This window comes from Eucyclogobius newberryi, unplaced genomic scaffold (assembly GCF_026437365.1).
Source record: "Eucyclogobius newberryi isolate DKJ021-1_F unplaced genomic scaffold, fEucNew1.0.hap1 SCAF_5, whole genome shotgun sequence".
NCBI classification, from domain to species: domain Eukaryota; kingdom Metazoa; phylum Chordata; class Actinopteri; order Gobiiformes; family Gobiidae; genus Eucyclogobius; species Eucyclogobius newberryi.
Window position 1 is genome coordinate 22,020,193 of NW_027316167.1, and position 72,089 is coordinate 22,092,281.

The window sequence follows — 72,089 nt, forward strand, 5'->3', positions numbered from 1 at the left end:
GGACCGGCTTCCTGCTGGTGCCAGAGTCAGGACTAAACATGGACCGGCCTCCTGTTGGTGCCCAGAGTCAGGACTAAACATGGACCGGTCTCCTGTTGGTGCCCAGAGTCAGGACTAAACATGGACCGCCTCCTGCTGGTGCCCAGAGTCAGGACTAAACATGGACCGGTCTCCTGCTGGTGCCCAGAGTCAGGACTAAACATGGACCGGACTCCTGTTGGTGCCCAGAGTCAGGACTAAACATGGACCGGACTCCTGTTGGTGCCCAGAGTCAGGACCAAACATGGACCGGACTCCTGTTGGTGCCCAGAGTCAGGACTAAACATGGACCAGCCTCCTGCTGGTGCCCAGAGTCAGGACTAAACATGGACCGGTCTCCTGTTGGTGCCCAGAGTCAGGACTAAACATGGACCGCCTCCTGCTGGTGCCCAGAGTCAGGACTAAACATGGACTGGACTCCTGTTGGTGCCCAGAGTTAGGACTAAACATGGACCAGCCTCCTGCTGGTGCCCAGAGTTAGGACTAAACATGGACCGGTCTCCTGTTGGTGCCCAGAGTCAGGACTAAACATGGACGCCTCCTGCTGGTGCCCAGAGTCAGGACTAAACATGGACCGGCCTCCTGCTGGTGCCCAGAGTCAGGACTAAACATGGACCGGACTCCTGTTGGTGCCCAGAGTCAGGACTAAACATGGACCGGACTCCTGTTGGTGCCCAGAGTCAGGACTAAACATGGACCAGCCTCCTGCTGGTGCCAGAGTCGGGACTAAACATGGACCGGCCTCCTGCTGGTGCCAGAGTCAGGACTAAACATGGACCGGCCTCCTGCAGGTGCCCAGAGTCAGGACTAAACATGGACCGGTCTCCTGTTGGTGCCCAGAGTCAGGACTAAACATGGACCGGCCTCCTGTTGGTGCCCAGAGTCAGGACTAAACATGGACCGGCCTCCTGCTGGTGCCCAGAGTCAGAACTAAACATGGACCGGCCTCCTGCTGGTGCCCAGAGTCAGGACTAAACATGGACCGGACTCCTGTTGGTGCCCAGAGTCAGGACTAAACATGGACCGGCCTCCTGCTGGTGCCAGAGTCAGGACTAAACATGGACCGGCCTCCTGCTGGTGCCAGAGTCAGGACTAAACATGGACCGGCCTCCTGCTGGTGCCAGAGTCAGGACTAAACATGGACCGGCCTCCTGCTGGTGCCTAGAGTCAGGACTAAACATGGACCGGACTCCTGTTGGTGCCCAGAGTCAGGACTAAACATGGACCGGCCTCCTGCTGGTGCCAGAGTCAGGACTAAACATGGGGAATCTGTGTTTCAGTTTTGTGAAGCTAAAATCTGGAACATTCTTCCTGAAGTCGTGAGACAGGCCTCTACTCTGGTAATGTTCAAATCGAAGCTAAAAACAGTTTTGTTTAGCTGTGCATAAGACTGAAATGATTTTCTTTGCATTCTCATCTTTTATGTCTTAAACTGTTTTGTTGTGATTTGTGTCATGTCATTGTGGTTTTAATTAGATTTTTTCGTGTCGTGTGAAGCACTTTGAATTGCCTTGTGAACAAATTGTGCTCTAATAAACTTGCCTTGCCTTCATTTTAATCAATACCCATCCCAAACTCCAAGCAGGTAAAGCCTGTGCCTGCCATGTTTCGCTCATGTGTTTTTAATCAATGTACGACAAGGACAAATACCAAGAAACGATACGTCATTAACTGCTGAGGCTTCAGTGACACAAAGAACATTCCAGATCGTATCTATATATTCTTCTAAAACTCACTTTCTTTTAGTGATTATTTAATGCACTAAATTGAAATGTTAAAATCTCTCTTTTAAAATATATCTCCAGCTGTGATTGCATTATGGAGATTTCAGCAATTCTCCATTTTATTTAAATTAGTGGGACCTTGATTAGCCGACAGATACAGACGCGTTCCAGTTTAGATGTCTAATACTTATGTCTGTTTCAGCCTAAAGTACCAATATGAAGGGTTTATGCATTCAAGGCTGTGTCAATATTCAGCGTTTAATGACCTAACTTAACTTTTCTTTCTGGTCAAACTCAGTTCTCTCTTGTTGTTTTCCAAACTGTCAGGTACAGCCAGTCCCAGGACAGTTTAATTGTGCGCTCAGGAGCAGAGTTTAAACTTTGGAGGAATTTTGTCAATGTTCACTGTGTAACTTGTCTGGTCCGTCACTTGCAGGTCCCCATGGAGATGTTAAGGCCAATTCATACTTCTTAAGAGGCAAGAAGTGTGTCCGTGCGCCTCAGGCTGTTTGAACAAAGTGCCATGATTTTGTTCTCACAGCCTTTGTTGGTCAGTTCATCCGCGCTCCAACCTGTATGATCACTGTGAATATGGGAGTGATTGTGATAAAACACGCAGCATTTTGTAGCTTAACATACGTTCTCCTCTGTCCCCTCTGTCCTCTCTGTCCCCTCTGTCCCCTCTGTCTCTCTGTGTGTGAACTGATTTACCCGCACATCTGACCAATTAGAAAAAGTGGCTCACCAGAAAAATAAAAGCTTGAGAACCACTGGGCTAAACGATATCAACTGAGCTGTCTGTGATAATAATGTCCATAGCAACAGCGTGGAAACAGTTGTCGGGGCTCACGAGGGGCGGGGTCCAGAGGAGTTTGGCTGCAGTGCCAGAGTCAGTACTAAACATGACAACAACAAACTTCTACCTGGACAGTTCTCCAGGTAGAAGTTTGAAAGCCAGAGCCGAAACCAACTTGTCGTTCTCGCAGCCCGAGGTACACAAACACACCTCTTGCTTCTTATGAAGTATGAATTGGCCTTTACTGTTGTGCCTGGAATTTTTCACATGATGGAACATTCTAGACAATACAATAACATCTTGATGGAGGCAAACAGGTGACATGCATGGTACATTCTGCACCTATAGAAATATGAAATTGAATCCAAAATCAAGATCAATCAAGTCAAAAATATCATGATATACTGTTTTTTTTGTAAATAAATTGTGTTTTTCAAGAATGTTTTCCTGAATTCTTGGATTACTTGATAGTTTTGCACTACTTTTCAAAGCAGTTTGCAGATGCAAAGTAGCTTTAGGGTGACATTTAGTGACGAGGTAACTCAAAAACTCACAAAGCCTGAAGCAAAATCAAAAAGCCTGAGAGTATCATAAATCAGTTATGACCGAAGCACGGGATATTAATCAATTAATTTCATAATGCATAGAGCTACAATGACAAGGATAATTGTAGTGAATTGCTATGCTGTGCGTTGTTGAAATACTTTAACCTTTTCTTCTAACATGTGACAAAAGCGGTATTATGATAGCTTCAGATCATTATCGTTTGTGGCATGTGAGCTATGCTCTAGTCACATGTTGCTGTTCTGTAAGTGTCCATGGTTTGGATTGATGTCTCTGGAGATATATTTAGTTAAATCTTAATGGGAGCAGGCACATCAGGAAGGTCCAGTTTTCAACAACACTGGCAGACTTCACTTAGACTTCAAATAGTGGAACAATGCTCAGTTTTCAATTTGAAAAATTAATCCCCAAGGCCTGAAAGGAAGAAAAAAAGTTTTAACTGTGATGTCCTCCTTAGAGTCATAATCTTCTTATCCTTCATCACTTTTCTACAATGGGCACTTATCCAGCCATTATCTATTTTTTGGCAGGAGACTGGATTGCAGGATCAAGATGAAATTGATTTTACATGGGTTTATAACACCAAATCCATAATCCCTCTATTAGACCATGTCAAGTATCAGTCGAATACTCGTTCCTTTTTTTCTTTGATCACTTGATTCAACACGGAAGACTTTGCTCACTTTGATGCCACTGAGATAACTGTGACAGTCAGGCAGTCGCCAGTTGCTCTGTTGAGATGCAATTGTCAGATAGGGCCGCAATTGGAGACAGCTCACATGGTCGATCGTGCCATTCAACGTATGTGCAAATGGAGGTGGGTCAGCTGACTGGAAACAGCTTTAGTTTGATAACATAGTACAACATGTAAGACAATGTGCTAAAGAAGCACATTTCAAATGTCACTAAAATCAGATCCAAATATAGATTGATGGAAAAAACATGAACATACCTTAGGTTTAAAAAAAAAAATGGCTTAGTAATATAAATGGGTCTATTGACTTTCTGTTCAAAACTGCAGAACTAAGAAGAATCATCTGATAATTTTCATCTACGTGTTTTAATGGTTGAAAAGTGTCTACGTGACATTATTTGTATCACTCAGTGTCTACCTATTGCTTTGACCCTCAGTTCCAGTACCGAGTCAGGACTTTCGACCTTTACAAAGCTCGGAGCTAATTCCTGAGAAAAGAAACACAGTGAGAGTTTAGTGGGTCTAGGGTCTGGTCTGACCGGTCCAAAAAACCTCCAATGGACAGGATCTCACTAAACACACTCTTTCAACACTTCGCTTAGTAACAAAAATACTTTTGAAACGAGGGGGACTAATGCAGTTATTTCAGTTTTGTGACCAATATAGAATTATAGTGTAGTTTATTTGATTTTACTGCCCTCATTATCTCATCTCAATAATCCGTATTTGAAGAGATGATTGCACCACATATAAACAGCGTTAGATACAAATAGAAAAAAACATTATCTTCTGAACGCGTCTTAAGCTGTCTGTTTGGTTACCTTGGAGTCACTTAAAACAAACAGCAGCATGAAAGACGCTAATGATAACTTTAGGTCACTGAACATGTCCAACAGGTTGTCTGTCACAACTGTGCGGTGAGATATTACTCATACCTTCAGCCTTCAGATGAGTGCAGCACACCCCCAACTGCAGCCACTGAATCCACAGAAACAGAGATGCAACTTTGTGCAAGTCAAAACCCTTCTCTTGATATATATTTTCAGTCATCGCAGCAATTGGGCATCCAGGCTTAAGTGTTGATGGAACTTAAATGTATATTGTCTCATTGTTGATGGTTGAACAAGCATCATTAATAAGCGTTACCACAGTATTTGTCACTTTTCTGGTGGACTGCTTGTCTCCAGAGAAATATTATTGATTTGCCTGGAATGTTCGACAGTATTGCGTTAAACGTTCGTATCTATTTCTTTAGAGACCAATAAAAATGTGTGTAATTGAAAAGTGCAAGATTGATATGTTTAATGCCACACTGTGGGACATCTCAGGCAAAGCTATAACCTCTCCACCAGGCGCACCCTCCACCAGAAAAGTTACATAGTGTACCTTTATGCAGATTCCAAATGACTTAACATCCCAGCGGTTACAGTTTCCTGCTTTTGACAGGAACTTTTATTTATGACATTAATTGATAAAGCCTTCAATCACCACCTCTACTGATCTTCCCTCCTTTTGGCATGTGGCAACATTTCTTCTGCAACTTGACTTTTGCTTGTGGGAGTAGTAAGGATCCGGTATTTAGCCTCAATTTGTTGAAAGTTGTTTGTAAAGCTGCTAATCCGTGGTTAAACAGTGTTTCTACAAATAACCTTGTTTTCATTCTGAGACGGACTAATGAATGTATGACAACGCAGCATGTGATGTTCAGATGACTCGTCTAATGAGCTCGTATTGAGAGTCTCCGTTTCTGCAGAATGTGGAGGTGGTGCAGTGTTACAGTTCAAAGGTTTTTGAGGGTAGCTTGCAGTTTAACCCCACGGTGACACCACACGCCCAGCTGCTGTCATGAGGATGCACGTTGCTGTCACTCAGCAATGTCCCCTGCCACGCCCAGTGCATCCGTGTCTAAAACGTGATCACATCTGCTCTACAGGAAAACAGCCATGACTTTCGTCTCTGCTTTTATGCTTTATGCACATTGTCTTGATAAATAAATACATTAAATTACATTTCAACTTTTTGTGTGGAATAACTCTTCTTTCAGTTCATACTTTTAGAACATGAGCAATTTATTAGCACTAAATTACCTGGGAAAAACACACAGATGTCTCTCAAATAAACTAGCGAGTTAAGGCCAGATAAGCTCAGGCTTGTGCCATGTACAGCCAGATGTAAATGAGGTCAAATGTCCTAGTTAAAGGTGCACTATGGAACTTTTCTGGCGGAGGGTCTACCCCCTTCTTGTCTCCGTGGATGAATGCCTTGACTATAATCCACAGTACGACATTAAACTTTTCCATAAAGACAAGCAAGTGACGCCACTGCCAAGTTATATTCGTCTCATGTTCTGTTTTGTTTTTTCTTTGCAATAAAACACATGTAATTGAATAACTGCAATAATGGACAGACAAGTTTAATTGTAAAACATTCCAGTCAAAGAAATATCATTTTCATAGGGAGAAGGAGGTTAGATAGTACACGATACTATTAGTCATAGGGAAAGATGCAACTAGATGTACTGTATGAAAACAGACTTGAATTGTTCCCAACACACTGAATGTCTGAATTTGCAGTGACCACCCACAGCAGTCTACATGTCCCACTTGGTTTCATTGTTTGAACACAGTCAGATGTGGCTTTAAACACATCGCAGTGTGGGGTGGTTGTGTAACTGTCACTTTGTTTTAATATGAAGGGATCAGTGTGGCTCAAACAGGAGGCTTTTAAAACGAGCTTCCCACACTTGGGAGGAGCTGTAAACAAACACATGAGACATGAGTAACAAGAGGGAAGTCTGCCGCCAAACGGTTCCTGCAGATGTATTACAAAACTGTCATGTGATACATATCACATGATAATATCATTCTCTTAATAACACATTACAGGCTGGACCGCTGTACATTTTTGTTTCAAGCATTGATCCTTTTATTTAAATAACTTTGTTGTATATGGATGCCAGTTCAGCTCGCAGTATCTTAAAAGAAGGCCTCTTTTGTGGTTCATATTCCCAGCAGGTACTCATAATTCTTGAGATTTCAGCAGGACAAGCAGATGGAGCAGGCATGCGATACCCTAAAAAAAAAAAAAAACTTGTTATGAAAAAGCATTGCAATAATGGAGCCAAACTATTTAACCATAGATTATGCAGCCTAATACATAACAAATTATACAAGGCAATGGGTTATACTTTTCTCCTTAGTAATAATTTTCAATTATTTTGGGGCTGTGCAATTAATAAAATTTTAATCGAGATGGAGATTCAGTCATTTCTAATCGTAAATGATATGCTTGAGTGTTTTTAATCAAGAGGTCCACAGCCAATCTTCTCTCAGGGAAAGAGGTTTGGAGCAGGATTCAGACTTTGAAAGAAGAAATCTGATTGAACAATTGTGATGTTGTTGTGCCTTCTATCTAAACTTTTGCCCTAAAGTTTAGATCCCAAATATCATTTTTATTGAAGTTAGCTTCAGCTTTTAAATAATAGCAGCTTTACTCCTCTTTATATTTACCAAAGAAAATATCGGCAGGATTTGAAATCAGATGTGTCTCTGTGCAGAGCTTGTTATCACTTATAAAGAGTAAATCAGACAACAGAAGTAGAATCTACGTCATCTCAGCGTCACTAAGAGTCATTTGTTTGTTCTCCAAACGGTTCAGAAACAGCTTCAGTTTGAAATGGGAGACGTTTTATTCAAGCGTTTAGAGGAAATCAACCCGTGTGATAAGGAGTTTTAAGAATACAGAATAAAACTTCTCCACAGATTAAATTTAAATGACTATCACAATGTGGTTTAGTGATGCCTCCACTTTGGTTAGGATTATTGTCAGTTGAATGGAAAGCCTTTTGTTTAAATGATAGTTAGTACTTTTGCTCATACCTTTCTCCACCTGGTCTCTTGTCTGCTGGTTTGTAAAGCTTGTATAGGGAGTCATGCCCAATGAGAAGGCTTCCCATAATAAGATCCCAAAGCTCCACACGTCACTCTCTGTTGTATAGCGGCCTGCAGCAGCCAGCAGAGGACAGCAAAACCAAAGGACAGAAACATTAGTTCACAGGAATTTGATGAGGTAACGAGTAGTTTGTGAGTTTGCAGGAGGATACATCTGTGACATATCTTTGTTTGTGAATAGAACGCTTGATATGAACCTACAACTTGATACAATGCATGTCCTCTTTGGTGTTTTGGAGGAAAATATAACTGTAAAAATGTAAATGCTGTCAAAATACCATATTCATTGCTCAAAATTCTCAACCCAGAAACCGAAAGTTATAGTATTTGAATCACTTTTGTCCTCTTATGTAAATTATCTTAATTATTGCACTAGCCTCAAAGCTGTGAAGACCAAAACTCTTTGTATTGAATTTGAACTGTAAACTGAAGAATATTTATTTTTGTATTTATTTTATACATATATTTTGTAACTGCAATTGTATTAAGCCTCTTGTAATGTTATTGTTTATATCATTGTACATTTGAATAAAATAAATAAATAAAAATAAAATAAATAAAATAAATAAAATAAATAAAATAAATAAAATAAATAAAATAAATAAAATAAATAAAATAAATAAAATAAATAAATAAAATAAATAAAATAAAATTGAACCGACACCTTAACATGGTGGAGGGGTTTGAGTGCCCGAATGATCCCGGGAGCTATGTTGTCGGGGGCTTCATGCCCCTGGTAGGGAGCATGAATCCCAAGGCAAACAGGTCCTAGGTGACGGGTCAGACAAAGATCGGTTCAGAAGCCCTCTATGATGACAACACGAACAAGGCAGTTTACGTCGCCCGGATCGGCGTCACCGGGGCCCCATCCTGGAGCCAGGCCTGGGATGGGTGCTCCATGGCGAGCGCCTGGTGGCCGGGTCTTACCCCACGGGGCCCGGCCGGGCACAGCCCGAAAGAGCGACGTGGGGCCGCCCTCCCGTGGGCCCACCACCCACAGTAGGATCCTTAAGGGGCCGGTGCAGAGAGATCTGGGCAGCAGTCGACGGCAGGGGCCTCGGCGACCAGATCGCCAGACACAGAGACTAACTCTGGGGACATGGAATGTCACCTCGCTGGGGGGGAAAGAGCCTGAGCTTGTGCGGGAGGTTGAGCGATACCGACTAGATATAGTCGGCCTCACCTCCACGCACAGTTTGGGCTCTGGAACCCATCTCCTCGAGAGGGGCTGGACGCTCCACTTCTCTGGTGTTGCCCGCGGGGAGAGGCGGCGGGCTGGTGTGGGCTTGCTGATAGCCCCTCAGCTCAGCCGCCACATGTTGGAGTTTACCCCGGTGAACGAGAGGGTCGCGTCCCTCCGCCTTCGGGTGGGGGACAGGTCTCTCACTGTTGTAGCGGCCTACGGGCCGAACAGCAGTGCAGAGTACCCGGCCTTCTTGGAGTCCTTGGGAGGGGTACTGGACAGTGCACCGACCGGGGACTCCGTTGTTCTACTGGGGGACTTCAACGCCCACGTGGGCAATGACAGCGACACCTGGAGAGGGGTGATCGGGAAGAACGGCTTCCCCGATCTGAACCCGAGCGGTGTTCAGTTATTAGACTTCTGTGCTAGCCACGGATTGTCCATAACGAACACGATGTTCAAGCACAAGGGTGTCCATCAGTGCACATGGCACCAGGACACCCTAGGCCGGAGGTCAATGATCGACTTTGTTGTCGTGTCATCAGACCTCCAGCCACGTGTCTTGGACACTCGGGTGAAGAGAGGGGCAGAGTTGTCAACCGATCACCACCTGGTGGTGAGTTGGATCCGCTGGCGGAGGAGGAAGCCGGACAGACTTGGCAGACCCAAGCGCATTGTTAGGGTCTGTTGGGAACGTCTAGTGGAGCCCTCTGTCAGTAGGGTATTCAACTCGCACCTCCGGGAGAGCTTCTCCCATGTCCCGGGGGAGGTTGGGGACATTGAGTCCGAGTGGACCATGTTCTCCGCCTCCATTGTTGATGCGGCTGCTCGGAGCTGTGGTCGCAAGGTCTCCGTTGCCTGTCGTGGCGGCAACCCCCAAACCCGGTGGTGGACACCGGAAGTAAGGGATGCCGTCAGACTGAAGAAGGAGGCCTATCAGGCCACTCTGGCTTGTAGGTCTCCGGAGGTCATCGACGGGTATCGGCAGGCCAAGCGAGCCGCGGCTCGTACTGTCGCAGAGGCAAAAACCCGGGCCTGGGAGGAGTTCGGGGAGGCCATGGAGGAGGACTATCGGTCGGCACCAAAGAAATTCTGGCAAACCGTCCGGCGCCTCAGGAGGGGGAAGCAGTGTCTCACCAACACCGTTTACGGTGCGGGTGGAGGCCTGCTGACCTCGACTGGGGATGTCGTCGAACGGTGGAAGGAATACTTTGAGGATCTCCTTAATCCCTCAGTCACGTCTTCCGAAGAGGAAGTACAGACCGGGGACTCGGAGGCTGGCTCATCCATCACCCAAGCTGAAGTCACTGAGGTTGTTCGCAAACTCCTCGGTGGCAGGGCTCCGGGGGTGGATGAGATCCGCCCTGAGTACCTAAAGTATCTGGATGTTGTAGGACTGTCTTGGTTGACACGTCTCTGCAACATTGCGTGGCGTTCGGGGAGCGTGCCTCTGGACTGGCAGACCGGGGTGGTGGTCCCTCTGTTCAAGAAGGGGGACCGGAGGGTGTGTTCCAACTACAGAGGGATCACACTCCTCAGCCTCCCGGGTAAGGTCTATTCCAAGGTACTGGAGAGGAGAATCCGACCGATAGTCGAACCTCGGATTCAGGAGGAGCAGAGTGGTTTTCGTCCCGGTCGTGGAACACTGGACCAGCTCTATACCCTCCATCGGGTGCTCGAGGGTTCATGGGAGTTTTCCCAACCAGTCCACATGTGCTTTGTGGATCTGGAGAAGGCTTTTGACCGTGTCCCTCGGGGTGTCCTTTGGGGGGTGCTCCGGGAGTACGGGGTCCGGGGCCCTTTGCTCAGGGCTGTCCGGTCCCTGTATGACCGGAGCAGGAGCTGTGTTCGCATTGCCGGCAGTAAGTCAGACCTGTTCCCAGTGCATGTTGGACTCCGCCAGGGCTGCCCTTTGTCACCGGTTCTGTTCATAATGTTTATGGACAGAATTTCTAGGCGCAGTCAGGGGTCGGAGGGTGTCCGGTTTGGGGACCACAGGATCTCATCTCTGCTGTTTGCAGACGATGTTGTCCTGATGGCTCCATCAAACCCGGACCTGCAACATGCACTGGGACGGTTTGCAGCCGAGTGTGAAGCGGCTGGGATGAGAATCAGCACCTCCAAATCCGAGGCCATGGTTCTCGACCGGAAAAAGGTGGCTTGCCCTCTCCAGGTGGGTGGGGAGTCCTTGCCCCAAGTGGAGGAGTTCAAGTATCTCGGGGTCTTGTTCACGAGTGAGGGAAGGATGGAGCGTGAGAGTGACAGGCGGATCGGTGCAGCGGCTGCAGTGATGCAGTCGCTGCATCGGACCGTTGTGGTGAAGAGGGAGCTGAGCCGAAAGGCAAAGCTCTCGATTTACCGGTCGGTCTACGTTCCTGCCCTCACCTATGGTCATGAGCTTTGGGTAGTGACCGAAAGAACAAGATCGCGGATACAAGCGGTCGAAATGAGTTTCCTCCGCCGTGTGGCTGGGCGCTCCCTTAGAGATAAGGTGAGGACCTTAGAGATAAGGTGAGGAGCTCGGCCACACGGGGGGAGCTCGGAGTAGAGCCGCTGCTCCTCCACATTGAGAGGAGCCAGCTGAGGTGGGTGATCTGTTCCGGATGCCTCCTGGGCGCCTCCCTCGGGAGGTGTTTCAGGCATGTCCCACCGGGAAGAGGCCCCGGGGAAGACCCAGGACACGCTGGAGAGACTATGTCTCTCGGCTGGCCTGGGAACGCCTCGGGATCCCCCCGGAGGAGTTAGAGGAAGTGTCTGGGGAGAGGGAAGTCTAGGAGTCCCTGCTCAGACTGCTGCCCCCGCGACCCGGCCCCGGATAAAGCGGCAGAAGATGGATGGATGGATGGATGGATAAATTAAAATTTAAAAAAGGATACATCTGTGCCGTGCTGCTGACTGACCAAAGTTAAGGGCCTCGGGAGCGGTCCATTTGATGGGTATCTGCCTCAGCCCTCCCTCTGCAGAGTAAACACCGTCATCCTTCTGGCGGGACATCCCAAAGTCACTGATCTTTACCACATTCTTCTCTCCAACCAAGCAGTTCCGAGCTGCCAAATCCCTTTGAAAAGTCAGACAAAACGGAATAAAAAGAATATCAAATTGAGCGTGGCAATGGAGTGTGGAGAAAGGGTTACGTAGTTGACATGTTGCCTGTGAGGGAGTCTGACATGCAGAGTACGAGCCTCAGAGGCCGTCTCAGATCTGTTCCCGCTGGGCAGAGTGTAACGTGTTCCTGTAATAAGCCCATGTCACAAGCCTATGTCTCCCTCTCGTACCGACAAGGTCCACTGACGCTTCATTACAGTGGCTGCAGCCGGAGACTCAGACCCACTTGGGCATATTGTGCTCTTGAAGTGGAGACATGAAAACTGCTGCGCATTTTGGTGGCCAATCAGTTCGGCAAAGCATTTATGAATTCATCTCCTTCCACTTATTCTGGCTTATAAAGGCTGGATAAATCGAGTCAACGGGCTCTGTAAGGAATATCTATACATTAAGGCACTTTAAGGTTTATCGTACGTTAGGGCTGCAGCAATTAATCGTGACTCTATTTGTAGTCATATCACCATATTGCGAATTTTATTGGGTTAAAAATGTATCACTGACTAGTCAACTGAGTAATCATTAGTTAAAGCCCTAGTTTATATGTTCGCTCTTTAAAAAGTTATATCTATAAGTTGTAACACAGTGTAACCTGCAGATAGGCAATAAACTAAACGTTAAATCCAATGCATATCTTAAAAGTACACTATGTAACTTTTCTGGTGGAGGGTCTGCTTGTCTCCATGGAGATGTTGTTGTTTTGCCTGGAATGTTCCACAGTGTAACATTAAACTATAGCATTTATTTGTGTAAAAGTGTTTTTGTTGCTCAAAAATAACGAATATTCTTACAACGAGTGAGGTCCCTTCTCCACAGATCTGACCTGTAACTTGGCCCGGTGGTGCTACCTGCTCATGTTAAAGACAAGTTTAATGGTATATGTGGAACATTACGGGCAAGGCAATAACAGCTCCATGGAGACAAGCTGTGGGCGTGCTCTCCGTTAAAAAAGGTCTACAGTGCACACTTTTTCTACTGGATTACCATTAATAAAAGTCCAAACATAGCACGGGTAACGCACATCTTTTGCTGGTCCCAAGCCTCGTGCCAGGAGAGTGTGAAATTGATAAATCATTATAAAAGTTACTTCTCACTTGCTGTGGTGATCCTGGTTCAGTTGTTCTAGTGCAAATATTGATTAGTAACACTGTTCTGTTTGCAGAAATGCATTACATCCATGCTGTTCTGAAATGTATTCAGACATTTTTAGCGATGCAGCTCTGGCTTGTTGCTCTGTGTGTTGAGTAAATGTTGATGTTGGCGATGCTGTGGCAGACTACAGTGTGCTCAGTATTTCTCCCGTAGCTTTCTCCTCGCCTTCAAAACAACCTGTTAATCCGCTCTTGCTGTATGATCAGTGATTAATGCTCGAACCTGTGTATGCACTTCTGTCTCTCAAGATACTCCATTCCAGAAGCTACGTTTTCTGTCATTTTGACCAGCATCATGGCCTTGAGGTTCAGACCCTCGATACGCAAGAAGGAGAGGAAATCACCCCCTAGAGAAAAGACAGAGAGAGAGGGAGATAAATGGAGCTTGCATTGGCACACGATGGTTCAGATTTGAGGCATAATTATCCGTGGAAACGAGGAGAGACTGACCTGAAACCAGCTCCATGATGATGTAAATGGGCTGCCTCTGTGTGCACACTCCGATCAGCTTCACAATGTTCGGATGGTCGTATTGCTTTAAGATCCTATAGAACACCAACTATTATTCATTTTTATATGTGTACATTGTGTGGTGAAAAAAATAGATTCAATAGAAAGTGAATCATGTTAGTCTAATGCACATACAGAACAAATCTATACTGATTATTATGTTTTACAATGAATGATTAGTCCAAAATGTGTGTAGCGTTAAGTTGCTATTACACTCAAAGTGAAATGTTGTGTATTGTGTACTAGAATATATTATGGAACCATCGCTTTAATATTCGATGTGAAATCAACATTTTACAGAGATAATCTTAAAATCTAAATGAATTGCTGTCGATCAAAATAAAGTAATTAAAATAGAGAAAATTAGGATTATATATTTCTATAGGGTCAATTTCATTTTTGTAAGTGTATGTAACATGATCCTTGTGCTCAAATGAAACCTATTGCTTAAAATATTTTAGTCTGTTTGTGTTTCTGTCATAGTGTTATTATAAGATATAAAGTACAACACCTGCAGAAAATTTTAAACACTATTTACTGACCTGGCCTCCATCAGAAACTTGTTCTTTTGGTCTGGAGCCAAACTCTCTTTACAAGATTTCACTGCGACAGGCGTGTTGTCAGCGCGCAGATGTCCTCTGTACACTTCCCCAAAATTACCCTGTTTACAAAATAATAACTTCATTGCAAACTCATGTAACAGCATTCAAGTTTATGAAGCGTGCATACACTGAAAGACCTTGTGTCAATATTGCAACTGATGCAACGGTTAGTAAGCACTCACTTTTATTATTAGCAGGCTGAATGTTAACTCCCTGAACAAAGAAAACAACATGTCTTTGCTGGGTCAAGGGCAAAAACTATTCTCTTTTGTTTACTGTGTAGAAAGTTGGGCGAGGTAACTTTCTTTTTTGGGTGGTACCAGTACTTGAACCAGAACCAATGCCTGGTACATTTTCATTTGTTTGTCATTATTTTATAAAAAAATGATCCTTGTTTGGTTATACTTTGAAAATAGTGTGTACTGTGTAACCAGTATTAGCTTACGCTGTGTGTTTAAGTACATGTCTCTGTGTGACTGTCTTCAGACGTCTCTGTACCACTGTGTATGACCTGTCTCCTTACGCAAGAAAAACCTGCTTGACTCGTCCTTCTGCTTTAAAATGTATCTAACATTAACACCACATTTTAATACCTTTGCTTTACTTGCTTTACACTGGATGTAAGAAGAGTGGGGCAACATTGGGCTCACTCATGGCAATGTACAGTGAAACAATTTGTAGCCATAAAGGCAAAAGAAAACATTTCTCCTATGTTTGAGTGGCACGAGCGACAAAACTGCATAGTCTGATGCATGATGGGAACAGCACATCTTGAGCTTTTTGAGGAGCTTGGTTTGGGTGTCAGGCAGTGACCAGAAAGGAGAAGCGTATTCAAATCAAGGACAAAATTTGTCCTTGATTTGAATACGCTTCTCCTTTCTATATATGCATTCTGCAGATTGAACAGCAGGTCTCTGTCACGCACATAAAAGGAGAATCTACGATGCAAAATATTGGCTTTGAAATTTGCAACATACTTGATCTGCCTGTTTGTCTTGTAGTGATGAAAACGATTAAATTACATATTCTTTCACTGCAATTGAGTACATATTCATGGGTTTCACAATTCAAAAGGATATTTGGTTTTAAGTTGTTAATTGGTATTATGTCAACCATCCTAATTTATCATGATTCTGAAAAACATGGATATTTTTCAACATTATACACTACAGCAAACCTTCCACCAATGAAAGCATCAAACTCACCCGCCCGAGAAGTGGCCCCAGAATCAAGTCATCGTGATCTAAAACCCATTTGTCCTGATAGAAATGACAAAGCACAACACCTTATATATTGGCCACATTCTCTCAGTGCAGTGTGTGTTCGTGAGACAGTGATGCTGCACCTTGATCACAGGCTTCTTGAGCACAATGTCGGACTTCTTGGTGACGGATTGGCAAGAGGAAAAAAGATGATGGATCAGTTTGGGGATGCTCTGGAAACTCTCACCATCCAGACGATACATGTTCTGACACACAGAGAAATCCTTTTAGAACATGGGACTTGTGCAGATTTAAAGTGACAACATTACACCGTCCACGCCGAAGCTTTCAAATTACACATCTCCTCCTACCGTGACGCTCTCCAAGCCGCCAAATCTGCCCACCTCTCCACCCTCATCAACAGCTCCCACCGGAGCCCTTGCACCCTGTTCTCCACCGTCAACAAGCTGCTCCAGCCACCGGACATCACTCCACCCTCCTCCCCTGACCTCTGCAACTCTTTCCTCCTTGCCTTCAATGACAAAATTTCCAAAATCAACAGCTCCATGACTGCCGTCTCCATTAACTCCATCACCACCCCCACCCCTGCCCCCCCCCCCCCCCCTCTCCCTGACCACCCACCCTTCCCTCCCCTCACCACCTTCTCCTCTGTTAACTCCTCTCATATCATAGACCTCATCACCGCTTCCAAAACCACCACCTGCTCTCTCGACCCCCTCCCAACGACTCTAACCAAGGCCTGCCTCCCTGCTCTCATCCCCCATCTCACCACCCTCTTCAACCAGTCTCTATCCCTCGGCCATGTTCCTTCCATCTACAAACTGGCCTCCATCACCCCCATCCTCAAAAAACCCACCCTAGACTCCGCCAACCTCTCCAACTACCGCCCCATCTCCAACCTGCCGTTCCTCTCAAAAACGCTGGAACGCATCGTCGCCGCCCAACTTCACACCCACCTCCAGTCAAACAACCTCTATGAACCCCTCCAATCTGGCTTCCGCCCACTTCACAGCACTGAAACAGCCCTGGTCAAAGTACTCAACGATCTCCTCACCTCTGCAGACTCCGGGGACCTCAACATCCTGTTACTACTAGACCTCAGCGCAGCCTTTGACACTATAAACCATTCCATCCTCCTACAAAGGCTGCGCCAACTGGGTGTTGAGGGCTCTGCACTTGACTGGCTCACATCCTACCTCACCAACAGGCAAGAGTTCATTTCCCTCTCCGGTCACTCATCCACCCTCTCCCCAGTTACGCAGGGGGTCCCCCAGGGCTCAGTCCTCGGCCCCCTCCTCTTCATCTGCTACATCTTCCCCCTTGGTCACATCCTCCGCCAACTCAACCTGGACTTTCACTGCTACGCTGACGACACCCAGATATACGTCACCACCAAATCCACCCAAAACCCTCCCCTCAGCCACATCCAAACCTGCATCTCTACAATAAAATCATGGCTCACTCTCAACTTCCTCAAACTGAACAGTGACAAAACAGAGCTCCTCCTCATTGGCACCAAATCCACTCTCAATAAAACTGGTCCCTTTTCACTCAGCATCGACACCTCGACCATCACCCCCTCTACCCTGGTACGCAATCTCGGTGTCATCATGGACCCCACCCTCTCCTTCACTCCCCATGTCAGCCACATTGTCAAGACCTCATACTTCCACCTCCGCCGCATCGCCAAAATCCGACACTGCCTCACCCTCCCCGCTGCTGAATCCCTCATCCATGCCTTCATCTCCTCCCGCCTTGACTACTGCAACTCCCTCCTCACTGGCATCTCCTCCCATTCCCTCCATAGACTCCAAATGGTCCAAAACTCCGCTGCCCGCCTCCTCACCCACACCCGGTCCCGTGATCACATCACTCCCGTTCTCCGCTCTCTCCACTGGCTCCCCATCAAGCAGCGCATAAACTTTAAAATACTCCTCCTCACCTTCAAAGCTCTTCACCACCTTGCCCCCCCCTACCTGTCTGACCTCCTCATCCCCCACCGCCCCACCCGAGCTCTCCGATCCTCCTCCTCTCTCACCCTGACTGCACCAACATCCCGACTCAAAACTTTTGGCGACAGAGCATTCTCCCGAACAGCACCCAGACTCTGGAACTCCCTCCCCCAACCTGTCCGCCACTCTCCCTCACTCACAACATTCAAATCCCGCCTAAAAACATACCTCTTCACCCAAGCCTATGACCTCCCCTACCCCTAGCCTCCTCTACCCCATTGCCTACTCTTCTACCCCCTGTTACATCCCCATCTTTTTCTCTCTACTTCTTCTGTCTTGTTCATTTTATCTGTATATTAATGTGTATTGTACGTGTTGTCCCCCCTGTCTGTAAATACCCCCCCCCCCCTTTTTATTATGTTCAGCGTCTTTGGGTCACTGAAAAGCGCTATATAAATAAAAGTTATTATTATTATTATTATTATTATTATTATTATTATTATTATTATTATTATTATTTTTAAAAACCCTGTTCAGACAAATATTGTGCATTCATGAGTGCCGTTTTGAATTTCAGTATGGCTGCTGGCATTTTCCCACAAATTGGTGATTTGACTTCAAAATACTTCTCATCTCATTTTTTTTTTTTAAACCACAGCCTGCTAACCTCTTTGACTGTAGTGTTGCAATCTCTACAAAAAGATTAAAGTAAAGTTGAATTGGTATATTTTGTTTTCCTTTTTAAAATGTTCCAACATTATGTGGGTACTGTATTCTAGGAGGAGTGTAGTTGTAAAAGGAAGGATCTTAAGCATTTAAAACACTGCTGGGAGTGCTGCATGGCTTTGCAAACATATGATACAAACAACTGTGAAAACGTCTTCAAAAGCATAGACTTTATGCCTCGGCTTTACTTACATCTGCGTCTTGAATGAGGAAATGTTTGTAGGATTGGTCCCACCGCAACGACAGAACATAGCCAGGCTTTTCTTGACTTTTTCGCACCAGAAAGTCTCCGTCATTCTGCAGTAGTTCTTGGACCTCCAGTCTAGGGATGGCCCCGTGATACCAGTCCTGCTGCACCAAAGGACGGTCTACATCTATGGTCGGGTTCACCTCTGAAGGTGTCTGATACACAGAAAAAACACCAATCAGACACATTGTTATTATAATCTTGATTATGATTTAACTGTGATGAATGATGAACAGGATGAAACTGCAGCTTCTGTGGGGTGTTTTCAGTCTTTAGTCAGTTGAAATACCTATGAAATGTGGTCCAAAGTCAGACTCAATGGTAAACATGACAACAAAAGTTGGGCTGGAGCAGACAAATAAATTTTGTTGCTCTTTTCGTCTGTATCAGGCAGGATCAGGCAGGTGTCTCCAAAGATACATTTGAGAATTCTCTTATGGCACATTGTTAAAGAATCCAGAGCGATGGGGTCATGAGTGTCTCTCTCTGCTGGTTGTGGTGATAAATGATTATCAGCGAGATGTTGAGGTCAGACAAGAATACAGAAACTGTCCCTCACACAGATGACCTCATGTGATGAAGCAAACGAGCAGAAACAGACTGAGATAGAGAGCAGAGAGACGTGCAGAGAAAAGGCTCAGATTCTGGGAAGTGGAACAATGGGAAAAGAGTGTCTGTGAAACCAGACACACTTTTTTTTGCTATTCAAAGTTAAGTTTAAGAAAAATATTCAAAGATAAGAAAATGGGAAAAGATTAGAATAACGGTTTCTTTAGAAATACAGATTGGTTGTTAGAATATCAGACAATCCTATAGAGTCTAGACGTTGAGGAGATTTATGGCATTTAAATGGGAAATGTAGTGTTGGATAGTAATCCAGTGCAAAACTCAAATGAGTGTAAATGAATGCACACTAAATGTAAGTCAGGAGAGAAAGCCAAAAGATAAAGAGCTTTGAGTATTTCTGTTCTGTATCTTCACTAATATTTGAAGTACTGACATACCTGTTTAGTTTTAAACAGGGAACTGAAATTACTGATGAATCCATCCAGCCCTTTGAACGAACCTTGATTCTTGTCCTGTAACATTTCATATTTAATTAATAATTTAACATGAATTAATAGTACTGATACATTACAAAATGACACGGCTGTTTATTTCAGTGACATTTCCCCCCTTAACCCATTTCCCAATGACTAAGAGTTGACTTACATTACTGTTGTTGGAGGAGATGGACACAGTGTCGAGCTCCAGAGCAGGAGGTGGGTCCTGGGATCCCAGCTGGTCCAGTTTCTCTTTGAGCAGCTGCCTCTGAACCTCCAGTTTGGCCCGAACTCCCTGAGACACAAACATCTGCTGCCGGCTCTCCTCCAGGGCATGGCTTTTACTGAACTGGTAGACCCTGAGCAGACACAGGGACTTCACTAATGTTTCATCACTTCTGCATACTTTATACTCAAAAACAATATGACCGTGTGAATAAAATGTTGACAATAAAATGTTTGGACATTCTGAGTACGTGTTCAGCAGAGCACCACAGTTTCAGCATCATTGCATATAAGGCATCGTCTGACTCTGCTGCACTCTCCATATCAACATTCAGAATATTGCACCACAGAAAAATCAATAAATAAAAAGATTCTTGAACTTTTTGAATGATGCTTTGTGTGGGTTTTTCAGACTGGTATAGTTCTTGCCCTTTTTGAGAGCTATAAAATCAGAACAGATGCAATAGTCCAACAGCTCCCAAAGTCTCTAGCACTGCGACCCCCTTTATTGATCCAATCATCCCTCAGGACCCTCCACTAACCATTCGCACTCAATTTAGAAGAATATTCAATGTTTTTTTCTATTCAATTTAAACTGATATTACATTACCATACATTTCTTTTACATAAAATAATATGAAATAGCCAGATTTAAACCCCTGACTCCTTCAAATGACCTCACCATTTCCCAAGAGTAATAATGAGCCGGCTTAACACAAGCCAAGGCTGCTTCATGAATTATAATGCGAAAGGTTCACTCCAGTTTTGCTTCACGCTTAAGCAGAACATGAAGGCCACCATTGTTAGTCAGTGTGTTGTGTTGTCTGTACTTTTTCATCATAATTATCTCATTGTATGTGTAGTGTTACTTGCTAACCTTTGACCTGTCTTGACCACATCTCTTTCAGTGTGTAACTCATGCTCAAGTTGTTCCACTGTTGACTGCTTTGAGCCCAGAGTGCGAGCGAGGTCCATCAACTCCTCCTCCACGGCTGTTAGCCTGAAAGCAGTGAAAATGTGATCAATAAAGTGTAAACAAGAAAAATGATAATGTTTTTGAACCGTCTGACTTGTGTTGGATGTTCTCAAGTGTCAGATCATTCAGCTCTATCTCTGGGGAGTTGAGTTGCTCATTTTCCTCCAAGATGCTGGAATCGAACTCGGCACAAGCTGGGTCTTCCCCCACGGATCTGCCCGAGTGCAAAAGGCGCTATTACAAGAGCATTATAGGCCAACGTCTGAGGCTGCGCTGTACCTGTTTTGTTGGATGAAGCTGTCGTACTCGCTGCGAGGATCGATGGCTGTTATGGCAGAAGACATCTCTCTGTGGATATGCACCACTTCATGATGCTGCAGAGTGGAGATGTCAAAGTACTCCTGTAGAATCTCCTTTCTGGATCAGAGGCCAAGCATAACACACAAATTAAACGAGAAAAACCGCCAGGGCTGAGCTTCAAGGTCAGACCCAAAGTGACAAACAGTCCTTCAGCTTCTCGCTCTTATTTCTCTTGGAGGCAGTGTGGGCCGTTCAGCAACTATAGACACAATCACTTTCATTTATGTTTTCATTTGTGATTTGAATATTCAAGTTCACTATGTAAAAGTGTCCAGTACCTACTTGTTTCCATAGAGATGTTAGTGCTTTGCCTAAAATATTTTACAGTATAGCGTGAAGTTTGTGAAGTTTTTAATTTAATTTAATTAAAGGTGCAATCACCTTTAATTAAATGCATAATCATTATAGAAACTACCCCGAAGTTTCAACAGTGGCACAGTTGGTTCAGCATTTTCCCATCAACGGTTTGAGCCTGGTCCAAGCCCATCCTGTTGTTTTGGCTCAGCGTAAGACCATGTCTTTCAGTCACAAAATGTGGCTGTTTTGACACTGTGTAACTGGCCCCTCAACCTCGTCTTGACATTTAATTCAAAATTACCACAGTCACATTGTAGATAACATTTTTTCAGTCTCATTGTAACTTTGCAGGTGCCAGTTAAGAGCCATTTAAATATGGAAGTTTAATTCACATTTTATGTCCAGGTCATCAAAATACACAAACGCTTATTTCAGATCAGATATCAATTACTTTTTTTGTGCTCAAGCCCTACAAATATAAACATATAATATAAAGCAGATGGTTAGAGGCGGGATAGAACCACCCATGCAGTTGTAAGTGGCAGTCGTTATATTCTGGTGCCACATTTATATCATTAAATGGTTTGAGGCATATGTGTCTGCACTTACTTCAAACTGCTCAGGCTTCAAACAGCCTTTCAGTCTTTCAAGTGTGAATTCACCAATATACTAGACTAGTGATGGCTCTCACGGCACAGAATAAAACTGGCGCAGAGGCAGAGGTGATGTCACTAGTTACTAAGGAAGAGACCGTGTTTAATCAAGGCACTAAATGCTATTGTAAACAGAAGGTGGCTCAGGCTTTAACTATGCTAAAGGTTTTTATTAGCTATTTTGTAATAAACTCAACTTAACTAAACGTTTTTGACAACAACATATTATTTTGAGCCTACATTTAGAGGTGCACTGTGTCACCTTTCTGATGGAGGGTCTAACCACTGCTTTTCTCCATGGAGAATGTTCCACAGTATGTTCCACCAGGCACCAAGTTCTAGGTCAGCGTGCGTGTGTAGAAAAAAAGACAAATTAACTTGAAATTGTAGTCCGGTCTAATAAATTATGAACTTTACATTTACATTGAGCCGTCTTTGAACCAGAAGGCAAACTGAGCTCATAGAGGAGAAATTGTCACTGAGGTCAGCGAGTTTGAGGAAGTTTGTGTTTTGTCTGTTGGTACAAGTTTAGTCAGAAGTCCACGTAAAGATTTGTGAATGAGACTTCACATCTGTGAAGAGGCAACGCTGCTCGTGGTAAAAATGCATGCTTGTCTCCCATGTTATTGCATAAGAGAAGAGAAGAAAACATTTATTTGTTCCACAGTGGGGCAATTTCAATGTTGCAACACACAGTAGGCTCATAAACACAGATTAGAAGCAGAAGTATATATTTTTTTACTTCCTTAAAAGTATACTTTAAATCTGTATAAATATATTTAACTCTAGTTTAAATATCAAATGTAAATAACAAATAATATGCACTCTTATTTCAGTAAATGTATAATTTGATAAGTTGGATGCCATACTGTGGAACGTTTCATGAAAAGCAATATGACAGGTAGCCCACCAGTAAAGCTACATAGTGCACTTTTAAATGGTTTAGTCGTCTTACAGTATGAGCACCATCTCCTGCTGCAGAGTCTGGAGCGTGCTGAGCAGAGCCGGCTGAATGTGGCTGTAGTGCTGCTGATGGTAAACCTGCGCCGCTCGGACCGACAGCACGTACTCGTTGTGGAGGTCGTAGAGTTTGACAGAAGCCTTCACGTAGCGCTCTCTGGGCTTCTCCCGCTCTCGGTCTGAGCACACAGACACACTCGAGATAATGAGAGATCTTGAGCTGTGCACAGTACACAAACTGAGAGGGCGCATCACCTTTGTTGGCTTCCTGGTACTTTCTTTTGGCCTGAGCTGCATCCTTCACTGCCTGTCTGTAGTTGTTCTTCAGCCTCTCCAGCTCTGTTTGAGTCACCTGAAACACACGCCAGATCACAGATGACTGCTACTTCAAAGCACAATTATCATAAGATCATATGATTTTCACTAAAACAGCAAAATCCACATAACGCAAACAAAGATTTATTTTATCTATAACTTTGATAACCTTAATTCACCAGGCCTAATTACACATGGGTGCTTTTGCCTTTGCACTCGCATTTTGTCTGTGGTGGTTTGAAAGCAGCTTGAGTGACAGACTGATCCACCCTCGCTGTATGAAGGAGACGTTTCACAGGTCTTTCCTTCCTGCTGCTCTCAGACTTGACAACAAGCCCTGTTAGCCCTGTGTATACTGTCATACCCATGTGCAATACTGACAATCATGTGCAACACTGACTTAATCATGTGCAATACTGTCATATTCATGTGCATTACTTTGACATGTCTATCATATTGGTGCAATATTCTCCGTCCATATAACGGCTGTAATGAGTGTTACTATTGTTATTTTTATTTTGCTTTAAGACTATAAGAGCTTTTCTATTAAGAGTGTTTTTTAAAGTTTTTATAACTTATCTGTTCTTTGTTGGTTACTTCTGTACCTACTTGTGTTGCAACACTGGAATTTCCCCCATTGTGTGACAAATAAAGGCTTATCTTATCTTAATAAAGGCGTATCTTATCTTAAACCCTACAGTACAGGATGTAAATATTAAGGTTTAAAACTGAGATGCTGTGTATCAGTCTATAGGTCTTTAACAAATCAATGTTTTATTGGTGCTGGTTCATATTTTTTGTTCCATCATAAAAGTCAAGTGGTAATTTTAGGCCTCCTTGGTTCATTACGGTACTCGTCAACATTACTTCATTATCTAAATAACAATCAGAATAAATTATACATGTCTACGATTGAAAAATAAAGATTAATTGAATAAACAATTACACTGACGGTTAGACAGCACAAGTGAATGGTAAACTGCAGATACAGCAAATACATTTTAAAGTGCGTGTGCGCGTGCGCGTGTGCGTGCGTGTGTGCGTGCGTGCGCGCGCATGTGTGTGTGTGTGTGCGTGTGTGTGTCATTAGGGCGATGTAGTCATAAAAAATGTCAATGAGGCCAACAATTTTATTAAATGCTTTTTCATCACGTTTACACAGAGACTTTGAAAAAAAGAGGAAGCAGAAGTTGAAACAGGTAGCAAACGTTTGTCTGAACTCAGCGTCCGTTTATTTTTTACCCTGAAAGTGAAATCATTTTGGTTGGTAATGTTAGACATGCTCACATATTTACATAATTTAATATTAATGTTAGTGCCAGTGAGGTGACATGTTTAGATACCATGTTGAAGCAAAAATGTACGGTAAGTGGACCACAAGATGTCTTGTCCATGATTTAGAAAACCTTAATATTGGTGCCCTCAATTTAGTAATGTAAAGGGTGTAAGGGTAATTGCATCAACCAGGGCATTCCCTTCATGAAAACAGAGTCACTGCTCAGAGGCGTTGCTATTGTGACGGGAAAAGCCAAAAGGGAAGATGTTATTTTTATGTGTTTTGCATTTACTGTGTATATGATATGAAAATATATGAGATATGCTACAGTATACACAGAGAAAAATAGCTAAAGTTGTGTTATTTGTTTTTTCTCCATTATTGTGAGATTTGCACATACAAAACAGTAACAACTACGACAGACACAAACAAACAAAGACTAGCAGACAACAACACTAGCAGACATTAGACAATAGACCAACAACAGTCTAGAAATGTCTGGAGGAGCGGTTCTCTGTGTGTGTGTGTGTGTGTGTGTGTGTGTGTGTGTGTGTGTGTGTGCGTGTGCGTGTGCGTCTCTACAAGTGTCTCTAAAACTGTCTATGCAAATGTCTCCACAAGTGTCTGTGCAAGTGTCTGTGCAAGTGTCTCTGCAAGTGTCTCTGCGAGTGTCTCTGCGAGTGTTTCTACAAGTGTCTCTACAAGTGTCTCTACAATTGTCTCTACAATTGTCTCTACAATTGTCTCTGCTCGGGACATGGATGCTGTCTCAAGGAAACCACCTCTCATCTCGTCTGTCTGTCACTTTGTGTGTTAATGTCCATTACGATACTGTGGTGCTGTGAAGGGGTCAGAGCAGTTTGACTGTGTTAACCTTGGTGAGCTCCTGTCTCAGGGCGCTCCACTGCTCGGCAAAGTTTTTGCGGAGCTGCTGTTTGTCCCGAATAAGCAGGGTCAGTTTGCTGATGGGACCGTCCTGGAGTTCCTCGGAGCGTCTCTTCATCAGCTGACTGAGGCTCTCTGTCTGAGCAACCAGCACTCCCCAAGACTGCAACAAGTACAAATACACAAAACACAAATAAGCATGGCATTCAACTGGAAGGGAATGATATCATTCCAGCAAAACATGGAAAAAAGTTGATGAGCTGAGACATTAATCATCAAAATGTTTTGAGTTTCTTTGAAGTGAACGCAGAGCATCAAAACACATACAAAATTCAGACAACTTTTAAAACCTTAAATCGAAAAAACTTCTTGTAGTTTATTCAGATAAGTTTGTTGTTTTTTATACTTTAAAACAGATTTAATTTTCAGTCTCTATGCCTCAAAGGTCTGTTTTTCTACTGATTGAGATGAATGCTTTGATGGTCAGTAATATTAATGTTGCCCATGTGAACATGCATCCCGCATCATGTCAGTGACACGGATGTTTACATTAAAACTCTTAACTTCATCAGTGACACTTCCCAGCCTCATCTGTCACTGGCTCACCACTGTTCACTTTCACTGGACCTTTCATTCTGTAGATCAGAAGTTACCTCTTTGTTGTGGTGTTGAATATTCCGGCATACATTCTGATTAGTTATCACAACATCGTCATTATAATTTTCGTTCCTCAAAAATGGTTAGGAAATAAGTGAATAATTGGTGTAGCTGACCTGTTACCATGTTACCATGTTACCATGTTTAGGTCGATTGGTTTTACATCCTTTTCTGGCTTGGCATTGTCTATTGTGCACATGATAACTTCAATGGTATTCTGGCCACACTATTTATTTTATTTCAGTCAAGACTAACACCTTATTTTTTGTTAGTGTTTATATTTTATCATTGTTTTATGCTGCATTGTGTTGCCAAAGCAAATTCATAGTTTGTGAATTTTGGACAACAGCTACTCTGACAGGTGAACCCTTCTTTGTTGCTGGTCCCAGACTCTTGAACAAACTGCCCCCCGACATGTGAACCATCACAGACTTTATCTTATAAATCCAGGCTTAAAACGTGTTTATTGTGACTGGCTTTTAACACTCTGTAATTTGAAGTGACACTTTTTTTGTACAGTTTGTTTTTACTTAGTTTTATGTTTTGTATTGCCTTGGTTTTCATTGTGAAGCACTTTGGTCACTTTGAGTGTTGTAAAGGGCTCTATCAATACATTTGATTGATGTGAAAACAATAAAATAACGTGTTTCTGACCTTATGCAGTTGGCTGATGTGGTCCATTGCGGGTCCGGGCTGGGGTCTGTCAAATCTCTCCACCAGCGCTGCCATGTGGTGCAGCTGAGCAGAGAAGTCCCTCTCGCCCTTTGCTCTCTGCCACATCCATTTCTTCATGATCTCCATCAGTTGCAGCTCAGAGTCCAGCAGACGCAGTAAAGCGGTGTTGGCCTGGGGACACCGCAGGTCCTCCCCAAAGCTCATCCTTCTGCCCACTTTTCTAACTGCAGGCTTGGACAAAGTAGTATGCCTTATTAAATTAAACTGTTCCAGTGGGTGTTGCTGTGTTATTCAAGAAGCTTTCACTTCCTTGTGAAAAGGGTAGAGGCAAAGAGGCTACTTCCTTGTGAGTGTGTGTGTTTGTTTGTGGGGGGTTTTTACATTAAAAATAACATAAAGGAAAAGAGGTGAGGGACCCAAAGACGCTTAACATATACAAAAAAAGGGGGGGGTATTTACAGACAGGGGGGGACAGCACGTACAATACACATTAATATACAGATAAAAGGAACAAGACAGAAGAAGTAGAAAGAAAATGATGGGGATGTAACAGGGGGAAGAAGAGTAGACAATGGGGTAGAGGAGGCTAGGGGTAGGGTAGGTCAGACTTGGGTGAAGGGGTATGTTTTTAGGCGGGATTTAAATGTTGTGAGTGAGGGGGAGTGGCAGACAGGTTGGGGGAGGGAGTTCCAGAGTCGGGGTGCTGTTCGGGAGAATGCTCTGTCGCCAAAAGTTTTGATTGAGTCTTAATTGAGACTCAGAGTCTTAGCCTAGAGGAGTTATTGAACTGCACATTTGACATAATATTCAAGTACTTAAGCTTTTTATGAACAATTTAATATTGGATATCCAGTAATGGCGGCGCTTTGAGCTGTATGGCAAGGGGGGGGAAAAAACATTTGATTCAAAACCTTACAATTATCATAAGGAAAAGGAGGCTGGGGTTTACGTCGTTTGAAACATTATTTTGTTCCAGCTCAAATCAGAGTGTTGCTGCGCTGGTGTGATCCAGAACATGAAGCTGAATGGAAAAATATTGAGAGTAATGTTGTGCCTGAGGTTCCTGCACAGGCCTTATTGGCAGATGACAGACGGTTGAGTCATTTGGAGGAAGTTGAGAATCCCTGGGTAAAATCTGTGCTTATAACATGGTAATCTAATCAAAACATACAAACTAAAGATACTAAATAAAGATATTAAAATCTTATTCTGGTTGCCTTATGACCAAGGTTTTGTACCAAATAGAACTGACCTGAGGTTCAAGGTCTGGATTATAAAAGGTGTAAAGGTTTTTCACGAGACTGTAAAAGATAATCAAATTAATGAGATGTTTGTCAAGGTTTATAAATCAGAACTTTCAAAGGGAATTATACAGCATCTAAAATTATATCGATGGATTTCTAATCTGGCTGGACAGCTACTCTACTAAATATTTGTCATGATTTCTCTTTATTTTTTGCTGTTTTTGGTGGATGTCAAGTTGTTTTGGGTTTGGGGTATTTTATCTCTGGTTTAGCTCAAACGCCCTGTGTTTGTTTTTATGTTTATAAATTTAAAAAATCAAATGAAAAAAAAAGGAAAACCACAATTTAATAAAAATAAAATTTAGTAAATTCAAGCGAGGCTCTTTGAATCACTATAACTACATTACTTTGCCCTATTTAAATCTATGGATTATTCTTTGGAAACGCAAGTAATTATTCAAAATATCCGAATAGATGAAGTTCAACACTTTTTAAAGGTTTTCAGATGAAATAATACATGGAATGAATATTCATAACAGTTACGCGTTTCAGATGAAAAGTTCATCAACTAAAAAAATCCAATCCAGAATGTAGGGAAAATGTTATGCACAAAGAACACAATTTTTCTGATGTGTGGTCATAGATTTGTATGCATCTGACAATAACTACTGTGTAAATATTTCAAGCTTTGGCCCTTAACATTATGGTTGCTAGGTAAGGGCAGGAATTACCTCGATTCATGTCTTATCTGCTGCACACAAGAAGTACAGTGAATATAGACTTCTAGGTCTAAAACTAGGTAAGGTTTCAGCAAAATCTTAAATATAATTGTGACCCTAATCCATTATGTTTTAGGGAAATGTGAAATCCAATATGTCATATACACAGTTAAGAGAATTAACACAAAGCAGTCCACAACCTTTACTTACTTTACACTTCGTTTTACAACTTCCTCGGGTGAGTAATTGTGTAAAGTACTTCAATTCAAAGTTCTAATGAGATGCCGATGGTTATTTTATGTTGGTATATGTTAACACAATTTATTTTCAATTGCAGGCAAAAGTTTATCAGAGTATGGAAAATGTGATTGCATTTGTAACTCGTCTTTGGCAAACTCAGCCTGAATGAAGTCTAACTTCATTAGTTGCATTTACAAGAGTGGAGTTGATGTTTGGTGGAAACTTTTAGCTGAATCCCATTAGTTATACATCATAAAACTGCAGTCATTACACAGACCTTAAAACGGTAGCCCTGAAGTGCAAAACTAATTTAGATCTACATTAAACATTTTATATGAAAAACAGAACATATTTACAAAAAGGTCAACATTTTACAGGTAATGACCCAACCAATGCGGGCCAACTCAGACTCACTCAAACTGCCACTGAGCATGTTTGTAAAAATGTTTTCAGCCTTTTGTTTAAATGCTTTGCTCAATTTGTGAATGTTTGTCATACACAAATGTTTTGATGTAGATGTAAATTTGCATGCAGAGCAGCTCAATAGCAGATATATTTTTGCCTCCTGACCAAAGCAGACACTAGCTCAAATATACCTCTAAATTCTGTGTCGGTGTAATCCCTCATTCGTCCAGGCGTGTTCCATAGTAGAAAAAGCTTCAGTTGTAGTCATCTGAACTCAGTTTGAAAAAATAGACGTTTCGACTGTCATCCGAGGTTCCTCCCAATGGCCGGGTCTTACCACAGAACAGTATTAATATCGGAGTTCTCGATCTAAATTCTTTTATTGACAATGACTCTTGGATGAGAGTCGAAACGTCTATTTTTTCAAACTGAGTCCAGATGACTACAACTGAAGCTTTTTCTACCCTCTAAATTCTGTGTTACAACGGATGTCGTTTTAACATTCAAACCAACCACGGTGAGTGCGCACACCTCACACACCAGACCATATTATGACTGTTAGTTAATAAGCAGCAATAAGAGTTTACTCACATTGTGGACAAGTTGTTCAGTGGGAGTATGTTTTAATGAGAAACACATTGAAATTTGCATAGATCTTTATTTTAGTAGAATCTATAATTGACATCAATTAAATAAAAAGAAAACAAGAGCAAAAACCTTTAAATTACAAGAAAATGACACTGCACCATTCATATAGTACAAAAATAGGCCTTATTTTAGAGTTTTGTCTCAGGTAAGCAAGTCATTCATGTACATCATAGTCACACATCTGTAAAGTACTGTGTGCAGCCACAAGCCAGCAGGAGAACCAATAAGTCGACCAGGGCTGCACTCGAGACAACCTGCCCCAAAAAAGTGTTTCTTTAATTCAAAATGTGCACGATCAGATTCAGCCCTTTAGTACATGTAAATGATACATTCATGCCCCACTCCACATTTGCTCAAAGGGGTGTCTCTGCAGATGTCCTTCAAGGCAGGAATGACAGGAACAAAATCAAAGTGATGTAATCAGCACAAAAAGCTTAATACGTTTCAAAACTACACAGCAATAATGTGATTGTCTTTGGTTAGGCCAAAGATATTGCTCCCGTCTCACTACATCCTAAGGCAACACCCTTCAATGCTTTCAGCAGGAATGGATTGTACAGGTGTATCTATCATTTATTATTAAAATACTTTCAAACAGTTATTTAACCATTTTAGTGTTTGCTTTCAGTAAAGGGCTTCACTAATGCTGCCTCCTTTCAGGACAAGCATAAAACAAAAACATTTATACCAAAGTTATTGCAACGTCAAATTACAATAAATAAAAAAATGATTGTATAAATTCACTATGAGGAATTACTCTTGACAGAACACCCAGTGTTTTTCATTTGTTCTTTCAGGAAGAGAGAATTGTTGACATTTCAAAGGAAGATGCATCACCTAGTCCAACATAATTGTAAAAATCTGAAGAAACCCCCACATTATATGGTAAAAAGTCAGCTTGAAAGCATACAAAATTATTCATGGAAGAAATTTCAGACTGCATTGGCCAACTTATCCATTGTTTGCTCTGCAAGCTGGAAACGATTCTGTGGGTATTACATTTTTAAATTAGTGCTGCTTTTAACCAGAGATAATCACTTCCTAAAAAGCAGTTGCACTAATGTATTACCACACACAGCCCCAGGACAACACTTAGTGGATTCTATCTAAAAAGCATATTTTCTGCATGGTGATTTAGCTAGTCAAAAAACAAAACAAAAAACATAAACCAAAAACGAGCTACCTGCACGGGTCATCTGAGATTATATAAAGTTTCCTGGCTAGAAGCTGTGTTAGAAATGAATGTCTTTCTTCACTTCTTCTTATACTGGATAATTTCAATCTGTCTCGCATATTAAGGAAATACATTTGTACTGAAACATTTCCCATCCCAAACATGTATCTGTGTTCCTGGGTTTATCCAAACTGAAAAAAAGTAATGGGTTTGATTGTGAGAAAATTAAAAGCAAAAGACTGCTGTTTGCATGCTGTATGTACAAACAAAAAGGTGATATGTAATGTTTGCAGCCCAAAGCCAGGACAACAGACCCCTAGAGATCACTACAGCAGAATAGTATTTGGACAAGGACCTTTCAAACTTCTCCATTTCCAGCCGACCCTGCACCTTTTGTACATTTCAATTCAATGCCTCGAGGGGCTTCAGTGACAAACAAAAAATGGACTTATGTGAAATATGGCCCTAATCGCCGCTTAAAAACTGCATATGAAACTTTGCTGAACGATTTATATGAGAGGTAGATAAAAAGGATGAGCAGCTGCACATCATCACCATGACAACCTCTCTCAGCAAACTGCACTGTTCCTGTAGTGAAAAGGAAAAAAATACCAAAGAGGTGAAATTAGACTTTTCGAAAAGGCCATACTGGATGAAATCATTTGATGCATATTTTACACCAAATCACCCAAAAGAAATGGAAATTAAAACGCAAGTTTCCTAAAAGGTACAATCTATTTGAATAAATAGTCACAGCACCATTATGAGTATAATTAATTGGCAAGTGAAGTGATCTGAAATTTAAATTGAAGACTTGAGGTGGGATGGGAGGGATGCTGATGAAGAGGCGCTTGGGTGAGCCGATTTCTAAAAAATGACAAATATTTGAAAATGAGAGGAAAGCACAGAGATGCAGAGGCTTGTTCTATTTCTTAATACTAAAGCCCCTACAAATACAACATGACTTTGAGGCCTGATAGAAGCTCGTGTTGGAAGGACTCCGAATCCCTAGTGGTTCAGGACGCAATGATGGTGTGACTCACCGTTTGTTCTGCCAAAGCTGAGACAGATATTTCTAAGGTTTGTACAATAGAAGAGCCAAATCTATTCCCATCACACCTTCAATAATATGGATTAAAAAGTAACCAAGTTTGACTCTGCACAAACACGATTAACGTCTGACAATAAGAACAGAGGACAGAAAGCTGCCAGACAGTCTGTTGTGTTGCCTTTTGATTACAACCCATTACGTTTGCCAATATGCGCAATTCTAAAGCACTTACAATGAATATAGGATTCACTCTAGAGAAAATATGCTCTCCAAACAGAGCACTTGAGATCTGTTATCAAACATTATGTGGAACTGAGGTGACCTTATAGATGTGAAAAGGCTGCACGCGCATTTTGACACATACAGCAATCTCGTCGGGCTACTGCACTAAGACCGGGGAAAAAGAGAAGGGAGCAGCTAACAATCATCATTTGTTTAGAGAAACAAAAGGAGGGTGACGCTGGACTGTACACAGACAGACGCCATTAGTAATCAAGGGCCAGAGGAGAGAGAACGCCTTTAATAGAAAGTCGCCCGTGTGTGAAGAGACTGGCCACATTCCCCGCTCAGAGACAGAGGAAACAAGTGGGCTTCAAGTCTGCTGAGACGGAGGACCAGAGGAGGAGAGATAAAATCAGACTAGACAAGGCTGTGAGCCTAAAGCCTAAACTTATCTGACAAATGGGGCTGAGGGTTTTAAAAGCATGATTGAATTCAGAGAGCACTTTGTGTTTTGATAAAGGCAGTCCTCTCATTTTGGACGTCAAACTCTTCATTGTCGGAGTCTGTATTTGCACCATCATCACCCCAGACTGTTGGGATGCCCCTATAGGAGATCACTCTGTTACCCCCCAGGCTGAAGTTTGCCCCAAGTCGAGAGCCAGCCTCCAGGGAGGGCAGTTTGATGAGAGCGCCTGAGCGGATCTGCAGCAGCAGGAAGACCCCAACGAAGGTGGCTATAATGGCCACGCAGCTGAGCACCGCGATGGTAATGGGCAGACGAGAGCCCACCTCCACGTCCAGGTGGTGCTCTCCCTGTCCAACCACCCCGTAACTGCCAGGGGTCTCTCTCAAGATCTGGTTCAGGTGCTGGCAGGTGCCTGGGTTGTTCTTCAGGTAACTGTGTGGGGGGCAGGAGGTGCAGGCGCCCGGGCTGAGGCTGCTGCAGGTGACACACGGCGCTGGGCACGGCAGACAAGCTGGGACCGACGCAGGGTCCACAAAGTTACCCACAGTGTAGTTTAGAGGCTGGGAGCCCACGGAATAGCCCGAAGGACACCGTTTCACACAGCCCTGCTTATGGAGGTAGAAGCCTGCATTGCACTCTGTAACACACAAAGCACAACGTTTAAGCAGGGAATCCATTGCCTGCTGAACGACTCGGGAATTTACTGAATTTCTGGGGCAAATTTGTCTGGTCTAGAATCCAGCTCAGTCTATTTTATTTCGTCACTTTAAAGTAAGATAATTATACAAAGAAAATGTGTACATAAAAACAACATTCGAATGACCACAATCTATTCCTTTTTCAGTATTACTCATATCATTTGGAAAAAACAAATTAAAACAACCTTAGTGCAGAGACACATTTCAAGTTTATGTGATGACAAAACAATCACGTGGATCTGTATTAATAGAAGTACCAGTGGCAGCCTGTAGGAGTCACACTTCCCCTTTAACAGTAAAAGGTAGATGGTCCTAAATTCCTTCAGACCTCTTTAGCAGGATTATTTAGAAACCATATTAATATGGCAAACAAAAACATGTCATTAAATTAAAAATAAAGTGCAATAAAACAAATCAGAACTTAAGCAGAGGACAATCTGAGATCTTTTCCCTCTCGCCTGACATGAGTGACTCTGATTATTCAGCACACCTCACTGCACATGAGGAAGTAACTTTACAAATGTTAACAGCCTACAGGGTTTGGCTCTTACCGATGCAGATCTGCCTCAAGTCCAACGTCTTACAGCTGCCACTTCCAGGCTGAGGCTTCTCCGTGCTGGTGTCAGAGGGTGAGCCAGTGCCATACAGCACAAGGATGAACTGAGTCAGGGTACCTGATTCAAACAGACATAGTCGCCATATGAATGGTGAATGGTATTTGAGTTATACAAAACACTTTAAGTATTAAATTACGATGTGCCGTGTGGAGGTTCATCGTATTCTGTTCTGTGGAACATGATCCTGATGTTTAATAATGAAGTAGAAAAACATTGAATCATGATTTTCTGTTATTAAAGATGCATTATTGTAGCATTTGTGTGTCAAAATGGGATTATTCTGTTGAGTTAAAGAACATGGTGTACATGACATGTATACACATGATTGTGGGTGAAATTAACCCATGGCTACAACAAACACACTGTGCACTTAGACTCAGGAGACAAAGCGAGTGAAGAGCCTCTGCCAAGGACACAAGGACAGTTTGAGCAGAGTCAACAATATACATCGTTTCAGAAAAAGAAAAATTCTGTCAACTCAGAGGGAAGAGCTCTCTTGCATTTAAGTGACATAATATAATATGGCTTCTGTGTAATATTTTGATAACATTAAACTGCAAATTTAAACATTGCATTTCAAATTTGAGCCATAAAATGGTATACCGGTACATCTAATGTACATCTAAGAAATACAACACTTAATAATAATTAACTAATAAATAATTAATTAGACGTGCGTTTGTTTATTAGCGCGACGGATCGCATCGCATCTCTCGTCTCCCGTAGATTTCCGTCTCTTCTGAGCCAGCTGTCTTTCTCTGTTTGTCCCGTACACTGAGGGAACTATATTATGATAGATCCATGCGCTTAGACGCAGGGAAACATGCTGCTCTCCTGGGGACGAGCCAGAACGAGGCTGCAGGTGAGCGGTAGGTGTGTTCTATGATTGATACGTGGCAGGACTAATCGGCAGTCCACGCCACGAGGAAATATTTTGTGCCAAAAAATCGTTCATTACGTCTTTAAGAGCATATCAATATGAACTCGGAGCAACATTTCTTTGGCTTTTCAGTTTTAGGCCATCTGCAGTAATTTGGCAATTAGGTTTTTGTCACAGGTAAATGTTCATGATTTACCACATTACATTTAATAAAGCAGCTTTTGGACCTTTTTTGTGCATGTGTATGTAATGTACAAGTTGATTTACGGTATGCTTTACTGTATGCTTTACCATAATCACTGGCCCCGGCAACATTTTCTATTTCCAGAGTCCACATGCCTGTGGGGTCCTCGTCCCAGGAGTGTGTGGTCATGAAAGCCCAGTCGTTGAAGCCCTCTGAAGAGTAGTCATGAGGTCTGCAACACCAAACATCAGTCTCAATTCTCTTTGTCTATTAGTTGATTGACAATGTAGCAGCAGCAGCTGGTTCTACCTTGGATGGAGGAGAGTGGAGCGGGTGCCAGCAGGACTGATTAGGTGAATGGCTAGGTTTCCCCTCCTGTTGTAGGACAAAGTGAGCCGAGCCTGAACATGCTCCAGGGACTCCACATGAGCATCTGAGCCGAAGCAGGCGCTCACACTCTTGTTTATCGATAAATGACCTCCGATGTTCCTGCCAAGCAAAGACGATAAAGAAGAGTGTGAATATGAGTGGCCAGATAATTGACGTTTGTGGTGGGGAATGACCAACTCCTGAAATCATTAGTGAAAGCACAGAATAAGGAAACATCGTCAACATGACATTTTGCCATTCGCCCGTGTCCAAACCGTTAAAGGTTGAGAGCCTGCAGCCTTGAAGGATTAGTGCCAAACCTGGAGCACACTTGTCCTCCACAAACGAAACGCGCCAATATATTTTCTACACTGCCTTTAAATCGGCTTAGGAGATTACATAAAACCACAACAATTCAGAGTTGACAGTGAGGGGCCCAAATTATAGATTTAATACAAGATTTAATATCATCTTCATGTAGTCTGTCCAGGCAGAAATAAATATTTGCTGATGTGTTTAAAAAGTAAATTCTCTAATTGTCCTTCTCTGTAAACAAAGATCTCATGGTTGAGATCAGCTGCTACTTCTACAGTTGCATGTTTACATTTATGTAACAATGTATAGGGGCTCGTATAGGAGGCGAAAATGGACTTGTGCACACGATGCCTCAAAGAATGATTTATCAATGCCAGTTAAACACTTAAGTACTGAAAAAGAACAACACGAAGATATCTGCAGAAAAGTAAACTTAATTATGCAGACAAAAATCTGTACATTGACTCACTAAGGTGTGCCAATTGTTTTATCAGTAAGAAATGATTAAAAATTAGTCTTAGGTGGACAATGGGGAGAAAAGGGAGGAGAGCATTCAACAAAGGCAGTAATTCATTGTCCGGTCCTTGTACAATAGTAACCCATTCTGTGTAGCAATTATGAAACAAAGGCTTTTGCCGTAAACGTTTTTAGACAAATATAGTTCTATAAATAGGACAAAAAACTCCCATTATCAAATGAAAATAACAGTTCAATATGTACAATACTTGTACTGTATTAGGGATATATGAGGGTTTCTTGATTATGAGTCTTCCATACTATCTGCAGTAACATGACAGTAATATCATAACCTTGTTTTATTATCATTAGATTAAACTAGAGTCACCACATCTTTTTGAAAAACAAAAAAGTATTCATTTTGACAATCAGGCATTTGTTAATTGAATATGCCATTGATGATTTGCAGTTGAGAAAAACTGTTTTTTTCTCGTCACACCGGATAAGTGAGTCGGCTAAAGACCTAAAATGTAAATTGAATAACCTGCTTGACTGCTGCTCCCAGAGGTCTGAACCATCTGCTCGGAGCGTCTCTGCGCTGTGCTGAAAGAGACGAGCGCCGACTCAAAGAGGAAAGTGACAGACCGCATAATGAAGAGGCGCTGTCAAAACGTTTTAGGCTCAAACCTCAGAAATATAAGTGATGGGGGGAAGTATAGAGACTCGAATTGACAAACCATCATTGCGCTGTTTATAACAATAATTCTTCCTGAGTTGAAAACGTTATGCACATGTACAATATCTACTGCCAATGAAAGATGAGGACCACCAAATGGAGCTTGACAAGCCGTGCACAAGACTCTGAATCAGAGACGGAAAGAGATAAAACTTTCTCTATGGTGGAATGTAGTTTAGTACAATAAATATAAAAATTGGAGAAAATCTAAAATTGATTTAAACACTTGTGTGATAAAAACATTGTTTGAGAATCTAAAATAAACAACTTGCAGTCTTGAAATCCTTCTGTGCACTAACCTGGGCTCCGCGAGGATGGTGAGCACACATTTCTTCTGAGGCCCAACATTAGTCCATGTCTTTGCCATCGTTACAATGGCCCCAGCATCTAACAAACCATATCCATACGAATGGCTGACTGCAGGAAACAGAGGGGAAAAGCCACAGTGAAACTTTTCTTACAACAGAGCCAGAAAGCGTATTCATAATGTGGAAAAACAAAATTAATTTTGTAAGCGAGATGCATTAGCATGGCCTTTGTTTTGGCCGTGATGTGACGCGTCACATGTCAGCTTATGTGACTTACTGAGGCCTGATGGACATGGCAGGTCACTCCGACCCGGTGGAGAAGGGCGTCCCAAGTATGAGAGGAGGAATGCTCTGTAATGACGGGTGATGGCCTGTGCCTTGCTTCCTTATTTCAATGGCCTCTTTTACCCGTGTTTGAACTTGTTGATTTCAGCTCTCATGACCCGTGCCAGTCCCAGTTCATGATGAAGATCTGATATTGGGTTTTCTTGTTCTGCTTTCCCTTTCTTTGTCCTTGTGAGTCATCCAGTTTCATTCTTGTATTAAGTTTCATGCTCTTTTATGCAAATATTTAACACACTTTCTGTTTAGCCTACTTACATTTTTTTTTACAAAAGATTTTTGTATATTGTGTTTCTTCTTTGTCAAGAACTAGGAGTTGTCCATGAGGCAATACTAAGAGGCGTGGTCTGAATGACCTGCCAGGTCAGTCAGGCCGACCAAACCTCAGGAAATAACATCCAATATGTGACACTTGTGACGATGACCCGATGCCCAAACATTTCAAGGGAAATGCATCTCACTAACAAAATTACCTGAAAAAGATAGATATATCTGTCATATTTGGCGACAAACTAAATGTTACCAAACTAATGAGGATTTGAAAAGGAATATTATATAACATCTTTAACGTCATAATCTGTGCATTTTCTAAATACCATATGAACGATGGAACTGTATTCGCTTTACTCTAACAAAATTACATATACCTTTGCGCCCGACTCCGTTGCTTCTCCAATCGATGGCACGCAGGTGTGCGGGTTGAGAAGTTTTCACGACTAGATGTTGCATGTCCCTCCAGGTCAGGTTTTTACTAGAGCAGAACATAAGTTAAAAACACTGGCACTTAAAGTGGCACTGAGACAAGTTAAATCATTCATAAGATCAAATAGAAACATCACACAACTCTCTATGTGCACATAGAGGACACAATGTTGCATACAACAGTAATTTGAAGTGAGGTCAAGTGATTATCCAGCCTGCACTAAAGCGCATAATTGGGATAGAAATAACAGTAGGTCAACCGACGTTTTTACTTCAGAAGAACATCTGTTTAATGGTTTGAGCCCATCAACCATTAGATAGATTTTGGATAAAAAGCATTTTTGCCAACACAAAATCTGTTAATTGCGATGCTTCTCCAGCAGCTTGCAGTGTTTGACTAATTACTTAGTTCCAAACAGTCGGGATGTCCCTACATTAGTGCTGCATGGCTGGATAAGAATGATTAGTGCTCATCAAAATGAGTAGTTTGTAAATGCATGGCACTAAACTGCCAGCGAGGTTAAAAAAGTAATTTGTAAAATCGTATTATTCCATTTGTACATAATCTAGCACCAGGAGTAAAAAAAGGAAACAAGAATTAAGGCTTCAGAAGGTTTGTGGATAGCAGACAGAATGCTGAAATAGTCAGTGTTGGTGGATAGAGTACTTTTTCCGTTCAAGGGCCATACATTTTGATGTACTGAATATAAGCTGGATAAAAATAAACTATACAAAAGACATTTATAAAAATATAACCAAATCTTGGCAGAAAGAGCAGTGATAAGCACTCACTTAGCCTCCAGAGCAAGAGCGATGATCCCAGCAGCCAGTGGGGCAGAGGCAGAGGTCCCTGTGTGCGAGTCTGTGCACTTCGATTTGAGGTCTGTAGTTACCTAAAACAGCAAAAGATTTTGGGATTAAATGCTTTCTTCTAGACATTAAACCTAGAGATGTTAATGTATTTCGTTTATTTATTGCAAATTTGACTCAATAACAACAGTTGTTACGAATAAAAAGAACTACAACAGACCATTTACCTCCTCTCTTCTCTCACTTGCACTTGGCATCGTACAGATTTCAAAACAGGCACATTAACTGTGATCTTTGGCAGGACATCCCAGAGTGTGCATATTAACTCTTCTTACACCGCTGACTTTAATACACAAGTTGGCTCAAATATGCTTTAAAAGGCTGCTAATATCCCACTCACTAAATTATACAAGAAAGGTAATAAAAATCCTTTACCGACATAAATATATGTTCTGGTACATAACCCCGACGGTCCCACCTACAATCTCCTCATTCAGTGATCTATGAGTGACAGTACAATTAAATGAGTACAGCACCAGAGCATTATGGGATAGCCTACATGTCAAAGTATTGTCATAAGCTGTCTGTCCACTCGGCCGACTGCTGGCCCGAATGGTGTGGAAAGGAAAAGTGCGAGTAAGGCTCTAATATGACATATTGTGTCCGTGACGGGAATGCAAAGTAGTAACAGATGTGGTTTGAGCATTCACTGTAATTTGCAATGACCCAAGGCATTGATAAATGAAGATAAAGGAGAGTTAAGAATAATAAGCAAGAATGTCGGAAAGCAATTATAGCAAATATTATTTTATAGCTCATGTGGACCCAAATTAAAGTGTAGACCATAAGTGATTAGAATCAGAATCAGAACAGGTTCATCGCCATTGAAAACAGTTTGCAAACATAGGAACTTGTATCGGCGATAAGGCAACATAAAACATATAATAATGATAATAATTCCATAAGAGTCAAATATGGCATGCATAAATTAAGAAAGTACAAATAAAATAAGGTAAAAAACAACAACTTTATCTTAGTATGTACGCAGATATTTACACAAACATTTACAGATGGTCGTAAAGAGTGCAGAAAGTGAATAGTATTGGTTGAGTATTGTTAAATTGGCGGGTGTTAAGTGTTCACGAGGGAGTCCAACAACAGAGGGAAAAAAAACTGGTCTTATGGCAGGAGGTTCTGGTCCGGATGGACAGTAGCCTCCTGCCTGAGGGGAGTGGCCTCCTGCCTGAGGGGAGTGGCTTAAATGGTCCGTGTACAGGGTGAGAAGGGTCGGCTGTGATCCGACCTGCTCATCCCAGAGCCCTGAAGATGTAGAGCTGAAGTCCACCAACAGGATCCTGGCATAGGTTACCGTGGAGTCCAGATGCTGCAAGATAAAGTGGAGTGCCAGGTTGATAGCGTCGTCCACAGGCTCTGTAGGCAAACTGCAGAGGGTCCAGCAGGGGGGAGGTGAAAGACTTGAGGGGGAGGTGAAAGACTTGAGGGGGAGGTGAAAGACTTGAGGGGGGGCGCTCAAATTACTTCATGGCTCTGTAGTCATCAAGTCCAGTGATCCGGGGCTTCTTGGGGACAGGCACGATGATGGACGACCTGAAGCAGGCTGGAACATGGCATGACTCCAGGGAGGTGTAAAAAATGTCTGAAGACAAGGGTCAGTTCTTTGGCACAGTGTCTTAAGGTGACGGGAGAGACAGTCTGGTCCAGTATGGGGTTGGATTTCCGAAATAGTCTTGTTTACATCCTGTTCCTGAACTGAGAGAGTGGTGGGGTTGGGTGGGCAGAGGTGTCCACAGTGGACACTACTCGAACCTGGAGTAGAAAGTGTTAAGCTCCTCCAGTTTCCGATCGTCTGCAACGTGTGGGGCTCTGGGCTTGTAGTTGGTGAGAAGCTGAAGTCCTCTCCACACAGAGGCGGGGTTGTTGTTTGAGAACTGCTGCTTCAGACACGTATCGTACTGTGATCTAGCTCTCGACACTTCCCTGCTAAATGCATACTTTGCATCTTTGTAGCGCTCTCTATCATCGGCCCTGTGCGCTGACTTCTTCTGCTGCCTTCACGGCCTCAGTTTTGGTGTGAACCAGGGTTTGTCATTTTGAAGGTGACTTTGGTGTGTGATGGTATAATGCTGTCCTAACAGAATTGAATGTATGAAGTCAGTGTCCGTGTACTCATCCAAACTATCTGTGGCAGTGGTTCTTACCTTGGGTTCAATGGAACTCCAGGGGTTCGGTGAGTCAACCTCAGGGGTTTGGCGGAGGTCAAAACACACATCAGACTTGGTGTGCTCAGTTGTCAACTTGTGACTGTCGTGATGGTACGTCTAGTGATTTCTTTCTTAATATTTTAGACTGAATCAAAGCCCACCTTTCTGGGCAAGGTCTTGGTACCAGCTTGCACCTAAGAGGGCCATAAGGGCCAGGGAAATCACCCAGAGTCTAACCTCTATCAAAACCCTATTTGGGATAAGACCTGTCACCAGCCTGGCCCCAAAAGGGCCAAAAGGTCAGCCTGTGGGGCCATTTCCATTGTCCTTTTCTATAACTACTATACTATAATATAATATCTTTGAGAGCAATCCTTCGAGGATGCTGGACATGAAAATGAAAAGGAACAGACTTTGTTTTGCGAAAATGACATGAGAGTGGCACTTGGCCAGGTGAAGCATTTCTGAACTGGTCTCTGAAAGGCAACTGCAGAAGTCACACTGATTTGCAGTAAATATTCACTATATTTTGTTTTTGGGTGAAAATCATGTTTTGATGATTTTGTTCTTTGAACTAAGTGATGATAAAATATATACCTATGTTTTTAATTCTGTGGCCCCATGCATGAACCTGACAACCCACATTTTGGAAAAAATTGAGATATAATTATGATAATATACCATAGCATTCTTTAAAATCTGTTTTTCTTAGATTAATCATTTTGTGGGTTGTCATGGGGCCACAGAATTTGAAAAATAATAGGGTTCAATGAATGCACATATGAAACTGGTGGGGTTCAGCAGCTCCAAAAAGGTTAAGAACCACTAATCTGTGGCATCTCTGAAAACCTCCCAGTCTGTAATGTCCAAACACGCACGTAGCTCCTTCACTGCCTCATTTGACCACCTCTAAGAGGTCCTCACTACAGGTTTGAAGAGCTCCAGCCTCTGTCTGTATCAGGTGAACCATGGCATGATCTGAAAAACCCAAAGGATCGCGGGCCACGGCGCGAAAATCGTTGCCGACTGTTGTGGAACAGTGATCAAACTTGTTCTGCTCTCCGGTCTGGACTTCAATAAATTGTCTGTACTTTGGTTGTTCATGGCTGAGATTCCCCTTGTTAAAATCGCCCAGGATAATGCACAACTTGGTCCGTGCGCGTGTGCTGTACCTCCTTCAAGTCTGCGCTCGGTGGAATGTAAAAAGCGGCCAGAATGAATGAGGTGAACTCACAGTAATTGTTTCATTATTGCAAACAATGAATAAACTGTTCATTTGCAGAGACATTTTATATTATTTCTGTAAAGCCACAAATGCCTTCTACAGAAAAATATACGCGCTGTGTATTTTGTAGCGAAACTGTCCACCACAGCAGTACAACAGTAAAAGTACTGTACTGTACTTTTAGATATTGGTAATTTAGATAAAAGTACATTTTAGAGGGGATGCTTTTTCATTTTACTTTACTGCATTTGAGACCAGGTATCTGTACTTTCTACTCGACCTTATTTTATTTTTTTCCTATGATAAGTCGACATACAAAATATGTCAAAATCCACTTCGGATGTTCATTTTTTATCACGTACATGGTGACATCTTGCCTACTTTTCGGAGTTGAAGTCCTTTGTCCTTTGAGCAAACGATAAGGCTATATAGATTAAAAATGACCATGAAAACTGCTCTTGGTGACAATTCTTTGTGAAGATCGTCACAATTTGAAATTTGAATAGTTCTCAAAATCTGTGTAAATTAGCCCTTTTTGTTACTATTGTATTGAAATGGTAAAAAACCTGCACTCACAATTTGTTTCTCGTTGAGGTTTCCCGAGCTGTAGGTGGTGGCAAGGGTGGAGGAGCAGGCCTCGCTGTACCAGGGCACGTTGCCATTTTGAGTGGAGCTGCTGATGGAAAGGGTGTAGATGCTGTTGGTGTAGCCATCACAGTTACAGCTGTCCTTTTCCCTGCCGCCGTTTCCAGAGGCCCACACAAAGATGGACCCCAGCCCTCCGCGGCCCTGGGGAACAGTCAGTCCATTTAGAAACAGCGGCACAACTGTTAAATCCATGGCCAAATTTCATGCAGCAAAATAGTCTGGTTTCTCATTCAACTCCATGAAGATCACAATTATAGGAGAGCACATTAAATTCAGTTCTTGCCCATTAAGACACTGTGTATATCGCAGAGAACAGGGTGGTCGCTGTGAGTTAGAGAGAACTAAATAGTGGCTGACAGCAATGACAACAGCTCATTGTAATAAATCAGCCAACCTTTCAGACTTTGAAGCTCAATAATTTTCAACTAAGAGCCAGCTTTATATTGTATTGTACATCTCCGTATTGATCAAATCCAGCTATGCACCACCCACACCACCATCTGACACTGTTGTCACTGTGGCAATTATCTTCGGAGTCAGACTCAGAGCTTCCAATCAACTTTATGGCACATGTCTTGAATGCGGTTACTCTATAACGAGGGTCTGCATTAGTCGTTTTGCCAGGCTTGTGAACAAGATGCCTATTAATCAGCCACGTACTAGACACAATCCCAGTGAGAAGAATCCAGTATGGTAAGTGCAGCTTTCAGGAGCTAAAGTTACTGACTGACGGCTCGGGTTTATTGGTTAATATTCATATTGTTTTAAGAGCTTTAAAAAAAATAAAAAAAAAACATTTAGTTTCCATGAACAGTAATTTACAAACATGTCAATGGGCTGTCAAAAATACTCTCGGCTAAAAGGCAATTTACCAACATTTTCTCTGGTTAAATAAATTTGTCAGCAACAGTGACAGACCAAGGACAAAATGGTGTCTATACTGGGCATTGTATCTGTATCACAGAAAGTGTTGGTGTCTATTTGACTCTAATATACAATCAGTCTCTATTAAAACTTAAAGAACATGGCAACATATTCTTATTCTCCACTACATACAGTTTTACATATATTGTGTAAGTAATTTATAGCTTCTTAAACGTAAAAATCGTTCTATCCTTTATGAGAGCCCCTTCTCCATTCATAATTGTCTTTGTACTAGCTTCCCAATGTACCCCTCATGCTTGACCAGTCCGATTGCTGACCACTGAATGATTTTGTTTTGCACACGCATACCTCTGTAACTCCATGCAGGAAGGCTTCTTTGGCCAGTTTGGCAGGACCATCCACAGTTTTGCCATCATCCTCAGGACCCCAGCTGGCACTGTAGATGTCAATGTGCTGTGGGTTTAGGCTGAGGGACTGGGCTTCGACCATGTCAGTCACCTCCCCGTCCAACATGCGCACACCTGGTACCCAATAGAAAAAGGATATTAAGAGGGGTTGGGTTGCACCTTTGAAATTAAATATCAGAATGAAGAGCAAAATGCATAAATAAGACTTTAAATGAAACATACTTCAGGTATAACATAATAATGACCAGCTGATGAATGTTAAAGCTCAATATCATACATATAACCAGCATCCTTTGGCTTCACCTGCAAAGTTTTAGAACAAACTCCTGGCCTAATTTGACTTTGGGGACAAAATGTTCACTTGCTTCCTAAAATAACCCACTAATTAACATAACAAGGACAAAGAGAAACCCTGTGCAATTTGCATCACCTGACAGTTTATATCAGACTGGTATATATAGAATTTTGGCATACGAATGTGTAGTATGATTTTTTTTAGCATGCATTTCAGCAAAAAGACAACAAACAAAACTTAAAATATTGACACTGCAGTATGAGGGGAAATAACTAAGGCAAAAGTATGAAAACACCTGCCTAAAAGACTGTACTAGCATCAATATGGATACTGGAGTCCACAGAACTTGAAATTACAACGGATCAAAATCTGGCATGTTCATTAACATGCATTGTCCCCACCAAATAAACAAAAATAATAAAATACAAAATGCATAATCAGCAATAGCATAACAGACACATAACAACAAACAAATTAATCATTCTTATTAAAATCAATAATGTTTACATTACAGAACAACAAATACATGAAAAATAATGGCGTGTGCAAGGAAGAAAACGCTACAAAGACTATTTTGCTTCAGAGGCAAAAACAGCCTAACAGGGCGCAAACCCCATTTGAACAAAATTAATATTTCACAACATTTTGCCTCTGTCACTTCTGCTGCATCTGTTCATAAATCAGCACAGGCTGCTTTATGAACAGGCTTTGTTGTGTGTGTTTGCCGTTTATGACAAACAACATTAAAGTCGACTACATTTTTTATTGGATTGTTGTAATATTTATTTCATCAGGGTCACATGGTTAATTGAATAAAGATCTTTGGCAAAAACACTGGTGTTGAGTGACATGCTGCATAATATCCTCAAAAGGATTTCATCAATATGAAAACTGCTTATGTGACATATACAAGACTATGTATATGTTAATTAATAATTACTTCTGTCAATCAAAACAATATTAATCAGTTTAATAACACTTCTGAAATATAATATTAGATTATATAATAATTAGGCTAATATATATATTTAGGCTAATTATTTCACAAATCTAAAAATGTTATATACGCCTGGACATTGTGTTTAATCTGTGGCCACATGTTTGGTCATGTAAATTTGCCTGAAACAACAGGGTGTCCGTGGCCCTTCAGCTGGCTCTTATGGTGACAAATACAAGCTGTTTGCGTTGGTCTGGCGTTTACAAGTGTTCTGTAGTAATTTTGACATATATTTATACATTTTAGCGCTCATATGAAACCTTTATTTTCCCCACAGTGCACACTATGTTCAACCCGAGATTTCTGCGCCAGCTTTGGTCTGTTCTGCCGCAGGGAGAAAAGCCGCACGACTCTCCACCGCTCCGTCGCTCGGAAACATCAGCCGCTCAGTGATCTGCGCTCGTCCATGTGAGAACTGATGTATTCTATGTGTTAAATTAACTGCTGCTCCTTTGAGTTCCTCCTTCTTTCAGGTAAAACCTCGCTGTGTGATCTAAAAGTGCGCATTTAGTCAAAACTGTGTGGTTAGTCAGCTTATGATGAATGAGCCAATTTTCTCTGATTAATCGCATGAGTTAACGAGTCAACTTTGACAGCCTTCGTAATAACTCATGGTCCTTTTAATATTGTAACATTGGTTTTCACAAAATTTACTTTTAAATCAGCCGTCAAAACTAGAGCTCTGAATAAAGCTGGGCTACCCAGCTTTTCTTTCTCATAATTAGTCAATTCTGTTTCCTCTCCTGAAGGTGTATTGTTAAAGCTGACCTTTGTGAGGAAACAAAAAAAAACAGACCTCCACATACCGTTTTATTTTAATTATTAAACATTTTATCTTTAAAACAAAAGAGCCGTGAGGGCCACTATATGACGCTTTGGACGCTTCGGGATGAGAGCTGATTTAGGGATATAAGCGGCTTCACTTTTGTCTCTGAAAAAGCTGATCTAAAGCTGTGCCAAAAAGTGGTCAAATAATAATGCATGTGAATAAATAATAAGGATTTGTGAAAGCTAGGAAGGAGTTTGAAAGGTCAAAATACACATTTCCTTAATTCAGTTTGAAAATTGGGCACCCCAGCTTTAACATAAAGTGCAGTCATAATTTGATATTTTCAATTTAAACATACCTCCAATCTTTGCATTGTAAGCCACACCTACACCACAGATCGAGTTGTTGGCCACTGCTGCCACTTCACCTGCACAACGTGTTCCATGTCTGCAGAAAAACGGGGAAAATTACATTGGAGGAACAAGGATCAACATACATCATTTATACGATGCCCTCCCTGACCATGTCCTTGTAGAGAGATGTGAGTACCCATAAGAAAATGGAGCTAGTGTGTTTTGGGTCAGTCTGCTGAAGGAGGCAAAACAAACTCGGTCGGACAGCTTCTTGGCTTTGACTCTTTTAAACAAATCTAAACTCCCATTTGTCCAAAGAAAACAGCAAGTCAATGAGAGAAGGCCACAGTATATCAACCCATGACCCAGTAGAGTTAGTAACTCTGAATTACCTTAAGTCAAGGGGAAAAGTGGAAAAGAGACGCACTACTATCACAGTGGAGAACAGTGAATTGAATTTGCCTTTTTACAAAGGCTCTTTGATTAACTCCCTGTAGGAAGTAAGATGTAGCTCTAGGCACAGCAAGCTGGGGATCATGAGGTAAGGATGTAAAGAGGGCTGATCATCTCATTCAAATCAGGTGCATTTCTGTGGTCTGCCGGAGAGATATGCAGACCACCATAATACCATTCAATGCACAGCATAATCCCCACTGAACTGCAGCCATTCCTACACAGGAATGCTGGATGTGGATATAACGTGGACAATCTATTAGAAGTGTTTACAATCGCTTCCAGTAGGGAATTTTGGACACAAAAAGGGGAAAAAAAAGAATAAATAAATACCAGTAATTTACAATATGCACAACGCAATTATATTAAAGACATTATCTATGTTTATAAAATTACTCTCCTCCAGTGTTGGGTAGTGTTACTTTTAAAAGTAACTTGAGTTACCACGTCACTGCCCTGGAAAACTAACGTGTTAAGTTACTGCGCTACTTTGTTATAAAATTAATGCGTTTTACCGCTTTACCAAAGAGCCAAGCGCTTGGTGGTGCCGCGGCTCTCTCTACTCTGCGGCTGGGATAAACCTGGCTCTGGGACTGCGGTGAGGAGATGAGCCCTAACCTACCAGCTAACAACGTTACCAGCTAACAACGTTACCAGCTAACGACGTTACCAGCTAACGACGTTACCAGCTAACGTTAGCTGGTAACGCGTTACCAGCTATGCTTTCCCCTCACTGACACATAGATTACAAATGTTTTTAGTTGTCATTAATGTTTTATATAGGATAAAAACTCATTGTACACAGTAAAAGCTATCGCCATTAAAGCCTGGCTCTTGATTATCAGATGAAACCACATCCAGTCATTGGCAGGATTTTCCACAGTGTTTTATCTTTACAGTCCTCAAAGTGTTGACGTTGGAGCCAAATGTCCCAATGTGTTTGTGATTCAGGAGGCGATAACAGCGTTCAGGTGTCTAAGGTGGTATGTAGGGCATGTACAGACAAACACCAACAGTTCAATGCAACCATTTTCAGATCTGTCCTTGACACATTCTTACAGTCACTGACATTATAGTCACTGACAAAAGAAAACAACGGCTGTGAGTCTGCGACTGGGGTGAAAAATGCACTTGTCAAATTGATTATAAAACATCTCATCTCACTGCATATCATCGGGTATTTGGTAATGAGTGATGAAAGACATTCTCAGCTTTCATTCACTGTTTTAAAGCAGTAAAACTTTTTTTTTTTTTTTTTTTTTTTTTAAATGGACCCATGAATTAAGCATTTAACTTCAATAATGGACAGTTTGTTACTGCCATTTATGTGGATGCCATAACCATTGGTCCAATAATTAGGCCAAAAACAAATAGTTTGATATCACATGGATCAAAGCTGTGATCTGGACTCAAGGCAGAGTGTCACAAGTCAAAATAAAACAATGAGAAAACAGTGAGGATACCATGTGAACATTTGCAGTTAAATGTATCAGTGCACAGAACAAAGAGCTGTTCACACAGAGCTTTGTTCAATCAGTTGTTAACAAGTCAACCACAGAATAATGATTACAGCTGTAACATCTGCCTGCCACAAAGGCATATTCCTTCAGACAGGAGTTTAACATGGAAGCCTTGTTATAGCTCATTTTATGTAAAACGGATGCCCACAATAAACACATGATTTGTATGCAAATTCAATGGCTTTGTCACAGGTTGTGACAGAGTCATTCCTTTATGCCTTTCCCAATTATCAGAAGTGTTTTCATGAGCACATTCATGCCTAAGCATGGACACTTAAATATGATAAATGTTTCATCAGTCAAAACAAAACTAAAGAGAAGCAGACAGTAACTTATCACAGGCGTTATCCAAGATACTAATACCACACAAACTGCCAGATGACAGGTTCTGCGTTCATCATGAGCAGCACAGGTATTGATTTTGTAATTTCACCATTTCATTTAGCAAGTGAGACATACCATATACATATACACTGAATAAATCTAGAATCTTAGGGCAGATAATGGTCAAAAGTTACATGAAACAAGGAATAATCTTTTAGTTTAAAATGTTGGCAGAGAAAGCCCCACAGTGCTCTGGAGGCACAGAGTTTATCTGCGGGTAAAGCAGCGGGTGACTGCGGCGCTCAGGCTAGAAGCATGTTCAGTATTCATACCCACAGCTGGCAGAACCATTATCAAATGTTCTAAATCTTAACTGCCTCCTACTGGAAACTTTCAAAATATATGCTATTGTCATCCAGAGATTCAGGGTGCATCTGTGGACAGGGAAAAGATGGCAAAGTATTTAACTCTCTCCAGGTCTCTATGGTTATTATCTTGCAATTCAGCTCAGGATATACAGTAAATTGTTCCACATTTGTATCTGTTCAAACATGTAGAACATTTAGCCTGAGCCTGATGCAAAGTATAACTCAGGCTTTTTTATGTTTTCATATTCATTTCTTGGCATCTTAAGTATTAAACCAGTGACGCATTGGCAAAGACTTTAGAAGTGTTATTGTTGCCATTGCACCGGACAAAGGTAACATTTTGCAATGACAAGTAAAGGATATATATTATATCCATGACGTATTGAAAGAGCTATTGTTGGATTAACGCATTGGGCAATGAAAGGTGTGGTGGCAGGGGTTGCCAAGCAATGCTATGGCTATGTTGAATTTGGAAATGGCTTTTGTTGAATGTCTGTAGATCACATCTTACACAAATATGCAGGTGAATGAACACATTGCTACAGAGCCATCCTCACTGCTGCACGTTCCAGAGAAAAGAAAGGCATCTTTATGGAGGTAACAGACTTTGGCTTCAAGGGGGGAACAGACACTCCAGTTTCTACATGGCTGCCTACAGGTTGTTGACTTATGCATCTATTCCAGCTCACTGTAGCAGGGGACATACTTTCCTACACCTCAGAGAGCGGGGAGGTGAGAGATAAGAGCCGAGGTGAGCAAGGGCAGCAAAACTGTATCAGGGCAGCAAAATCTTGCTTAACGATTTAGTGGTTGTGCTGAAACCCTTGGAAATAATTATGTTGTATTGCATAAGTGGCTGTCTTAAGTTTCATTATAATGTGCCTCGACAGTTAGCAAACACAAGCACATGTATGCTGTCTCACAGAGGTAAGATTGTTTAGTGTGGAGCTGTAAAAAGCAAACCATTAGCGTCTGAGATCATTACCTGTTGTCGTTGAGCTGCGTGTAACGAGGCTGTGGGTCTGGGTCTGCATCGTTCACGTCATAACTGGCATCTGCGTCCTAAAAAATAAATATCCATTTGAAGGCTACTACCAAGTGCTGCAATATAAAACATGAACCTGTAAATAAACGGCAGCAGTAATCACAAATCAACAGAATAATAAGGACTGCAACGATTACTTAAGGTACTCGACTAGTCAGTGATAATTTTTCTGATTAGTCGACTATTATTTCGATTGTACAATGAGATTTAACCTTATCAACCAAATAAAGGTTGAAATACGAGTAGTGAAGGCTTCAAAATGCAATACTTTTTTATAGCTGACAAGTCACGATTAGTTAATTGTTGCAGCTTTAAACATAATAAAAACCTATACCACTTACATAGTTCTGCATTAAATCAGGGTGGTTCTTCTCTATGCCATCATCCAGAATAGACACAACCACTCCTCGGCCTGTGAAGCCCTGCTCCCACGCTCCTTTGGCATTCAAGTCAAGATGATCTTTGTTTTGCTGCACAGGGATGAAGATTGCACATAACTTAAATGGGCTATGTGAAAAAAACATGTTATGTTATTTCTACCCATTTTAACTATACTATACTGTTGACAATTTGGCCATCCGCTCTGACTGCCTCTATGATTTGGTGCGTTGTGTTCCCTATGGTTACAAGTTATAACTGTTGGCAGAGATGGGCACACTGGCCGTTTAGTGCTGACTCTGCCATGTCACTCACACACATGCTCCCATCTGCCCGTGTGTCCCAACAGCACCTCCGCCGCCGACTCGGCAGTGAATGATGTGGGAGTGCATGGACAGGATGAGCAGAGGTGAACAGAAATAGGCTATTTGTAATTTATTTCAAAAATAATTAACACATTACAATTAATGTAATCTTTAAAAAATGTTTTTAAAATAGTTGGCATTGAGTGCCATGCATGGAACGTGCTGCTGAACAGTGTGAACGAGCAAGACGCTGGGTTGCATCATAACTATAATACTATGAGAGACTCTTGAACGATTATAAGAATGTGCTTATAACTAAACAGTGTCTTAATTTGAGATGATTCAAGCTTTTATATAGTCTCTACAATAATTACTTTTCAAAGACGATACAGCTCCACAAGGAAAACAGGAGTCAACAATTCATTTTCTATTTGAATGCAATCCTAAAACTATCTGAAAAAGCCACTAAAGAGTATATCAGTGCTTTAAAATCCTAATTTTAATACCAGATGCGGGCTATTAGCATGTGTCCATCACAAACACCCGCCCACTCCAGCCTGTGGCCAGACAGGTTCACTCGTAGGAGAAACAGACATAAGAAAGCCTCCAGCAGAGACACAAGGTGCAACATTTCTCTCTGTAAATTCATATTACAGTGCATTGTCTGAACGCTTGTGAATCAGCCAAAAACGGAAAACAGAAGATTATGTGTATATGCACCAATCTCTAATCTAAAAGCTTTAGCCTAAAATACAGAGGCTCCAATTGTCACAGCTCTCATATCATCTTATCTTCCTTTTAAAAAAGGCCATTATATCCCTTTATGATGGAATTTCACAATGATCCTACCTATTTAAGATTTAAAAAAAATGTTCTTTGGGGTGTTGGCCAGTGCAAAGAAAACTATTGTGCATCCATGGTAACAGGATGGAAACTTCTCTTTTTTAGTTTTTACCCTTTAAACTGAAAAGCAAATATGATTTATTACAAAACAATAAGAAAAAAAGTACATCTAGTATATAAGGTAGCTCTGAAGTCTTATTATATTAATGGGTACTGAGCCTACTTTTATCTATGGGCTTTTGATGCCACTAACTACTCTGCCACCAGGGAAAGGAAGCTGCCATTCTGAGCAGCCAGTGATGCAAGCCTGTTTTGCATCAGCGTGATCTCCTGCCGCCTAAAGCGCTCTCTCTCTAATTGAAGGAAGCGAGCGGAGAAACTGGAAAATTCTCAGGGGCTGTTACGGCTGCTCTAAACAGGCCGTGTGTATCAGTGTCTTTCCCTCAAGTCAAATGTGGCATCAATCATCTGAAAACGAGAGCACTTCTCAAGCACTCCTCCTGTACTTTTACACATTGTTACTGTGCCGCAAAGCTTTCCAGCAAGTGAAGCTGAAATGCCAATGATTTGAATTTAGAAAGACATCAAAGAGTGTCTATCCATCTTTGTATTGTTGCATCAATGCACGCTCTCCAAAAATTGTATTCAGTAAGCCAGACAAAGACCTGCACTACACACAAAGCCTTTATAAAGAATTCTGACTGCTTTTATATCAAAGGGCATTACAGAAATAAATAACATTACAATGATTAAACTCCTGTTTATTCTATCCACAGTCCTTGACCTACCAGATACCACTGGTCAACAAACTTTGGGTCCGTAGGGTCAGTGTAGACGTCTCTTTTTTTCCTGCGTTTGACGACTTGTTGCTCAGCCCAAGAGACCTGCAAAAGACCAAACAAATAAGGATCGTTGAAAAGACAAATTATACATTTGAAAATGACTGTCATAGAAAAGTGTGACAAAATACATTGTCATTCATAGTAATACTGCTATGGTATTAAATATGGCATGAATTCATCTTGGTCTAGAGCTTGACATCTTCAAATGAAATAACATGCATTTGCTGTTATGTCCAGAACATTTATCTTGTCAGGCATTTGAATATCCAACATTTATGATAGTTTGCATATCATTCCACTACTGTGGTTCTTAATTAGAAAAATACTTTGGTACCTTTTTATTGTTATATTGAACAGAGATAACATTGATCTGGCTATTGAGGTCAGCATGTCAAATGAATTAAAGAGATCCAGCATCTCAGAGAAACGATAGTGGGCCAGGTGAGATTAGAGGCACAGTGGGCCTCTCGCTAATGAGAGCACATGAATGAATAACAGAACAGCTTGAGACAAATTAAATTTCTGCATTGGACTATAATGGGATGCACAAGAACCTATTATGGTTATGTTGTAACATGGGGATTCAAGCAAAAACAGTCTGAGGAAACTAACAAATTCTACTGAAGAGCGAGGATGGATGCATGGAATATAAACGTGGAAAATAAGCTCGTCTCTCTCTGCAGTCTTCACACCTCAGTCTTGCTATAGCACAAAAATGCTGGGGTGGATGAGAAAGTAAAAATATGTCAGAAAAGAGAAGGCAGAAAACTGCCTGCTGCAAGGACAAGGTGGCTGATGTGAAGGACAAGACAAATGCAGTGCACCTTTTCCCTCACAGATCACAAGAGGCACATCTTTTCATGGACAAAGAAATTGGAGTTTCAAACTGTTACAACTTATTTGTCCTGGTTCAAGGAAAATACTTATCCAGGACAAAGCTTGGTCTAGGTTTAGTCTTTTTCCAACAGCCCAGTGCCAATTTTACTTTGTTGATGATATTTTAAAAGTCAGTTATATTTTGTGGTGCTACTTGATGTGAGAAGTTTGAACAACACTTATAAAAGTCAAACATTTAAAGCCAACATTCTAAGTGGGATTAATAGGTCGGCGCTCACGTTACATCTCTGGGAATTCACCCGGGCTAACTAGGTGACAGCTTTCACACAATGAAAAATCTACACCGTAGGAACGAAACCCCAGAGGCCGTGAGCACAGTAAGCAGATGTCAAACAGCTATCACCGCCAGCGACATGTGATGAATCGTCTCTGGACTTCTGTTACTGTTGCCAAGACGGCACTGAGCACATGGTCATTCTCAGAGGTTGCTCCGTGGCTTTGAGAGTGGAAAAGAATATGTTAGCCGTCGCTTCCTGCGAGGAGATCATGGTTTAATAGCTTTGCTCAAGGCAGAAAATCTTCACCCCAAATAAGCAGTCGCATTGTGTCCATATTCATTTTGCATTTGTATTGCTAAATATTTAGAAAAAACGTTGTTACTTTACTGACTAGTGAGACATACATTCCATACATTTTAATCTCAGTATTGCCATGTTAAATAATAAATATTGGCTTTTTTTTTTTTGCACCACCAAATCCTCGGAAAAAAGGAGACTAGCCCTCTCAAGTGGAGGAATTCAAGTATCTCAAGTCTTGTTCACGAGCGTGAGAAGAATGGAACAAGAGATTGACGGTAGTTAAAATCGGAATGTTACCAGTCAATCACTGCTCACTGCAGAGCAGGCTCACTGCAGAGCAGGCTCACTGCAGAGCAGGCTCACTGCAGAGCAGTGTCCTTAGACAAATATCCCAAGCTCCCCTGTCCTTAGACCCTCCTTCTCGGCTAGGATTAAACTGCATCTATGGCCATGGGCTTTGGGTAATGAATGGTAAAGGAGGGACGTCTATCGGCTGGCCTGGGAACGACTCGGGATCCCCAGAGGGAGTGTCTGAGGTGATGAAGTCACCCCGGCCCCGGATAAGCAGAAGAAAATGAATGGATAGATGTTTGCTGCATCTCTTCACAAGCCTCTGACACTTGGATGTTATAAGGCTGTCAGCTAGTTTATATTTTAATTATAAAGTTCTAACTGAATTTAATCACTTTAAATGTAGATGAAATGGTACCATCAGCATCAGTACATACATCAACGCAAGTATAGATGTTGATCAATGATTTATCAGTGGAGACTTGTGAGCAGAGAGATAAATAAAACCAGTCTCCCTTGACATTATTGCTACATCTAATTAGTCTGAGGCAGAACTGGGAAATTGACAGGACAGTTAAGAGAGTGGGATGCAGTCGCCTGGGCTCTTCTTCCAGTCAGACTTTGATATTTGCTTTCTGATTAAACAAAATGGCAGTATTGACTAAAAAGCCGCTCTATACTCTGAGAGACAAGGAATTAGTTGTATGCAGGGCCAGAGTTGGACTTCATTAGTTTTCATCATGTGATTTTCAAACAGAGAAACAAATCATCCTATTTTCTCGGGCTGCCCCCAGGGACAATCTTCCATTTGCCAATCTTCTCTCTATTCATGTGCATTTTGCATTTATAAGTTAAATCTGTTATCAGGACCCAAGTGAAATGCACGTTTCTGTTAATAAAGGGTGGCTCATGATTTCTGACTCAAAAGAAATAGGTTTTTACTTTTTATATTGCTTACCAATTATTTAAGTCAGCTTGGGATAAGTGCAATGAAGATTCAGGTCTCCCTTTTTTAAAAAATTGTTTGTTGCAAATACTACACAAAGGCCTTGAATAGTGCTGCTCGTGGCTGAATGGATAGCACATATGCCTGCAGTGTGGGGCAGCACCGTGAGTTCAAATCTGGCGTTCAACAATTTGCTGCATGTCATTCCCCAGTCTGATTCCAGTTTGACGCTGCACTGTCGAATAAAGCCTACGGGTAAAACATTTTTTTTTAAACAAAAAGGTGTTATATACGCTATATCATATAAACGGGGCCAAATGCGACGTTTCATGAACTGTTTTAGAATGATTCGACTTGTAATCGACAGGGACACCCAACTTTAGTCAAGTCACAGGAGTTGCATCATGTGAGCACCATTCATTTTTACACTTTCAAAACAAAGCAAGTTCTGCGCTTTCTCTCGAGTCAGTCAACAGAAGCAGTATGCTGTATTTGTGAGCCAAAGTCGTTTTGTTCAGACCAAGTTGATTTCAGTATTTGGCAGTAAAAAGCATTTCCACTTCCCTGATGCTGTCTGAATGTAGCAGGCTACTGAAATATTTTAAAAGTCTTGAAACGGAGCCCAGATACTGACAAACTGCAGTATTGTCATAAAAGAAATCAGATTTTTCCCTGATAATCTGACATAAAGCTGTTCCTTTGTCTCTATCTAGAGCAGTCTCTTATATGAAACATCTGTATCTAAATAACATTATATTTAATTTTCTGATAGTGAATACCATCTTATCATATCATCATATCATTCTGATATTTAGCTCATTTATTTCCTATAATACATTTAGAAATATGTACAGAAAAAAAAACAATAATGAGGCGACAGAAGAACAAGAAAAAGACCAAAGGTACAGAAAAATGCAAAGGTACGAGGTGTGGCGCACAGAGATAGCCTCGGCCTTTGAGTCTTCAGTGGAGCCCATTAGCAGGGCTCTGCTAGCTGCATGACCACTGATCTGGCACTGGCCCAAGTCCCTTTGCCGGTAATTAGACACTTTTCAAAGAGAATTTTGTAGAGCCTTTTGTTCTCCTCCAATAGTTTAGGGCTGTGCCAATGGGATTATGAAATGGTCCTGTTGGATATAGTTTAAGCTCGGCTGTGCAAAGATGTAACCACAAAATCAATAATTTATCTCCCACTGAAACATTTTGATTACAAAATTGATGTCATCTCAAAGGAGTAAACAGGAGACATTAACATATGACTGTGCCAAAACCTCTCTACAATCAGTTGCTTTAAACCTGTCCAAACAGAAAAGATCGTTACACTCCACTTTCCCAGAGGTGCTGGGGGAGAAAAGGAATTCAACAACAGGAAATGGTGCTGCTGTGGCAAAGAGGAAATCCCTGAGAGGTGGTGGGCCATTTGCAGCACAAAAATGGAACACAACAGAGGATTTTAAATACTGTGGTGTTGCACACCTGTGGTGAGTTGCCAAACAGTGACCAATGGGAGACATGTTTAAACGTAAACCTTTGATTTGTACAGAGTGAACCTGCTCTGCAGTGAGCAGTGAACCAGCTCTGCAGTGAGCAGTGAACCAGCTCTGCAGTGAGCAGTGAGCCTGCTCTGCAGTGAGCAGTGAGCCTGCTCTGCAGTGAGCCTGCTCTGCAGTGAGCAGTGAACCTGCTCTGCAGTGAGCAGTGAGCCTGCTCTGCAGTGAGCAGTGAGCCTGCTCTGCAGTGAGCAGTGAGCCTGCTCTGCAGTGAGCCTGCTCTGCAGTGAGCAGTGAACCTGCTCTGCAGTGAGCAGTGAGCCTGCTCTGCAGTGAGCAGTGAGCCTGCTCTGCAGTGAGCCTGCTCTGCAGTGAGCAGTGAGCAGTGAACCTGCTCTGCAGTGAGCAGTGAGCAGTGAACCTGCTCTGCAGTGAGCAGGGAGAAACCTCTGAATAACCTCATGCGTCTCTGTGTCATTAATGTGTACCTAATGTAAGGGTAAAGTGTGTATGAGCCAGATGCACATAAGCCATCGTTTCCAATTAATGAAAACGTGTTGCCCAATAACTTTCTCCTCCATGTTTCATGTCCCCATAGCAGATCTCGTTTTGCCTATAAGGTCTAAAAACCTAAAATGTAACATAAAAGGACTGCTTGAATATAAAATCAGATAAATCAATGGAAGCATTATCTTCTTCTTGGGTAAGGTTAAATAGTTCTAGGTAAAAGTTGCTTAAAGGACTAAAATCAACTTGGATAACAATACATAAGAAACACGCTTGAGATTAATCAGAGGCATTTGAATTTGTTGAACTTTATAATAAAAAGAGGACTTGCAGAATATGGGTGTTCTTATGGTGACACTAAATTTGGTCAAACAGTATTGATATTGTGGGCTGATGTATCTATACTTCACCAAAAGTATTTTGAAACAGCTTTACTTCAGTTTTATTTATTCTAGATCCTCATTAGCCATTACCGCAGCCATAACCATTCTTTCTGGGGGCCAAAGAGCTAAAATGTTGTGCAGATGGTGGTTTAACAAAGAAATGCAGTTAAAAAGTATTTGGTTCTTTTAAAAAAAAATAGTGATATTTGGCAGATGATCACAGGTTCAAACTCATAATTACAGTTTCACTCAGATTTTTACAGAGAAACAAGTAATGCAACATTTATAAAACGAAAAACTCCCACAGTCATTTGCAGCTTCATCACCACAGTCTAATTATTATTTTCACACAGCCATTTCTGCATTTATGGGGGAAATTATGTGTTGGGACTAGTTTTAGGTGAAAAAAGGGTTGTGAAAAGTGCTCAGTCTTTCTACTGCTCACCGCTCCTTCCTTTTTGCTATGAATGTTAATTTCACACCCTTTCCCTCGTTCTTTCCAGTGGGACTAAGGCAGACTGATTTTTAAACTACCTTAAAACTCTTTTGAAAATGCCAAGGAAGGAGAAATGTGAAAAATCAATTCAGATCAGTCAGAAGAGAATAATAGTTTTTAGCTCCTTGGGGTGTATGGCTTGAATCGACATCTACAGGGAAACACTCCGACAAATTCAGACAAAGAGTTAATGAACAGTGAAGAAGCCCGTTGTATTTGAAACTGTATGTTCATTATAAATCCATGGAGAGCGCATGTGATCGGATTGGGGTAAAACATTTTCAATTCCCAGTCATACACACTATCTTCATTCAACATGCTTATCTTACCGTGGGATCTTTTTCTAAGAGGACTTGTGTCTCTCTGTGCTCAGATAGGGATCTCTTCACCACTCTGCGATGCCGGAAGTTATAGTAATCTCCAAAGACCTGAAACAAAAAATTAAGAGTTGAATTGGTCAATTTTTCAGCTTCATGGGGTCATGGATCGTGATTAAGGTTCTAGTATTGCACAAAACATAATTGGACTATAACATTGACTACAAAAAAAAAAAAAAATATCCCCCAGTAAACTCATTTAAATTACAATGCAAGTTCACAAAATTTTTACTAATTAGTTTTTCTTTTTTCGCATTTCCAAAGCAATGACGCAACACTTACATTTTTCAACACATTTCCCCACCTCTAGACAGAAACATGAGTGCGTCAAACCACGCAGCTGACCAACTACTCACACATGCACAACTCAGTCATATAAATAATAGATTCGAGTCTATATACTGTAAATATACTGTATTATTCAGCCTTGTGCGTCTCAAGCAGAGGTTCCATTACAAATTCACTACAGACAGAGACACTACTTGGGAAGGGATTGGATTACTGGATCTATAAATGACCTTTGAACTTGCAGTTGAGAAGAGCAGAGTAGAAGCGCATGACTTTTGACACCATTAACTGGGTTCATATTAAGGGTTTGATGAAATAATAACTAGAAACAAACGCCAAACATCTCACTAACACGACAGGGAAACCCATGGAAAAGTCGGCGGTGACGAAATGAGTCTTAATGCTTCTTACAAGCAAAAATGACTTATGCATGGGATAGTGTAACATGCGAGTGGATGAAAAGTGCATTTTATTGCATCAGTGGTTCAGAGGACACGTTGTGCAGAAAATAATTAATTCATGTATTTTCATTGATTATTTCAGTTTCATTCATGCAGATAAGGCTTGAAGTACTTAAAAAATGCCCAGACACCCCCAAACATGTTTCTCAGGCTTTTTATAGAGATTTAATCACTTTAAAAAGCAATAAAAAACATGGAAATTAAAAAAACAATGCTAGTAATATTAACATTTATACCCCTATAGGCCTATAATTGTTCCTGTACAGCGCATGAGAGTATATGGTTGACCACGTGCACTTCCAGTAAAGCTGGGGGAAACACGGGTAATGGTTGGATAAAAGATAATTTAGACTTTTCATTTGCAGCTCAGTTTGAAACTCCTAAAACAGCTGGACTAGAACGTAACCGAATATCCAGATATGGAATCATAATGTTCGTAAAAAGAGGTTGACACATTTGAAGACAAGGCACTGCTACGTATACAGCGATATTCTCCCACCAATAGAGGCACAACTCTAACGGGCAAATTCCCACCCAGATGACAAAAGTTTGCTGCTCACAAAGACAGCGGACAATAGAGAGGCTGTAACTGAGGGAAGACACGCTTCTCAGTGACGTACAAGTAAAAAACACAGACATCCGAAAGGCATTAGTAGTTCTGATGAACCCCTTATCAACAAAGGAATTTAAAGCAGGTAGTGGGTCCATTGTGTGAGAGAAAAGAGCTCATGAACTTCCAAAGATCAAAGAGTGGTGTCATCTTTAAGGTGGTCTAACGGTGTCTGACAGAACAAAACCCTAAGGGACAATTGAACCAATGTTACATAGAGTCTACATGAAACTCAACTTTTTTTTGTGTACAATTATTAACAAAACCACCTGTAAGATGGAGAAAAGTCTCCCACAAGAACATTTAAACCACTCAGTTGGCACAAACCTATGCCCCCACATTAACCCACCGCCTTAAACAGCGGATTCTTATACTTTATTAACCACTCAGAATCTTTACTTCCATCTGCAGTGCAGTTTGTGTGGGATTTAACCATTCTCTATTGGAAGGAAAGGCAATTAAAACTAGACATTCTATGGGAAAATGCAGAAACACAGGCAGACCATCACTGATGTGATAAGCTGCATCTGATAACAGACTCAAATGCAGCTTGGCGAATGGGCACACATTAATCCATCACTTCATTAGAATGCATGAGCCCCACGGTGGGAAATGACTGTTTGCCTCCTGCCTGCCCATCACATTTACCTTGTGGGAAAAGCACTTATCAAAATGCCGGTTGGCTGATCTTCAGGGGCTGTTGACACAATTATGTTTTACAAAGAGTCAAACAATGTCATCTGTGTTGGCGTTTGCAGTGAAATTATATTAAATTGTGAAGCGGTGACTATGTCGAAAACGAGGCTTTTATCAACCACATCAACCTGTGGCTTTCATCAATCACAGCACATTCTGTTTAGGTTTTAACCGTGGCACAGTTTGATTAAGTGGCTTGAGGGAAAGGGCATGTTTTGTTTATGCATTTGGCAGTTGGTGATAAATTTACAGAATGAAAGTTGCGATGGCAGAGGCGATAAAAAGCCCTGAAACAGTTCTCCGTCGCACTGTTATAATGAGATGGAGCCTAATTATCCACAAGAGGGAGCAAAGCACAGGCCGATTCAGTGGCAGCTGGACAGTCTACCGGCACTTTCTTTAGAAAACAGGTTAAGGCAGTTCCACAAAAGCTCATCTGAAATGGGTTTGCACAGCTGGTCTGCCCTAATACCACAAAACAATATGTAGTCATTAGCTCATTGTTTTCCTTTGTACAATTTATCCCAGAACTTTCCTTTGTATCCATTCATACTGAGCATTATTAGTCATCTATGTATAGTGTATTGACCTGAAACTACCAGGGAGGGTTTTAAACCATTCATATATTAGCTTAGGCTTTTTTCTTGGGGAGTGTCTAAAGAGCCGCGGCGCGCGGCCGAAACTGCTAGGCTATTTTGTGCCGTGGCTCCTGAAACTGATGGGCTATTTGACCGGGTTAGGGTTAATGTTAGGGTTAGCCATGAGGCTATATGGCCGTGCCGCGGCTCCTGAAACTGATGGGCTATTTGACCGTGCCGCGGCTCTGTAGCCACGGCCTTTTTCTTGCAGAAAAAATATTCACATTTACATCTACTTCATCTTGTCACGTACAATAAACAAACAAATATAGCATTATATAGTGGCAGTGGCACCAATACATAAACTATCCAGATAATTATAAATGGTCCCGTGTTGTTATTAATGGGAATTTTTTAGTGTCAACAGTTTTAACAAAAGGCACATTAGATTATTAAAAAGTGCAAATGAAAACAAATGGCTTTAATGGTCTGATGAAAGATTACCAGTTTGAGGCATGAGGACAGGTCGATTACAGCTAAAACAACTCTACTCTACGGGAAAAGGCTGAACGCAGTATTTGAACATTACCAGGAAAGCGGCTTGAGTAACATAGTTTCTGATTAAATGCATCTCATGCCAAGACAAATGTTTGGCTGTTGGGACATGCTGTTTGTTTTGGTGGTGCTGAACTTGATTCCCAAAACTATCTTCTTTTTTCCAGTTAAGTTCGTCATCGCAGCAGCACTCACACTGCTGGTAAGGTAAAAGGTAAACTGAAAACAGCTGGAGATGTTGTTCACTGGTAATTCTACCTCTAAATGTAATGTTAAATATTTCCCTTAACGATGACTTACTTACCTCTCCTTGAACCGACACCTTAACGTGGTGGAGGGGTTTGAGTGCCCGAATGATCCCGGGAGCTATGTTGTCGGGGGCTTCATGCCCCTGGTAGGGTCTCCCAAGGCAAACAGGTCCTAGGTGACGGGTCAGACAAAGATCGGTTCAGAAGCCTCTTATGATGACAACACGAACAAGGCAGTTTACGTCGCCCGGATCGGCGTCACCGGGGCCCCATCCTGGAGCCAGGCCAGGGATGGGTGCTCCATGGCGAGCGCCTGGTGGCCGGGTCTTACCCCACGGGGCCCGGCCGGGCACAGCCCGAAAGAGCGACGTGGGGCCGCCTTCCCGTGGGCCCACCACCCGCAGGAGGATCCATAAGGGGCCGGTGCAGAGAGATCTGGGCGGCAGTCGACGGCAGGGGCCTCGGCGACCAGATCTCCAGACACAGAGACTAACTCTGGGGACATGGAATGTCACCTCGCTGGGGGGGAAAGAGCCTGAGCTTGTGCGGGAGGTTGAGCGATACCGACTAGATATAGTCGGCCTCACCTCCACGCACAGTTTGGGCTCTGGAACCCATCTCCTCGAGAGGGGCTGGACGCTCAACTTCTCTGGTGTTGCCCGCGGGGAGAGGCGACGGGCTGGTGTGGGCTTGCTGATAGCCCCTCAGCTCAGCCGCCACGTGTTGGAGTTTACCCCGGTGAACGAGAGGGTCGCGTCCCTCCGCCTTCGGGTGGGGGACAGGTCTCTCACTGTTGTGGCGACCTACGGGCCGAACAGCAGTGCAGAGTACCCGGCCTTCTTGGAGTCCTTGGGAGGGGTACTGGACAGTGCACCGACCGGGGACTCCGTTGTTCTACTGGGGGACTTCAACGCCCACGTGGGCAATGACAGTGACACCTGGAGAGGGGTGATCGGGAAGAACGGCTTCCCCGATCTGAACCCGAGCGGTGTTCAGTTATTGGACTTCTGTGCTAGCCACGGATTGTCCATAACGAACACCATGTTCAAGCACAAGGGTGTTCATCAGTGCACATGGCACCAGGACACCCTAGGCCGGAGGTCAATGATCGACTTTGTTGTCGTGTCATCAGACCTCCGGCCGCGTGTCTTGGACACACTCGGGTGAAGAGAGGGGCAGAGTTGTCAACCGATCACCACCTGGTGGTGAGTTGGATCCGCTGGCGGAGGAGGAAGCCGGACAGACTTGGCAGACCCAAGCGCATTGTGAGGGTCTGTTGGGAACGTCTAGTGGAGCCCTCTGTCAGTAGGGTATTCAACTCGCACCTCCGGGAGAGCTTCTCCCATGTCCCGGGGGAGGCTGGGGACATTGAGTCCGAGTGGACCATGTTCTCCGCCTCCATTGTTGATGCGGCTGCGCGGAGCTGTGGTCGCAAGGTCTCCGGTGCCTGTCGTGGCGGCAACCCCCGAACCCGGTGGTGGACACCGGAAGTAAGGGATGCCGTCAGACTGAAGAAGGAGGCCTATCAGGCCACTCTGGCTTGTAGGTCTCCGGAGGTCATCGAGGGGTATCGGCAGGCCAAGCGAGCCGCGGCTCGTGCTGTCGCAGAGGCAAAAAACCGGGCCTGGGAGGAGTTCGGGGAGGCCATGGAGGAGGACTATCGGTCGGCACCAAAGAAATTCTGGCAAACCGTCCGGCGCCTCAGGAGGGGGAAGCAGTGTCTCACCAACACCGTTTACGGTGCGGGTGGAGGCCTGCTGACCTCGACTGGGGATGTCGTCGGACGGTGGAAGGAATACTTTGAGGATCTCCTTAATCCCTCAGTCACGTCTTCCGAAGAGGAAGTAGAGACCGGGGACTCGGAGGCTGGCTCATCCATCACCCAAGCTGAAGTCACTGAGGTTGTTCGCAAACTCCTCGGTGGCAGGGCTCCGGGGGTGGATGAGATCCGCCCTGAGTACCTAAAGTATCTGGATGTTGTAGGACTGTCTTGGTTGACACGTCTCTGCAACATCGCGTGGCGTTCGGGGACCGTACCTCTGGACTGGCAGACCGGGGTGGTGGTCCCTCTGTTCAAGAAGGGGGACCGGAGGGTGTGTTCCAACTACAGAGGGATCACACTCCTCAGCCTCCCAGGTAAGGTCTATTCCAAGGTACTGGAGAGGAGAATCCGACCGATAGTCGAACCTCGGATTCAGGAGGAGCAGAGTGGTTTTCGTCCCGGTCGTGGAACACTGGACCAGCTCTATACCCTCCATCGGGTGCTCGAGGGTTCATGGGAGTTTGCCCAACCAGTCTACATGTGCTTTGTGGATCTGGAGAAGGCTTTCGACCGTGTCCCTCGGGGTGTCCTTTGGGGGGTGCTTCGGGAGTACGGGGTCCGGGGCCCTTTGCTCAGGGCTGTCCGGTCCCTGTATGACCGGAGCAGGAGCTGTGTTCGCATTGCCGGCAGTAAGTCAGACCTGTTCCCAGTGCATGTTGGACTCCGCCAGGGCTGCCCTTTGTCACCGGTTCTGTTCATAATTTTTATGGACAGAATTTCTAGGCGCAGTCAGGGGTCGGAGGGTGTCTGGTTTGGGGACCACAGGGTCTCATCTCTGCTGTTTGCAGACGATGTTGTCCTGATGGCTCCATCAAACCCGGACCTGCAACATGCACTGGGACGGTTTGCAGCCGAGTGTGAAGCGGCTGGGATGAGAATCAGCACCTTCAAATCCGAGGCCATGGTTCTCGACCGGAAAAAGGTGGCTTGCCCTCTCCAGGTGGGTGGGGTGTCCTTGCCCCAAGTGGAGGAGTTTAAGTATCTCGGGGTCTTGTTCACGAGTGAGGGAAGGATGGAGCGTGAGATCGACAGGCGGATCGGTGCAGCGGCTGCAGTGATGCAGTCGCTGCATCGGACCGTTGTGGTGAAGAGGGAGCTGAGCCGAAAGGCAAAGCTCTCGATTTACCGGTCGGTCTACGTTCCTACCCTCACCTATGGTCATGAGCTTTGGGTAGTGACCGAAAGAACAAGATCGCGGATACAAGCGGTCGAAATGAGTTTCCTCCGCCGTGTGGCCAGGCGCTCCCTTAGAGATAAGGTGAGGAGCTCGGCCACACGGAGGGAGCTCGGAGTAGAGCCGCTGCTCCTCCACGTCGAGAGGAGCCAGCTGAGGTGGCTCGGGCATCTGTTCCGGATGCCTCCTGGGCGCCTCCCTCGGGAGGTGTTTCAGACATGTCCCACCGGGAAGAGGCCCCGGGGAAGACCCAGGACACGCTGGAGAGACTATGTCTCTCGGCTGGCCTGGGAACGCCTCGGGATCCCCCCGGAGGAGTTAGAGGAAGTGTCTGGGGAGAAGGAAGTCTGGGAGTCCCTGCTCAGACTGCTGCCCCCGCGACCCGGCCCCGGATAAAGCGGCAGAAGATGGATGGATGGATGGATGGATGACTTACTTACAATACATTTTAAATCAATCAAAAACCTTAAAGTGAGAAACGGCGTACAAGTCCGGATAAGCTCATTAACAGAAACTTTGTAAATCGGTGTCCCACCATTGCCAAGCTTTATCTTGTGTAACTAAACCACATTTTTTATAGTTTACTGTTCCAATGAAAAAAACAAATACTTCTCGTCATTATAAATTGATCAGCTGCTTCTATCGGTGTCCTCTGTGTTGGTGAAATGAGGGGCTGCGTCGCGTGTACTGATTGGAGAATGTCTTTGCTTTATGAGTGGATTAGCGTAAAAAAGGTTTACAGTGTCCTGTCCCGCAGCCGCTGTCCTCAGTTGACTAATGCTGCTGGGGTGAAGACAGGCACATTTAAACTCTGCGCAAACATGTACTTTACGAGTAAAACTAATTGACATTCTCGCTTGATTAATGTAGGTAGTGATTCCTTTGACTGATCACTTTATCAATTTGAATCTCAAAAAGGTCACAGAAGGAGAGATTTACTAAATTTGACTCAAATGAACAAAAAATGAGGCTGCTTCATAGAGTATACTTGCAAACAAAAAAGGTTTTAAACCAAAGTACGCAATTACAGCAATTACTGCTTTGTCTGGATCATAAAACTTCTTTTCTCAGGCATATTTTGGAGTCTGTGTACATCCCAGAGAACGATTGTTCGATTACTAAATTGACAATTATTTGTGATAAGATAGGATTACTTGATTAACTTGTTCTGGCCCTAATGTACTCGGTCACACGGGGCCGTCAGACTTTGTTGAGGCACTGGTTCAGATGCCTCAATGGAAAAGCGTATGCATATTTGTGTGCCCAGTTGCCGGCTGCACTGTTGATCTACATTGTCCCAGAGGACCACGAGCACCTGGCAGCAGCGGCTCAAACCAGCCGCTCGCCAGCATCAAGGTGTGAGCACAATCTCACTGCAGAAACTCGGATACCGTTTTGGTTCAATTACGGTCTAATCCAACAGACCAGTTTGACCACCCGAGTTTACAAAGAATGTGTCTGATGATGACAAGCGTTAGTAACCGAAACATTATGTCGGATCAGACTCGGGAGCATTTTTAAGATCAAATATCAACTATTTTTCAAATGCCTTTAAACAATTATGCACATATGGTTTTATTTTATACAAATTGTTCTTTAAGGAGAAACAATTATTGTGTTCATAAAAATTAACTTGATGTAGAACCTTTATAACAATGTATACAGCAGCAGTCTTTTTTGCCCGTATTTTCTTTTGCATTGTTGTGTGCAAGTAATTGCATTGCCGTTTTAAAAAAAAACATAAATCATGCACTCTTCAAAATCTTAGACTTACTTAGCTCAAGCTTCCCTCATTTATAAGCACATTTTAAAAACAGGCTTGAAGCTAGAATTAATTCATTATTCTTGGTTTATATAAAAAATAAAAAAGACCACACGGTTGTTAAAAGCAAGCTAAATTGCATTTATTAAAAAGCCTGAAAATCTGAATATCTTGGTAGACGAGCGAGTGTCATCAACTGGCCAGCATTTGGGAGCCAAAGATTTAGCAGAGTATTAGGCAGAGCAAACATCTTCTCTGAAACTCAGAGGTCACAGTGTTTGGGTCAGGTTAACAGTTTCATGCTTCAACAAGTCCATGGTTACCATCAACTAACCACAAATTCAGTGTTAGATTGTTAGACTATTTCTCATCACCACAACTCTATAAAAGGAATAGCAATACTGGTAACTAGCACATGTAGCAATGTGATGTAGAGTTGACTCAATTTCCATACAAAGTGTTGTTGAGATCAGCAGTACACTCTTTTGTGTAAAATCCTGCTTGGCCAGAAAGAATTAATATGCACTGATGAATAAGCATGAGTTCATTAGCAAATAGTGCCACAAAATTATTCACAGTCAATTTACATGACTAGGCATGTATTCTAGGTGAGAACCTAATTTTAGAGATGCATTTTTACTGATTGTGTGAGGTTGAAACTGTTTAAAAGGTGTAAGTGGCTTAGGCAGCTTAATCTAGTTTATTCAAGCCAAGTCCCGTTAAATTTGCCCTCGGAGTCTTTATAGTGGCGTCTTAACAAGTTAGAAGGCTTTATAATATTCAATTTAAATCTAATACCTTAATAATCTGTTGACTCCTAAACCTTTTTCCCACAAGGAAAAAAAGGACCCTGCACAAGGCAATTGCCAGTGGGACAGCACCTAATAAGATTGAAATCTAATTTTATCTTCTCTCTGAACCCTTTGAGCCGTTATAGAGCAGGGCTGGACAGAAATATCAAACGGGTTCATTCGGCCCCGGCGGAGCACTAGCGGGGCCATTAAAGGAAGCTACGCTCTTAATTTCTTAACAACCTCCATCTCCACCGAGGACCTACACTTTTGTCTCTTGTTCTATCCCAGGTAACTGGCCACTTATTTAATAGACTTCCATGCAGCCATACCAAGTGCACTGGGAGCATTTCATTAAGAGTTCCTCAAATTGATGTACATGGGGGTTTCTGGTAGGACACAAGGGCTACTTTAAAGTCCCCTTTGTCCTGGTTTACACTGCAAATTTAAACAATTATTGGTTAAGCCTTAGTTTCAGACCTGGTTACACCCCCTGGGCGGGTCTAGTACTGGTTTAGTGAAGTTTAGGTTCTGAATACAGTTCCAATTCCAGTGCATCATCTTTTGCATGCTCCTTTCCAAAGTGAGGAGGAAGTGTGTCAGATCAGATGAGTTGGTTGTTGCAATCACGCATTATGTGCCCAGCTGCCAGCGCCCAAGGCTGTGCGCGTTACAATCTTATCCCATCAGTCGAAAAAAAGGCTTCCAACTCCATCCTGTTAGTACAGAAGGTGACAAAGGGTAAAAAGAGATAGGCAACTAAAATACAGCGCACCACACAGAAGGCGAAGGGGAAGCCCTTCAACAACGTTTCACTACCGAGTTCACAGTGTGTGGTGTGGTCTTTGATTCAGAGTGGGATCTTGTCAATGAGTGGGAGGTAGTAATGATCTTGTGTGTTTAGTCATAGAATAACAGCACTGGACGTGTTAAGAGTTGGTACCCAGTTTTTTGTGAGTAAAATTACAGAACATTTACTACAACCTTTTACACAGCCTCAATCCTTTTCCATGTACAGAGCACAGAGGCATTAACCTTCACAGGGCAATTATGCCCCACTTCTGCCTGAATTCTTGTGTTCAATTATATGCTTGTCTTTGTGTTATTCAAACAGTATTCACCTTATTCCAGAAGCCCGTCTTGGCACCGCTATTCCAAATAATGCTTCTTCCGGTTGTATAAGTTAACATAGGGCTGACGACCTCAAGAGAAAAGAAGTTCCACACAGACTAAAAAGCAGTTTTCGGTGCATTGTTGACTTGTTGGTCACATGAACATTGGACATTTTACACAAATCAATCTACTTTATAGCATATTTTAGCAGCAAGACCTTTCCCTCGTTCTCCATTTAAACAAATGGAGTTCCTGCTGGTCCACACGTGCCAACACATCGGAAGTGCCCATCGAGGCAAAAGCAGCCAAAAGTGGGCGGGGCAGAATAAGGTCAATAGCAGTACAATGCATCTTCTGTTGACATAAAAGGCAACATACAATACAGAAGCGGTAACAACAACATCCGGACAACCGGATGTGATTAAAAATACAATCCCTAATACTGCAACAGTCCGTAGCTAACAATGAAATGTATCGATTACTGATTAATTATGTTCATAAGTTCATAAGTTTATCTTATAAAAAACATTTACAAATATTTCCCTGCCATAAAAACAATTCACCAAATCAGGGGTTTCATGACAATTACTACAGAAGACCCTAAATCAACAAACAAGCAGTAGCTTGAAATCAGGGCACATCGTAGAGCAGAACAATGGGTTAACAGTTATACCCATTAAGAAGAAACTCAGCCGAGTGCAGTCTTCACACCTAAGCCTCAAACTTTCACTTTAGAGAAGAATTACGACTGAAAAAGTATCCTGCGCACCCACAGGTAATTTTTAAAAACACGTTTCACCTCCATCTGCTCTTTACTCAAACAGCTTTTAAACAATAGACAATTTCAGATCACCATTACACTTTACAAAACAACATTTAGCCTTCCCTACTACTGTTTATTGTTGAGGAGTTTGTGTTTATCCAAAACAAACCTCATTTGTAAGTGAATGGCATCAGATTCAAATGCTTCTCTCATTTAGAAAGAAAACTAATCAATCTGTGTGTGTGTGTGCTCGCGTGAGTGTGCGCGCGCTCGCGCGTTCGCGCGTGAGTGTGTTCGCGTTCGCGCGAGAGTGCTCGCGCTCGCGCGAGAGTGCTCGCGCGAGAGTGCTCGCGCTCTCGCGAGAGAGTGCTCTCGCGAGAGCGCGAGCACTCTCGCGCGAGAGTGCTCTCGCGAGAGCGCTCTCGCGAGAGCGCTCTCGCGCGAGCACTCTCGCGCGAGTGTGCGCGAGTGTGCTCTCGCGAGAGAGTGCTCTCGCGAGAGAGCGCTCTCGCGAGAGAGCGCTCTCGCGAGAGCGCTCTCGCGAGAGCGCTCTCGCGCGAGAGTGCTCGCGCGAGAGCGCTCTCGCGCGCGCTCGAGCGTGCGCGCTCGTGCGTGCGCGCTCGTGTGTGTATGCATATAAAATATAAACATTTGTTTGCCCATTATCAAAGACACTTCAAAACATAATTTTAAGTTTGGGGAAATTACTTTTCACGAGAGAAAATGTCCATAATGCCGATTTGAAGAGTTTAGTCCAAATATTTAATAAACAATGCTGGATTTAAGAGTTTGAAATAAGCTTGTTTTAAATACGACAACTGCGCTTGAACTGGTGCAGGGTAGCAGAGTGGTTAGAGCCCTCACCTCTCAATAAGGAGAACATGGGTTTGATTCTGGTGTTGGGTAAAAGTGGCAACTGAAAAACGCCCCAAGGGAATGAATGTGAGAGTGAATGGTGTCTGTGTTAACCCTGCGACGAGCTGGTCCCTGTACAGGGTGAACCCCGCCTAAGGCCCAAAGTCTCAGGGATAGGCTCCAGTAACTCAGGTTTTCACCTACCCTCATCCCCACCCACGGCTCTGTACTTGCTTGGAATTCAAGTGTTGTCAAACATGTGGATAAATGGGACGTTAGGGGACTCAGATTCTTTCTTTGTCTGTTCCATTTTTACTTTTATAAAACACGAAACAAAAAATAGGCTCTGGGCCATACACAATGTTAAAAATCTGCTGCTTCCTATCATCAAGTTGTTTTAGATACATTTTGTGGTTTAAAATAAAACATTTAAAATCATTATCTACATATGTGTGATGGTTTATTACTACCAGCAATTGGCATTACAAGGTATACAATGATGGATTATGGATTCATTATTTTAGGGAAATATAATAGCAAAAACCCATGTTAAAAATAATACTTTTATACATTATCCGTTTACACATTATACGAATACCTCTCATGGCCTTCTCCTCTGGTCATTTTTGGGGAAGGTCAAAAAACTCCACCTACGGTGCGAGCTCGTGAGCACTGGGAGGTCTCTAAACAAGTTTTGGTCATTAAACAGCGTGGCACTGCAGTCGTGGCTCTGTACCTCTGGATGAGTCCTCAGAGAAACAAGATGTTAGACACAGGGCCAATCAGGACCCCCACCTCGTCCTCCATCTCCCCCTCAGCAGGACAGAGCAGCACAGAGCATAACACACAGGTAGGAAACTGGCAGGGACCTCAAGAAGCACTCAATTTGTTTTCCGTAGGATCATACCACAAAGGCACATCAACAAGAACAAACTGTAGAGTAATGTACAGCCACTAAACAATTGACAAGTTTAGGTGGTGAAATTGAGTGGGCAGGTATTTTTCCCGTTGCGAGGACTAAAATCTGTGCACACTAAATTCATGGCGACCGCCTTTCTTATGGGGACAATTCTGTCCATGTGACGCAAATCCTCAACTATATAGTTTAAAGTTAAGATACATGTAATGATGGTTAAGCACAGAGTTTAGGTTAAGATTAGGAGTAACTATACTTATGGTTAAGATCAGTCTCCGGGAAATGACTAAGTTAATGTGAAG

The 72,089-nt window shown here is 42.5% G+C and overlaps 2 protein-coding genes across 3 annotated transcripts in view; both read right to left on the reverse strand.

The window, feature by feature from the left end:
* Window positions 1-6,701: 6,701 nt before the first annotated feature.
* Window positions 6,702-27,058, reverse strand: fes (FES proto-oncogene, tyrosine kinase). 2 transcript variants are annotated; one of them, XM_072465704.1, is made up of 18 exons: window positions 26,765-27,058; window positions 25,443-25,616; window positions 23,233-23,329; window positions 22,973-23,156; window positions 20,987-21,124; window positions 20,802-20,921; window positions 20,609-20,731; window positions 19,676-19,865; window positions 19,468-19,542; window positions 18,409-18,606; window positions 15,661-15,783; window positions 15,521-15,574; window positions 14,256-14,374; window positions 13,654-13,748; window positions 13,427-13,550; window positions 11,851-12,008; window positions 7,696-7,818; window positions 6,702-6,889 (listed from the first exon to the last, which is right to left on the reverse strand). In XM_072465704.1, exons 1-18 carry the CDS (start codon window positions 26,987-26,989, stop codon window positions 6,747-6,749), a joined length of 2,463 nt encoding a protein of 820 aa, XP_072321805.1. In that variant the 5' UTR covers window positions 26,990-27,058; the 3' UTR covers window positions 6,702-6,746. The 2 variants fall into 2 exon arrangements, with proteins under 2 accessions (XP_072321805.1, XP_072321804.1); XM_072465703.1 differs by having other exon boundaries at window positions 18,409-18,618.
* A 2,973-nt stretch (window positions 27,059-30,031) lies between these two features.
* The window catches only part of furina (furin (paired basic amino acid cleaving enzyme) a), a 55,123-nt gene continuing 13,065 nt past the window's right edge, over window positions 30,032-72,089 (reverse strand). Inside the window, exons 3-16 of the mRNA XM_072465705.1 lie at window positions 59,108-59,206; window positions 53,197-53,292; window positions 51,224-51,352; window positions 50,823-50,899; window positions 47,178-47,266; window positions 44,700-44,872; window positions 43,395-43,607; window positions 39,354-39,454; window positions 38,507-38,610; window positions 37,509-37,626; window positions 35,643-35,822; window positions 35,441-35,565; window positions 34,204-34,326; window positions 30,032-33,591 (exon numbers count right to left, since the gene is read on the reverse strand). Coding sequence (XP_072321806.1) covers window positions 32,981-33,591; window positions 34,204-34,326; window positions 35,441-35,565; window positions 35,643-35,822; window positions 37,509-37,626; window positions 38,507-38,610; window positions 39,354-39,454; window positions 43,395-43,607; window positions 44,700-44,872; window positions 47,178-47,266; window positions 50,823-50,899; window positions 51,224-51,352; window positions 53,197-53,292; window positions 59,108-59,206 — 2,238 coding nt within the window. The 3' untranslated portion in view covers window positions 30,032-32,980. The remainder of the gene's footprint in view (window positions 33,592-34,203; window positions 34,327-35,440; window positions 35,566-35,642; window positions 35,823-37,508; window positions 37,627-38,506; window positions 38,611-39,353; window positions 39,455-43,394; window positions 43,608-44,699; window positions 44,873-47,177; window positions 47,267-50,822; window positions 50,900-51,223; window positions 51,353-53,196; window positions 53,293-59,107; window positions 59,207-72,089) is intronic.

Excerpts from the sequence above, each read along its gene's own strand:
- fes (XM_072465703.1), bottom strand. The coding sequence starts at position 26,989 with ATGAGCTTTGGGGAGGACCTGCGGTGTCCCCAGGCCAACACCGCTTTA. Across the intron at positions 23,157-23,232 it reads GTACCAGGAAGCCAACAAAG|ACCGAGAGCGGGAGAAGCCC; the intron begins GTGATGCGCCCT and ends CTGTGTGCTCAG. Across the intron at positions 7,819-11,850 it reads TCCCGAGGCCCTTAACTTTG|GCCGCTATACAACAGAGAGT; the intron begins GTCAGTCAGCAG and ends TGGCTGCTGCAG.